Source organism: Nuphar pumila, chromosome 13, assembly GCF_984573655.1.
Source record: "Nuphar pumila chromosome 13, dmNupPumi1.hap1.1, whole genome shotgun sequence".
In the NCBI taxonomy this organism is placed as follows: domain Eukaryota; kingdom Viridiplantae; phylum Streptophyta; class Magnoliopsida; order Nymphaeales; family Nymphaeaceae; genus Nuphar; species Nuphar pumila.
Genome location: NC_143261.1, coordinates 23,324,163 through 23,390,010, shown reverse-complemented (window position 1 = coordinate 23,390,010; position 65,848 = coordinate 23,324,163). Strand labels below are relative to the sequence as shown.

At 38.3% G+C, this 65,848-nt stretch overlaps 1 protein-coding gene across 2 annotated transcripts; it reads right to left on the bottom strand.

The window, feature by feature from the left end:
• Positions 1 to 12,411: 12,411 nt before the first annotated feature.
• LOC149818089 (bZIP transcription factor 29-like) lies at positions 12,412 to 26,067 on the bottom strand. 2 transcript variants are annotated; one of them, XM_089984985.1, is made up of 4 exons: positions 24,073 to 26,067; positions 23,637 to 23,769; positions 23,456 to 23,540; positions 12,412 to 13,036 (listed from the first exon to the last, which is right to left on the bottom strand). In XM_089984985.1, the coding sequence occupies exons 1-4, from the start codon at positions 25,344 to 25,346 to the stop codon at positions 12,813 to 12,815; spliced, it is 1,716 nt and encodes a 571-aa protein (XP_089841111.1). In that variant the 5' UTR covers positions 25,347 to 26,067; the 3' UTR covers positions 12,412 to 12,812. The 2 variants fall into 2 exon arrangements, with proteins under 2 accessions (XP_089841111.1, XP_089841112.1); XM_089984986.1 differs by lacking the exon at positions 12,412 to 13,036 and adding an exon at positions 19,057 to 19,101.
• Positions 26,068 to 65,848: the final 39,781 nt, after the last annotated feature.

The following is a 65,848-nucleotide window of genomic DNA, read 5'->3' as shown; positions in this document are numbered from 1 at the left end:
CAAGACTCCGTAACAGGTTTCCTAAGGTGCACTTGACAACTTCGGTTTGGCCATCTATTTGAGGGTGATATGCACTGCTAAACTGGAGCTTGGTTTTCAGTAAGGCCCATAACGATTTTCAAAAATGACTCAAAAAATGGGTGTCATGATCCGAGGCGATCGTGTGAGGCAATCCATGAAAACAGGCCACGTCCTTGAAGTAGTACGAGGCTATCAATGAGGCATCAGTGGTCCGTTTACACGGAACAAAGATAGGTATCTTGGAAAATTTGTCAACTACAACTAGGACAGAATCAAAACGATGCGAGGTTCGGGGAAGACCCATAATAAAATCCATAGACACATGCTCCTAAGGCCGCATAGAAATTGGCAATGGAGTGTATAGACCACTATTTTGACGACGACCCTTGGATACTTGACACACTCGACAACTTTGAACATACTTGACAACATCTTTACATATTTTGGGCCAAAAGTGTCGTTCATTCAACAGTGCGAACGTCTTATTATGTCCAAAATGCCCAGCTAGTCCTCCTTCATATAATTCAGAAATCAATTGTAGTCTAAGGGAGAAAGCAGGCACACACAACTTATTACCTCAAAAAAGGTAACCATTATGGATAATAAAACCTGAGTCAGTTGTGCCATCAAAGGAGAGGCACTTTTTCCAGACCTGCTGGAAATTCAGGTCTGTAGGGTACAACTCCTTGCACTGCTCAAACCCAATGACTTGCACTGACATAGTCATCAGAAGTCTATTCTTCATACTAAGATCGTCAACCACCTTGTTCAGAGTATCCGTCTGATGGTGAATCGTAAATGTGTACTTTTGCAAGAAGCTAACCCACTTGGCATGACAAGCACTTAGCTTCTTCTGACTATTCAGGTACTTCAAAGCCTCATGATCCGTGTACAAGACAAACTCCTTATAGATGAGATAATGCCTGCAATAACGTAGGGCTTGTACAACTGCATAGAACTCAACATCATAAGTGGAATACTAGCACCTGGCCTGAGTCAACTTCTCACTAAAAAAAGCAACAGGTCAGCGGTTCTGACTCAAGACGACACCAATTCCCACTTTTGAGGCATCACACTCAACCTCAAAGACGGCATTGAAATCAGGAAGAGCTAAGATAGGGGCACTAGTCATTCTTTCTTTGATGAGCGTAAAGGCTCTTCCCGCGGCAGACGTCCAATGAAAACTAGTACCTTTTAGGTATTTTGTAATAGAGGCCATGAGGGTACTAAAATTTTACACAAAACGATAGTAGAAAGTAGCTAACATGTGGAAACTACAGATCTCTCTGATAGTCTTTGGGTAGGCCAATCTACGATCGCACAGATCTTTGTAGGATCTACCTTAACTCCATCGGAAGACACTATGAAGCCCAGAAATACAACACTGGATGTCATGAACTCACACTTTTTTGCATTGACATACAATTTTTCTCTCCTCAAAATTTTTAAGACTTGATGCAAGTGACTCACATGATCGGACAAGGACGAACTATAAATCAAAATATCATCAAAATAGACAACGACAAACTTCCCTATACATGGACGCAACACTTGGGTCATCATGTTCATGAAAGTATTTGAGGCATTAGATAACCTAAACGGCATGACTAACCACTCATACAACCCATCACATGTCTTGAATGTCATTTTCCACTCATCTCCCTCCCGTATACGAATCTGGTGATACCCGTTTTTAAATCTATTTTAGAGAAAATGGAGGCACCAGATAACATATCATCCAAACGGGGAATGGGAAAACAGTATTTGACCGTGATGCGATTGATTGCACGACTATCAACACACATGCGCTTGAACCCATCTTTCTTAGGAGTGAGCAGAGCAGGTACTACGCAACGGATAACACTCTCGCGAATAAAGCCCTTTTGCAGTAACTCCTGAACCTGCCTCAATAACTCGACATGCTTGAAGGGGTTCATGCGATATGCGGGGAGGTTGGGGAGACTCGATCCCGGCACAAAATTAATGGCGTGCTGGACTACCCTCGTCAAAGATAATCCATCAGGCATGCCATCTGGCATAATGTCGCGAAACTCCTCTATAAGAGGGGCAACGTCCGCGGGAATGGACACAGACGAACTCATCAACGGCTTTGCCACCAGAGCATAACAATAGCCATCTTCTTGGCAATGGTTCAAGAAGGGCCGGTACGAGAGGCCCGCGATCCTGGGGACTCGCTCAGGCTTATCCACGGTGGGAAAACCAGTCTCCTTGATAGTGAGAAGGATTGTCTTATGACCTTTAAAAAGGAAAGAACATGTGTTCTTGCACCCATCGTGAATGGTTTTGCGATCAAATTGCCAAGGACGACCCAAAAGAATGTGACACGCACTCATGGGGGCTACATCACACCACACCTCATCGTGGTAATGCTCCCCTATGGAGAATCGTACTAAACAACATTGGGTGATGGGAACCTCGTTACCTTTCTTGAACCACGCCTTCTTGTATGGTTGGGACAATTTCTCAGTTTTCAGGTTCAAGGTAGATACAACGCTCTCTGACACCATATTCTCACAAGCACCTGTGTCAATAATAACATCACACACATGACCCTTACAATTGCATCGAGTTTTAAAAATGTTGTTCCGCAACCATTTTGCAGGGGTCGACTCGCAGGGTGCGGTCAAAACATGATGGATGGACAATAAATTTTGATGTTGCTGTCGAACTCTACAACTTTTCTGTCATCCTCATCCTCGACCAACGACTCACTCTCACTCTTGGATGCTGACTCCATAATACCCTCGACGAGATGGGTATTCTTGCCCGCAGTGGGGCACTTAGATGCGACATGTCCCAATTCCTTACACCTAAAACAACGGATTGTAGGCTCACTAGGTTTGGCTTTGGACCGAGTATTGTATGTGGGTCCAGACGGGTCAGGTTTGCTAGGGAGTGCTCTAGGGGTAAACTTTAAGTCTTCCTTCCTAGGGGAGCTTGCTCCCCTGGTTGGAAAACTCGACTTAGGTCGACTGGATGGTTCACTATGGGTGGTCCTATATTCTTGACTCCTTTTCAGCTTCTCCTTGACATTCATTCATGACATAACTGCTTGCCTGATCTAATGTCTCGACTGTGATACAACTAAAATCATCAGAAATTGGAGGACAGAGACCAGAAATGTACCTCGTGATCTACTGGCAGACGGTTTTTTCGATCTGCACACGTAGGGAGAGGCGATGTAACTCAACAGTGTACTCTACCACAGTTCAGGTGCCTTGATGCAGGGTCAGGTACTCCTTGTAGGCTCTCTCGGCGTGATCTAAATGCATAAATTTTGACTGCATCAATCTCTATATCTCCTCCCACGACTATACGCGCTCGAGTCCCTGCCGCTCTCTCAACCGCTGCAACTCCACCCACCATGTCTGTGCTAGGCCTCTCAGCCGAGTAGACGCAAGAGAGACACGATGGTGCTCAGTGATGGTGTGGTAGTAAAAAAATAACTGCACATCATAAGACCAGTCGAAGAACTGCTCTGTATCGAACCGCCTCACAAACTCCGGAAGATCTAGCTTCACCCCATAAGTGGAGGGGTGCTCTGGTGCTCTCTGCTGACGAGTCTCCACCATGCCTGCAGGATACTCGTTCTAGAAAGCATCGTCGTCCCATATGGCTTCATCGCCCTCTGTGCGGTATTGCTCGCCTGGAAGCTGGTGCTGACGAAATCTACCAATGGGTGGTCGGCGCTCAGGGCGCGCCGATCCCTGCTGATTCTGCCTCGGTCTGGCTTGCCTGTGGGCGGGAGCCATCTGCGGCCGACGTTGGGGCACCAGGATGACAGGAAATCCAGGGTAAGGTGGAGGGGTATGGTGGGTCTTGGGTTCTAGGTGGGTAGGAATGACATAATATGGGTTTGGGTTAGGATACTGATGTTGGGTCGGATACTGTATCAGATGCTGGATTAGGGTTGGGTTAATGGGATGGTTCGGGTTTGGGTACAGGGTCTGGTTGATATATTGTTGGGTTGATTCGTCCGATGGGATGTGGATCAGGTCTATTCCTAAACTACTCGTTGGACCCAGATGTGGATAGGTTGGATCGATGATCGAGTTGTGGGGATAAGAGGTTTGGTCTGAACGTGATCCATGATCCATATGATTATGGGTCTGGTTTTGATCCGACTCAAATCCAAGCTGGAGCTCCATCCAGGTCTGGGTCGACATTGGGTCCATTTTAGGGATAAAAAATAATGGGTTGGATCTGGTTCGGGGCAACCCGCGAACCAGAACCAACTAGGTAGGCCGGGTGAAGGGGTTCTAGACCCAGACCCGCTCCTAGCGAACTGGGCCTGTGTCCTGCTGAAGTGTAGCCTAAACCGAACCCTCTTGGGTTCGACCCAATCAAAAAGGAAGGGAAAGGTGAGTCAGCGGTAGGGCCCAGCGTGACGCTGCTTCCTATTCCTTGGAAGATTCGAGGGTGGTCAGACGATCCTCAAACCCATCCATCCGCTTCGATAGACTGACAACATCTTTGCTCACACGCAGCAGGTTCTCTTGGATTTTTGTCAACACGTCCATCATTCGCAACATTGGATCGTTGTTGTCAGTCTCCTCACGCTCTTCGCCTCGCACCGGATCGACCCTCGCTTCAAGAGACATCACGATGATGAAGGTGGGCGCCCGAGCTCTGATACTACTTTGATGCAGTGTCTTCGAGGAGGAAACAAATCGATGACCCACCGAAAATCGATGTGGCTTGTTTTCTTTATTCTTCAATGAACTTTCAATAACAAATGGGAAGATCAACGAAGAGTAATTGAAAAAAAAGACAATACTGTAAAGGGGAAAACAATAGGCAATAACCAAAAAGAATAAAAAGCTGTTGGATTCTTAATCTTCTGTGTTCTGCACAAAACCCTAGGAGAGGGTTTTATAAAGTCGGCTGAGGATCCCGGGTCTCGGGTCCAGTCATGGACCCGAGATGGGATCCGGGCCATCTTCCTGCTGGATCTGGGTCAGCGTGCCTTGTGCTTATCTGGAGTAGGTACGCAGGGGTGCCACGTCCCCACGTTTCGGTACCATGTGCTGGATCAGATCCTCAATCCCTTCATGTGAATTTGGTCCGCTGCCTAGGTCAGGCTATATGGACCTGGGTCCATCCTGCTCTGCATCAGGAGGTCATCAAAACATAGAAATAAACTACAAACTCGGGCCATCAAGTGTGCTTTTTTGGGTTATTCCCCAACAAAAGGGCTATTTTTGCTATGATAAAATTTCAAAAAGAATATTTATTTCTCGTGATGTAAGATTTGTTGAATCTCAAATCTAGTTCAACACTGTTGTTGATCAGGAGGAGTACGAAACTACCAACAATGATCAATTACCTCTCCCAAATATAACTCCTCAAGCCAAGTGTATACCTCTTCAAGATGAAACTCAGACTCAAAATATTGAGTTTACTAATAAAGAAGACAATATCGGGAAGAATGAAAACAACAACATGGTCCCTCTTCGACGGTCAGAAAGGATACAAGAACCTTCCACTAGACTGAAAGACTATGTGATGTATAGTTCTGTCAAATATCCCATTGAATCTCACGCTAAGTATGACAATTTTTCTTGTGAACATACAAATTTTCTTACATACTTGTCAAATATGATTGAACCTGAAACCTTTGAGCAAGCTTATCAAGACCCAGAGTGGAGAAAAGCTATTGAAGATGAGTTAAATGCTTTAATTAAAAATGAAATATGGGATATTGTTTCCCTTCCACCAGAAAAGAAACCGATCAATTGTAAGTGGGTGTTTAGATTGAAATTCAGAAGTGATGGCTCGTTGGACAGACACAAGGCTCATCTTGTTGCTCGGGGGTTTTCTCAAACCGAGGGAATCGATTATACAAAGACGTTGGCCCCTGTTGCCAAGATGACCGCACTTAGAACTCTACTCTCAATTGCTTGCAATCTGAAGTGAGAATTATTTCAGTTGGACGTGAAAAATGCTTTTCTTCAAGGAGATCTCCAAGAAGAGGTTTATATGATGACACCACAAGGGCTTGGATATAATAAACAAGGTGAGCTTGTTTGCAAGCTAAAAAAGTCTATCTATGGACTTAAACAGTCTCCTCGAGCTTGGTACTCAAAACTAAACTCAACTCTATTAGAGTTTGGATATGAAAGGAGTGTGTCAAACAATTCCCTCTTTACATGTAGATCCACTAACCAAATCTCTCTAGTACTCGTGTATGTTGACGATATTGTTATTACAGAAAGTGATGCCTCCATGATTGAAAAAATGAAGAAATATCTACATCAATTTACATCAAAGACTTGGGAAGGTTAAAATACTTTCTTGGAATAGAGATAAGTCATTCAAAAAGAAGGTTATATCTTTCTCAAAGAAAATACACTTTAGATCTTTTGAAAAATATCGAAAAACTCAGAGTCAAACCAGTTGTGACGCCTATTGAAGTCAATCACAAGCTAGAAATGGTGGACCAAGGAGAAGTTGAAGACATAAAGATATATCAACAAATCATGGGAAAACTCATATACTTGACTGTCACTAGATCAGACATCACATATGACGTTAGTGAGGTAAGTAAATACATGCATGCTCCTCAGCCAGCTTATCATCAGGTTGTAAATCAAATACTTGGGTATTTAAAAGAGGTGCTGGGACGTGGTTTGTGGTTGAAAAGAAATGGCAGCACTACTATTGAAGGGTATGCAGATGCCGATTGTGCAGGGAGTGCGTCTGACAGAAAATCCACTATTAGTTTTTGTATAATGATTGGGGGAAATCTGGTTTCATGGAAAAGCAAAAAATAGAAGGTTGTCTCAAGATCCAATGCCGAGGCTGAGTACAGGGTCATGGCCAATGCAGCGTGTGAACTCACATGGCTAAATGCACTCCTTACGGAAATGGGGTTGAAATAAGATAACCCCATGAAACTCTTTTGTGCTAATCAGCCGGCGATACATATAGCAGCCAATTCAGCTTTTCACGAAAGGACCAAGCATATCAAAATCAATTGCCATTTTGTCCGTGATAAAGTTCAAAACAAAGAAATTGTAATGCCGTTTGTCAGAAGTAAAGATCAATATGCAGATATTCTCACTAGACCAGTGACAAAAAAAATTGCTTAGTACAATGTCCAAGTTAGGAATTGTGAATCTTCACGCCTCTCAACTTGAGGGGAAGTGTTAAGCATATCTATCTTTGGATATGAACCTGCAGTTGCTCTGTTGAGAAGACCTACCATCACGGTAGGTAGTTTCTGGATCTTTCCTTATCTAGTGGCATTCAGTTACCTTGATAAGGCTGACATAGATTCGGTTGTTGGGTTGCTTCTTTTATCATATTTTAGAGAAGGAAACCTGTTTTTAAACTCTTGTATGTATATGCTGTGGGTGTCTTGTTGCAGGTGTATGAGTACCTCTTAATAAGATGAGTTCCTCTTCCTTGTGGATAGGTTGTATATGCCGAACCATGTATATCTTTGTCGTGTGGTGTTTCTTTATAGTTTTTTTGTCTTTTATTCTCCACAAAATATCACATCGTCCCTTCATTCTAAGGGCACATTTGGAAGAGAAATATAGGAAAAGTGATGTAAAATAGAAAATTCGTATGAATTTTTTGACCCTTCCAAACTAGAGACAGTTTTTCTAAAATGTGCACTTTTTGATAGAAAACATTCCGCTAAGTGAGCGGGTAGAGGAATGTTTCCTACAAAGAGAACATTTATTTTTACACTCCCCACCAATCATCTCACCACATCCCACCACCACCACCACCACCACCACCACCACCACCATCCATCTCACCACCACCCACCACCATCACCACCACCCATCTCACCTCCGGCAAGCACTCCGACTATTTTCTCACTCTGTTTTTCTCATGCTGCAAAAACAAGTGGAATTTTTTTTTTGGAAAACTTCTCGTATAAAAAACTCTCATAGGCAAAACTTTCTTTTCCTATGAGAGTTTTTCTCGCTTCCAAAAGTGCCTTATGGGATAGAATAAACTAGAAAAATAAGCACCTACGGTAGTCAGGCAGCTACCACTTTGCATGAGGCACCCAGAGGCATTTTATACCCAGGATGCGCGCATTTTTCATGACCAAAAGTGCCGCTAAAGATGTTTTATGCCCAGGATACGCGTGCGTCTGTTTTTGTGAGGCACAACGGTAGTCAGGCAGCTACTACCTTTTTTTTTTTTTTAAAGCAAATCAGTCATACAACTACCATTGGGTTTTGAACCTGCAACGTCCTAACACAAGGTGGCGTGCACTAGCTGCACCTACCACACAAGCGGAGGCCCCGTTGGTAGGCAGCTACTACTTTGAGTCCGGCACCCCGAGCACCTACTCTCATCTAATAAAAACTTCAAATTTTCAAAGATTTTGAGCATTTTTTTATCAGACTACAAATATGATCTATTTAGTGAAAAACAAGTTTTGGATCATGTAACTATGACATACATGCACGTTTTTTATTATCTTAAAAAATCAACAACTAACAAAGTACCAAAACTTCATGACTTAAAAAATCTTGTTTTTATGTCCAAAAAACATGATCCAAAATATTATTACTATCAAATAAACTATGTTAAGTGCATCTATAAGGTCTGATTGAAAAGATGCAACTTACAACAATGATTTTGAGTTGGTGCTCCCGGAGCACCAACTCATTACTCATACATATATACGTTCATGGGCTAGATCAAGTTATCATGTCTAGTCCTGAGCCTCATTTGCTCCAATTAGCGATGCAAATAGATTGGATATGAGCCTGGTCAAGACAAATCCAAATTTAAAATCATCCTCGTCCTGTACACCTTCCCCGATGCCCCATCCCCACCACGTTCTCCTCCGTCAAACACCCGATCACGTCCTCCTCCACCAATCCCACCCGACTGAATGACGTCTGCTTCTACGTTCGTGTTTGCTGACCGCCCCCTCATCGTCCTTCCCTCTCTCCAGCCAACCGTCGCCGCTTCATGGTGCCGGCCTCGTCCACACCGCCATCCCCTGCCGAATGTAGGCTGATCGCCCCCCCTCCCCATTTTTCATTCTATTTTTCTCATAGTATACAAATAAGTGGATTTTTTTCGTTTAGAAAAGTAATCATATCAAAACTTCTTATAGGCAAATATTTCTTTTCATGTGAGATTTTTTCTTGCTATTAAAGTTCATATCAACCAATACGTGGTTTTATTTACTGAGGGGTCTCTGATTCAAATCCCATGGGCAAAGAGCTAAAAATAAAGTTGGAGCATGTAGGAGAGCGCACACACACACACACACGTGTGCACACCAAATTGGTTATCAACAAAAAGGATTATCATTCAACAGCAAAAATGACCATACCTTGCAGCTAAACACGTTCAATCAACTTTATTTTGATTAATAAAGCTGTTCTTCCAAAATCACCGACAGGTAGCTTTTTACAAAGCCCTCTTTTGCATGAGATTTTTCAGCTCAAAGCAAGTTTTTATAAGTAACCACATGAGTACCACCGAGGTGGTATGCCATGTGGTAAGCGGGGTCCTCTGACAATCTGAAGGCCCAGGTTCGAACCCCTCTGCCACTCTGGTAGGGTCTGCCTAACCCCTGCTTGAAAGTAACCACATGACTGCCCTATTAAAGACGCCTTTTTGAAAGTAAACAATCAATCCCCCAATTGATGTATGGATGATTCTATGATGTGAAATGTGCATATCAATAACAACAATTTATTATCAATCATGCTTCACATACCACTTAAACATGAATACTCATTTTTTGACAGTTGCAATATAATGCAACCTAAACCCATAGTTGCCAAAAACGGGTACGGATATTAGTATTGGTGTCAGTATGTGAGGGCTTAAAATGTTTTAGGTATGTTTTTGTTTGAAACTTACATTGAAATGTTTCCAAAAAATATAAATTAGGGTTTCTAATATACATTGATACAGTTTCTAAAAGAATTGGTACATGTTTCTCAAAAGTTAATACAAAGTATATATTTTTATAAAGACACCTATAAATTAAAATGGTTAGACATTATATGTAAATCAATCAATATTGTACATTGTAGAATAGTTTTTCACAAATTATAATATTTATTACTCTTAATAAAAATAGTGTCTTTCTTAGGAAAAAATGCAAATAGAAACAAACTTTATACTCATTTTATAATGTAATAAAAACGTGCTTATATATAAGATGGTATGTGTTTCTCAAGTAATTGAGACGAGTTAAACATTTGGTACTTCAGTATATGGTTCCAGAGACGAGTTCAGTACCAGTATCTGGTATTGGTACCCCTGATATGCGATACGCTAGGGTGTATTAGGGTGTATCGAGTACCAATGCCTATACCTAAACCATTCATTTATGCCTTTATGCAAGAGGGAGTTTGTTTCATCCCTCTTTCATAAGAAAGGGGCGAAGCCAAAGGGGCACTGTTTCCCCATTTGGCTGAAACAAACACCCCAGCAGAAAGCTGGGTGTGGGGTCCATAACTTAAACGGGCACCTCCCTCCCTTGGAAACAACTTTAGCCCAAAAGAGGCTTTCGTGCGAAAGCCCCTTGTCTCCCCCTGCTGAGTAACATACGCCTCCAAAAACATACGTAGTATTCAAACTCATTGATCTAAAAGCATGTTACCTCATAAATAAACCAATAAACCCATATCAATGGCCCAATCTACAGAACAGTGAAATGATCATGTAAGATTTTACTCATTGGTACCAAATTTGTGGCATGAAACTTCACAGCAAAGCCCAGTCCAAGATCTACTCATCAGTGTATGCCAGCAATTCAGGCACATCAAAAGAAGTTACATGACTCAAAATTCTTGAGCCTTGGTTACTTATAGATATTTCATATTTCCCAGAATTTTGCAGAATGGTATGGGCCACTCCAGGCTCCTCTTGTGTCTCATCCCACAAACTGGTTTAGAGCTCATATCCAGAACCATTAGCCTGTGAATTTCCTCATCTCCTGGAGATACACAAAAAGAGTTATTGAGTCACAAGGCCTCATTGACCATAGAAACCATTTTTCTTATACTCGGCACCCAATATGTATTTGAATGAATAACTTTTTTTTGATATATCAGCACCCCTTATGTTAGCAAATACTACTAAGATTACCCAAGATTATCCCTGATTGTCAATACCAAACTGCTAATTTTCTCGACAATGCATCTAAATTCCTGTCAAAAGGCTGGCTGAAAGAGCAGATGCATTGAGCCAAACAATGAGGAACTCAGGTGATAGGAGCGACATGATCACTATGCAAGACTGCTAGAGAATGTGTTATGTTCATATCAAGCTTGAAGAGAAGATCGAGGTTCAGAGAAGATCCAGATATGAAGCAGGCCAATTGGTTCGATTCGATGTGGTGATATTTTCATCAGCTATCTTGGTGCAGTGGATTCCAGTGTGATTACACAACTGCCAAAGGCCAACCCTGGTGGCCCTTGTATTTTTCGGATTCAGGAGCGGAGCTGAAGTGGACCAACATAGAAGAAACAAGAATACATGAGCCTAAGCATCATTTGGCCATGAAGATCATGGAGTAAAGCTCATGTTGACATTGACAACAACACAATACATTCTGAGGAAAAGAAAATTCTAGAAATCAAAAAACAAGGAGTGACACAAAATAACAGATGTAGTACGAATATGCGTCGGGCAAGTATATAAATTGCCCATAGGGTAGGTAAGCAAAACCATGCTAAAGACATCGCGTACAGCCTATGTCAATAGGTTTAATATAGTAAAATGTAACCATGCAAGTAGAAATTGTCTTGTATCAAGTGCACAAGATCATATAATGGAAGATCTATGCTACCAGATATAATAAAATGTAACCATGCAAGTAGAAATTGTCTTGTATCAAGTGCACAACATATAATGGAAGAACTATGCAAGCAGACATAGTTTAAACCTTATCATAATCTATAGTACAAGGCTACAAGCAGAAAACATCTTGCACACAGGAAGATAATGGAATGGATAATTTATTGCCTGACAATGAAATCAGATTGAAAAAAAGAATGGTCATAATTTTGTGTTGGCACAAGTATGCGTACGTGCATCAAGTTGAAATCTTGCAAACAGAAAAACACATTAAAAATGTAATATTCCAGTTTCAGAGGCCTTTTCTATAATTTTAAACAGTTCACAGACTAACCAATAATTCCAAATTCGTCCAAAGATGTATCTTAAATTAGAGTCTGATAATTGAGGAGTGTAATTGAACAAAACTATGGAATTGTATTAAGTAGCAAGACGTCTCTTCGCCACAACCCACCAATTCCATTCGCACAGAACCCTCAAGTCTTTCACATATACGTCATAAACATTACACATTTAGACCAGACACAAATTTATACATATCACTTAAGAAACCACATACAACCATCTCAATTAAATAGACATACTTCAACGAATATCATTAAATGTCACCTTGGTTTAACAGCATAGCACAGAAGAAATAAAACAGGTGTTACATCATTAGTATACACTGAATCGTCTTCTGAAGACTGGAATTACAAAAAAATCTAAGAAAAAATTACCACAAAAACAACCAAAGTATATAAATAATCATCTAGGGTATTCTATAGCCATTGACCACAATGATCGCAAACTCAGACTCAACAAAAAACAGCAACAACCAAACCATATACAAACCCTTTAAAAAAGGAGACCTTCATTCAGATAAAATGTTAGGAGAGTTGTAAATGCCATACTGCTCGTTGCCACAGAATCACTTTTGATAAACCTTGGAACAACAGCAGCTGAGACAACGCTATATATAAATGAAACTATTAGTTTCCTTCCCTTGGACTTGCATTGTGTTTCTGACCAGCGGTATTTGTGGAATTCTGCTGTTGCTGTTGTTGTTGCATCTGATAAACAGGTACCTGATTGGTTTGTTGATGTAACTGGAATAACTGAGAATTAATCTGCAATTGTGCAGCCTGTGCATCTCCCAACTGTGCGGTAGCCAATTTCAGGCGCCGAACCTCCTCAGTTAGTGCTTCGTTCAAAGCTGCATGTTTTCTCGTAAGTAAGATGCACTGAAACCATAAAGAAATAACATAGGTGGTTGTGGAAGAGTGAAGATACAAAGGTGTTTTGCAAAACAAGGCTTCATTAGAAACATCAACATCAAGTTGCTGCAGATATTGAAATCAGTAACAATGAAATAGTCAGTTAAAAGCAGTCAAGCAAATTAGCATTCACATAATTATCACAAGAATGCCACTGAGAATTTTAGTGAACCAGTTAGTGAAACTCAACTGTTATATCATAGAATAAGAATGGACAGGCCTCCCTTGCAAGAATGACAACACCCACTGCAAATGATGTTCAACCCAAAGTATGGCATGAATCCGTGGGATATTATAACTCAAAGCCAAGGCCAGTTACCTCATCATCATGGTTGTAAGTTATAAAGATTAAAGACAACTTGAAACAAGTCAAACCACCCACAAGTGGCTCAGTTCTCAGGTTGATATTTTTGTGAGGTCAACAATATGATCTTGTAGACAATTTTTATGATGGCCAATCTCCAATGTTTTTCCCAATTGTGCAGGTACAAAAATTGAACAGCCCGCCACTGGACGGCAGAACAATTTGAACGTCCGCTATGGACGGCAAAACACGAGTGCCATCCGACAGGGAGACGGCACAACCAAATCGCCGTTTGATGTACCAAACATATGCGGATAAGTCCAAGCTTATCCTTATATCCTTCCAACCGTTCTGATACATTTCCCACGACGGGAAGACTCTTCTTAGATGAATCTTTGCAAGGGAAGACCTCTTCTAGACGAGTGCATTCAAATCTATGAATAGGGACCTACCCCTATACCCTGAGACATTTGAAAAATCTGGAATTTGCATACCTATGTGCTGGCTTAGTAAGAACATGTCTACATCAGTCTTGTTAACACGCTATCCAAGAAACCTTTGAAGAACGATCAAATCTACTACGGGCAAAAGAATGACCTTAAACGATAAAATGAATCCCCCGTGTTCAAAAAAGGTATTTTCCCCAGATCCCTAATCTAGTTATTTCAATCTTATTTAATCATTGATTAGGTACTTATACACAATTTTATGTTTATTTTCCTATTACAATCCACGACATAGCGTTTCAAGCTACGAGGATTGAAAAAAACCTGTTTCGTCTTTACCTTCCCGCAAGGCAAAGGATGATCAAAGCTTGTAACGGTATTCCCTACATTTTTAAAGAAGGATCTCACACAAATCCAAGTTCCATCCTCCCACGTACAAATTTAATCATCAATAGTTTTTGGTGACCGTGATGGGACGTCGTATCTTTTCTTGATTTTTTGTAGCTAGATTTGCATCACAGAAAAGTTTTGAAAATTTTGATTTTTAAGTTTTTTGTTCGGACGACAATTCCTGTTTTGTCGTCCGTTATGTTTTGGTTGTCAATGACGGTGCCATCCGTTGGCCACTGCTCGCAGAACTGCATTTTTGCAAAACCACAGGTTTGGCCGTCCAGTGACAACACCGTCTGTGGGCCACTGCTCGTAGAAACATCTAAGCTTTGGTCGTCCACCACTTTTTGCCATCCAACCGCTTTTAGTCGTCCAGATTTCGCCGTCCGGCATCGCTTGTCGACAGGTTTTCCAGACAACACCGTCCTCTGATAGTGTTGTTTGGTAACCTTTAGACGTTTCTCAGAACCTTGTGTATGTACGTTTGGCCATTTTCTACCAGACAACGTCGTCCGACTATGTTTGGCCGTCTGTAGACTCTGCCATTGACAGATCCTCGAATCTGCAGGTTATGCCGTCCGTAGACCCCCCTTGTCCGCGACTTTATTTTGACTTCTTTGTCCGTTAAATTTGCCCTTGCCTACGAACAAGTTGTTTGCATTAGTTGCATGCATCCAATTTAGGGCCAGGTAAATCACATATTCTAAAAACCCTTGCCGAAGAAAGTGCATTGTGACGTAGAAAATAAGAAAATACAACCTCCGACAAGTCAGGGCTTTGTGTGAAACATTGTTTGATTGATTGTGTGCTTCTCGTTTTATCTCCTCCTCTCTCAGGAAAGGGCCCATCTATTTTCTATGATCATTTGTATCTTTAGATCCCACCAATAGTACTTTTCAGTTGTTAGCGGGGCATATCAGTTGTGATACCATTGGAGCCAGATTTTCCATACTAGTACCCTTCACCTGTTAGCTAGGGTATATCGGCGTGGACCCAGAAAGGAGACAAAAACCCTCAAACCCGAAGAGACCTCGAAGATAAAACTGTTCTAGGGTATCCAAGTATTTTTGAAATCTCCCGTTAATTGTTTGGGCTTATGTGAACACTTGTTTGGGCTATAATGCATACCCGTTCTAAAGCCCACCAACATAAAATCAATCCATCCCAGAGGAACCACCTCTAAAAAATCCTACTTACGGGATGCTATCTTATATAATGCTAAACATCATATTCGATGAGAATCCGGACGAAAGGACTTACACGAACGCTCTTGATGAGTCTATGGATGATCAAAAAAGGAAAAAAGCCCTGATGCTTACTGAGTCCAGCTCACATCAATGCCCTCACCAATCTCGTAAAGTCCCTCACACGTGTTACAAGACGAGTAGTTCTGGCAAGAACAAGTCTACCAAAAGACGAGTCTACAAGACCTCACATTTCAAAGCTGGGTCTGAAGAATGACACCCCCATCAATCTCGTAAAGTCTCTTACGCAGGTTACGAGACAGATAACTCTAGCACAAGTGAGCTTACCAGGGGAAGAACCCCCTAGGATCTCGCATTTCAAAGTTCGATCCAAGAAAGACAATGTGCTAGCACAAACTAGAAGGAATATGGAGAAAATGAAAGAGATGAGACAGATACAAGAACAGTTGGGACGGGAGTAGGCATGAGCTGAAAGAAGAGCCCGAAGAACCCAGGAATCCGAATGTAAGAGGGCTCGATCAGATAGAGAGGCCAGGAGAAAAAACAGTCAGACTCCAGAGCCACGAGAAGAGTACAGTCAGTGAGGAGAGTCCATAGATCTAGGCCGACCTGTCCAGTCCAAAGCATGTCGTTTGAATCAGACAGAAAAATCAGATCACTGGAAGACATGGTCTAGAACTTAACGTCAAGGATGAGATATATGGATATGTACAGGAGAGAATATTTCATGCACGACCTTTTGCCTAATGGGTATGAGGACGACGATGATACACCTTCCAAGTTCCAATAGTCGTGTGGGAAAGGGGACCCAAGAACTCACTTGTCCTTGTTCATTAGTATGGCTAAATATCGAAACAATGACAAGAGACTGATCAATTGGTTCCCTCGAAGCTTGAAATAAGAGGCCTTGAAATCGTTTGCCACCCAAAACCTCCAAAACATCAGAAATTTCAAGCAGATGATCAAGCAGTCAAATTCAACGTGGAGACCCTTCCTACCACAAGCCAGTTGTAGGATCTCAAGCAAAAAGAGGAGGGCCCCAACGAATTCATAAATCAATGGTGGTCTACGACTAGCATGATAAAAGAGCCTAACGCGAATTTTCATATGTACTGGTCATTCTGATGGACAATTTTTCTCAACCTCTACGAAGCCTCAGCAGCATGGCTCAGGTTGAAACATATGTTGAACTCATCAAGATGGCTTCAACCTTCAAAATACGCATAAAAAGAGGAGTATACAACGGGTTCCTGAAGAACAGTAAAGAGAATAACATCTAATAGGAAGTCAGACCTGTCCAAGGGCTAGGTCAATGCCGTAAGGGCCTCAGGACAGAACTTCAGCAAGAAGAGGCATAAGGACGGTAACCAGAAGGCCTCGAAGAAGTAGAATGAGAACAGATAAGGGGCAATCCTAAGTAGACCAGGGACAGAACGCTCGCCAAGTTCGAGCAATCTCAATCACAGGTTATGGATTTGTTGCTACATGACGACTTACTAGGTTACCCGAATGTCTAACCCACTACAGATGAAAGGGAACAACCAAACTAAGTACTGCCGATATCACAGAATTGTGGGGTACGACACCGAGGACTGCTCCATCTTAAAGCACATTATTCAAGACAACATAGACAACGGAGAACTGCTTTTGAACACAAAATAGCTGGAGACCAACAACAACGATCATACCACAGCGGCTCGGGCGTGTGAAACGACTAAGAACTGGTTCACATGGAACAGTACAAGACAAGAGTCGACTGACAACACAACAATCTGCATTCCACGAGCCCTCATCTGCAGTAAAAATATGCTATCAAGGAGAACAGAGGGTCCAAGGAAGAGGAGTTTCATGGGAAGCCAATCAGATACACCTAGTTGATTTGGATCCACCCGTTAACAATCACACCAAAGTTCCTCTCTCGAAGTCCATCACAGAAAATGATGACTTTCATGTACAGTTTTCATTCCCCAAAAGGTTCAAGGTCATTCTAGCTATACCAAGAAGGAGAACGCAAGGTCTCGAACACAAAGGGCTCAAGCCGAAAGCTAAAAAAGAAAAACTCGCTTAGGTTTTGAAGGGCCACTTCCAAAAAAGGCCCACATCAGAAAACACGAGACAAACTCTCTCCCCACGAGGACCCAGCCTGGGACAAAAAAGCTTTAAGGCAACTTGGACTCTCTCATCTCTCCGTCTAAAAAGGGTCATCAGGATCAAAATAAGATTATAACAGGACAGGGCAGATCTACAATGGTTCGGAGGAGGATCTTCAACATGAATTACCATCCCATGACCCAAGTAAGTCTCTAAGACCTAGACTCTATAAATAGTTTTTAAAAAATCCAAAAAACTTAAAAAACCAAAAATCCCCCAAAAATAGAAAAATTCTCAAAATCCAAAAAATTGAAAAAATTCAAAAATATTTTCTTCTTTCAAGATATCCCCTCTTTGCAGGAATATATTATTCATGTTGACGAGGCCAAGGAAGCTTCTATTTTCAGAACATTCTCAATGATGCCTTTTAAAAAACAAAATCATGTTGGGGTGTGTTAAAGTAGTTTGAACCTATCTATAACCCAAAGATAGGACATTCATTTAAAGTTTAAATTCCTTAGACAAGAAGAAACCTCCAGCAGCCAAGCATACACATCCTACACTAGCTCAACCTCGTTCGACGAGACCCAAGTGATCTTGAAAGCCCATTTTACCCTTGGACACTGGCCTGACCTCGTTCAACGAGACCACAAACAATCTTCACGCCCCAATCATCATGAACTGATCCGACCTCGTTCGACAAGACCCACAATGGTCTTGGCAGTCCAGTTTACCTTGACTCCCATAGGCATAAGAAAAGATAATAGAACTTCATCATAATGTTAGGCATATCATTGCATTAATCATTAAAGATCAGGGATCTTCCCCCAAATCAGATCTTGCTCTCATAAAAAATAGTCATTCTCTCACGTAGATCCTTGCACCTGAGAGTCTTTCACATTAGACATCTAATTCTTAGGAGAAGATAAGGAAGTGATAGAGTGAGGCTAAAGGATTTTAATCCAATAATTCCAGCCCATGAGTACATAAGGATGAATTATAGGGGCAAAAAATTATTATCAATGCATAAATGTAAGGCCTTTGGAAAATCACCTAGGTAACCAACTCTCCAGGAAAAGAGTAGGGTGGTGAATACCTTCGATGCTGATCTACCTCATAGGTCGGTCCCCAGAAAGGCCTTTCCTTCTATCTCAATAGAAAAATATTAAAAAAGCATGCACAAAACATAGCAGGGCATTTAAGATAATACTTACCCCTCAGACCATGGCTTGGTGGCAAACTCCAATTATGAAACAACCTTCGGGATAGTGATTGAAAACAAAAGTGTGTGAGGGAAGAAAGCCAATACTTACCTCCGGTACTTATGACAAGGAGGCAGACTCTGGTCAGGTGTTCTTAGAGACAGAGGTTTGATAGATAGTGGCATCCCTCCTGCATTTGGTAGTCATGAAACCTATGATTGCCGAATCTCAGTTCTAGGGATAGCAAAAGTAAGGAATAAACCCCATGCAGATAAAAGCCGAGGCTAGAAAGGGACTTACCTAGAGGTAGAATCTGTACTTGAGCCTATTCCTTCAAAGTTCAAGCCTTAGTGAGGACCATTGGACCTAGCAAAAATGTTTGAGACTTAATCTTGCATTCCTGTAACTCGTCTCTTAAGAAACGAAGGTGAAATTAGAGGAGAAAATTTTCAATGAATCTAAGTATCGCTATCTTAGACCAACCTGAGAAGATAAAAGTCTAAAGTGTAGGAATCTCACATGCATGAATCAACTTGTAAGGAGGTTATAATTTTTGAAAAAAAAGACAAATTCTTGACCCTATATGATCAATCATTCATGGCCATCATAGGTTACCAACTTTGTTATAAATGCATAAATCCTTATCATTGCATGCATCAAAGAATCTAGATATAGAGATTTGAAGTCTAAGAAATATATAGAAATCCCCTCATTGTGGTAAGAAATCTCGTGTCTATATTGATCATCTTACTGGGGCAACTTCATTTTATCCATGAACCCACCAGAGGTATAGGACTCCTAGCGCTCGCCTCTACGAATTTTCAAAAGAAAGTCATTATAAAGGCATCAAAAAATCAAAACAGGGTTAAAAGGTATGAAAGGGAGTCACGTTTCTCTTGTGCTATCTTTGCCTGACGCCGAACATTTTATATATATATATATACACACATATCAAACCAGCCTGGCCTCACTCGGCGAGAGCACAGACGGTCCCGAAAACCTGGTTTACTTTCTAACGTTGGCACCGACCTCGCTCGGCAAGACCACCAAATGATCTTGGCAACCAAGTTGTCTTCGAACTAATCCGACCTCACTCGGTGAGACCCATAACGGTCCCAATAATCCAACCCCTCATTTTCTTTGGATGTTGGCACCAACCTCATTCAGTGAGACCTATCACGGTCTCGACAATCCTGTTTTCTTTCAGACAATATCCCAACCTCGTTTGACAGGACCGCATCCAGTCCCGACGACATGGTGTTGCGCGTTTTGAGTGTACTTTGTCATAAACTGATTCACATTGATTAATAACATAGAGGGGCACGAGTAGACACCAAAATTTTTGTAATGCCCAATCTCTAATATTTTTCTCAAGTATGCATGTATAAAAATCGACCACCCCGCCACTGGACAACAAAACAAATTTAGTCATCCAGTGATGGACAGCAAAACAGTTTGGTCGTCTACGGTAGACAGCAGAATACGAGTGTTGTTCGATAGGGGAACAACACAACCAGATTGTCGTTCGATGTACCGAACATAAGCGGATAAGTCCAAGCTTATCCTTATCTCCTTCCAACCACCCTGGTACATTTTCCAAGATGAAAGGACTCTTCTTGGATGAATCTTTGCACGAGCATAACTCTTCTAGATGAGTGTATTCAAATCTATAAATAGAGACCTACCCCTATACCATGAGACATCAGAAAAATATGGAATTTGCATACCTATGTGCTAGTTCTGCAAGAACACGTCTAGATTAGTCCTGCCAACACGTTGTCCAAAAAAACCTTTGAAGAACGATCACATTTACTACAGACAGAAGAACGAGCCTAAACGATAAAACAAACCCATGCGTTCAAAAAAGGTATTTTTCCCAAATTCCTAATTAAGTTATTTCAATCTTATTTAATCTTTCATTAGGTACTTATACACAATTTTATGTTTGTTTTGCATATTGCAATCCCCGACGAAACGATTCAAGCTACGAGGATTCAAAAAACATAATTCGACTTTACCTTCTCACAAGGCGAAGGACGGTCGGAGCTTGTAACAGCGTCCCCTATGTTTTTCAAGAAGGATCTCACGTGAATCCAAGTAAGTTCCATCCTCCCACATACAAATTTAATCATGGTGTCTAGAGATATCAATCCAGTGTCAAGCTCATTTGAATAGATTTTGCCAGCTAAGCTTGCATGCGATTAGATCACCTTGGCACAATTGTCAAATCCAAAGCACATATATCATTTTTATGCATCATTCAGGATCCCACAAGGAAAAAAAGAGTTGCACCACTGGTATGCCACTCAGTCCCCATTTCTGGAGGACAAGGATCCAGTTCCCTACACCTTTGCTAATTTTTCTTTACAAATAAACATTAACTGAGTTGAACTTGAACAACCAGGTTTACAAAAATAGGTGGGAGCCTGCAAGAGGGTGTATCAAGAACAGCCTAGTCATGGGTTGGGTCATTTCATGTGCAGCTGTAGCTATACCAGATGCAGAGAGGAAAACCAGTAAACTGTCGTTTGGAGGTAAGACAAGAAGTTACAGGGAACCCTTTTGCAGTTAGAACATTACTTTCTCCCTCACATAGCCAACATTGAATAATAACAATAAATATATTCTTTATATATATATAAATATATATATATCATTTATTTATTTATTTGCTACAAGCAGTTGTACTTACAATCGAGTTGGAATATCATGATGTGAGTTGTTTTGACTCAATCTAACCTCACGTGTTCAGCTTGCTCAATTTAGTAGGAATTGACTCTTGGATCATGTTTTTTTTGTACGGGAAAACATGTTTTTATGAGTCAGAAAAAATTGATACATTCATAGATGTTGATTTTTGGATTGCCGGAAAACCTGTGTACAAGTCAGATTCCGGGGATCCAAAAGCCGGTTACCACTAAATAAAACATGTAGATCACATCTATGGTGTTAGATGTGACAAAAAAAACAAAAATAAAAAGTGCACTTTTGCTAAGACGACTGTAATATATATATATATATATATATATATATATATATATATATATATATATATATATATATATATATATATATATATATATATACAGGGAAGGGGGACCATCCAACCAAAGGAAGGTCCAAAATCTACAACTGATGATAATCGACGGTGTTCCTTCTCTAACGATCAAGCTTTTCTTCGATCAGACTTTACATATTAGATTTTTATCATTCATTTAGTGAGCGACATGTTTCGGATTATAAATTTTCAATGTTTAGATGCATTTTTGAAAGCGCTAAAAATCAACTGCCCACAATACTTTGTATTGTAAAGTTTTAAATGCATTGTGAGCAGTCAATTTTTCAAGTTTTCAAAAACATGTCTTTATGTCATAAAGTCTTTGTGTAATGCATATTTCTTACTAAATAAATTATAAAGAACAAATATATGAGGTCCGACCGATGAGATGCTCAGGCATTAGAGAAGGAGAGTCGTCCGATCGTCGTTGGTTGTAGATTTTGGACCTTCCTTTGGTTGGACGGTACCCCATATATATATATATATATATATATATATATATATATATATATATATATATATATATATATATATATATATATATATATATATATATATATATATATATATATATATATATATATATATATATATATATATATATGAAATTGGAAACACCGGCCAAATTAACAGTTTAGTCCAAAAAATTCATATGAGACATCATAAACTCAGTCACACATCTAGTTCTCAAGATTTTGCCAGCAGGGAAAATCATGTAAAGTTTAAAAATTTTCTTTTTTGGAAAATATCAGAAAATCTTGGTAAATTAAAGGATAAAAAAGCAAAAAAAATATAGAAAATATTTAAAAAGAATAAAAATACAATTCTAATTGCAATGTATTGGAAACAAAGCTCAAATTGAATTTATTGCAAATTTTCAAATGTTGTGAATTTAGTGCAATAAATTCAAATTATCAATAACATTTGTGACTATGTTAAGAAGAACATGTAAAATAGCATTAAACCCTTTTCTGTATAACAGCATCTAGCAGCTTTAAAAGACCAAAAACAGTATTTGATCAGGAAATTCATGTACACATCAAACAGAGACTTTATGTTCTTTCTATCTCAAAGTGGAAAGTAATAATTATAACAAAAACATATTTTAATGTGAATTTAGTGCATATGTGTTTCTTTATGTGTGTTAACAGCATACTTTTAGGAAAGTTGGACCACCATCATATTGACATGAATGGTACCCACTGAGCATCAGTTATTAGAAAGGAATTCTCAACCGCACTCTCCACATTTCAGAAAATGCAAACATTCTAAGAAAATCATTCAACAAGCCTTAAAAAAGATTTCCAAAACAGGTTGTATTGAAACAAGCTTACTGTCTCAGCATTCCTTGACTGCTCAAGTGATTTTCCAGTGTACTTCTAACTTGAGATGAAAAACTTTGTCTAAGATTAAGAAAATTCTTGTGCTAATAAAGAAACAGCATTCACTGAAAATCAAATGCCGACCGTCACCTCTGAAGATACCATGCTTATAAACAGTGTAATGCTCTTTCCAGTTTCCAAAAGTATACATTGAAAGACAGCTAGATCAAACATCAGGTTCATTTCAGTTGCCACGTCTCATTCTCAGTTGTAAGCATATAAAATCAATCCATAAATACCACAATCAATGCATATAGAATGCAAAAATTCTCCAAGTTACCATCTCTTAGCTGTGCTTGCTGTTCCATAGCTTGAAGACGAAACTTTAGCTCATTGTTTTGGCTTGTAAGCCCAGAAGAATCCCTCTGCAAGGAAAAGGAACATTTTGATAACAAACAATTAAGACACAGCTGGTACAAGAATGCCACAATGTTATGTCTGAGCAATATAGAAGCGCTCACCTGTAGCAATGTCAACTGTGCAGATAACGTGGTGGCTTCTGTCTGCAAAGTCTGTACCTTGTGCTCCAATTCTGAAATATAACGCATTTTCCGTTCCTTTGAACGAGCAGCTGACTGCCGATTAGCCAATATCCTGAAGCACAATTTTACATCAACAAAATAAATATAACATATTACCATCATGTTATTCACAAATACAACGCTATCTAAAGTTATACAAAAACCAAATATAAATCTTTATGCTCAACACTGCATGGAACTTAAACAGGTCTGGGAATAGATAGTGCAGTTAATGATTCTTTGCCTTAACAGCAGAATCAAATACACTTTTTACAATCTAGCATCAAGCACGGTGTGCTTAATGAGAAACATCAAAGGGAAAAAATTATCAATGCATAAAAATGTATGTGAAACATAAAACACAATTATAGAGCACCTTTTAGCACGTTTGGGATCTGTCATTGCAATCTCTGCAAGTTTTTCACTGGCCATGATCTTCTTTAGTTCATCACTGCTAAATTCTCCATTCCCAAACTCCAAGCTGAAAGGAGCTGATCCATCCATGGAGTTGCTGCGAGAATGTCGAAGTCCACCATTCCCTGGTGATGGAGGCAATTTAGGACCATCTTCACAGAAATTTGGCATCCTTCCCATGAAGCTATCCATTGAAATACTTCTGCAGTGACGAGAAGTGCCAGTATGGGGAGTAGCATCAGTGTTCCGTTTGTTTCCCTCTCTTTTCTCTTTCTCTAGCAAGAGAGAAGGATTTGCACCTTGTAGGCCATTGCTGGTTTCATTAACACTGCTCTCAGCATCATTATCACTGCTGTCAATGATGTCATCTTTCATGCAATTTGCTTTGGTACCACTGGTTCCACTATCCAAATCATCATGATTTTCAGAACCCTGCTTGTCTGAAACTCCACTGCTGTTCAAAGCCTCCACTGTATCCAAATTCATATAAGCTGAGAACAGATCATCTGCAACCTCTCCTTCGGATTTTCTCTCACCCATCTCTTCAATATTTTGATTGGTGGCCCAATCAAGTTCTTGCTTGATTTTAGGCCCAAAATTCTCCTTCAAAGAAGCAGATCGGTCAAGGAAGTTCTGCTGAACAAAGCTTGGTGAGGGAAGTGATCCTCCTGCGAAAGCAAAGGGAATTTCGCTATGGGACCGCCTGTGGGCTTTACGGGGAGGAAGGGAGTCAGGGGCACGAGCTGGACTGCCACGAGCAAAAGGATGGGGCGACATGCTCTGCGGTTGACCACCAACATCTCTTTCCTCCATGGAGACATCAACGGAGATCGGGTCTGATAGCGAAGAAGAAGATGAGTCCCGATAGGGTGATGGGCTCAATGGGGGCAACGAGTCCAGGGAGAAGAATGCCGGCTGGGACAACGAGCGTGAATGTGAGGGGACCGGGCCTGAACCAGAAAAATGGACCTGAGAAGGCTGTGAACTGGGAGAACGGGAAGAGACCGGGACAGGAGATGTCAGGGGAAAATGAGGGTGGGATGGGGGGATGCCGACGCGCTTGTTCTCCGGACTAAGACTTTGGAAATGACGCCCTGGAGCTCGGATTTGAGAATTAGTCGACTGCAAGAGTTCGATTTTGCCGGACTGCTGCTTCTGGATGGAAGAAGACGAAATCCCGAATGGAGATTGGAGTCGTTGGATCAGATCCGCACGTGCCTCCTCCATTTCATCCATCAAAATGAACACCTTTCTCTCCCTCTTCTCCCCCAACAGACACCACAGCCAACTATCCTCTAACTCTACCCGAAAACACTTAATCCTCCTCACTCAGATGCTTCAGAAACCCCAAATTCCTCCATATTCATCCCGTCGAGAAAAAGAAGCAACAACTCCCTACTCAACCCGCGACCCCTCACTCACACCCGTTCAGATTCATCAGAAATCCAATTTCCTCCGAACGCACCCGTCGACAGACAAGCATCAACAACAACAACGATACACTCCACGTAAAGATGCTCACTCACTCCCACTCAGATCCCTCAGGAAACCCTGATCTCTCTAGACACGTCCAAATCACAGAAGAGAAACACAAGCAGACGAAAGAAACAAAACGAAATCCTAACCAAAAGCATAAATAAGCAACTCAAAGCAAGATTACAGCAGCAACAGCAGAAAAAGAAGCTAGTTAGAAGAGAAACACGGCATCACAGTACGTCCAGAAGCGAAACCCTAGACCTAAACCCTAAACCTCAAGAAAGGAGAAGAATGCACCACAATCAGCGGAGGAATGCCGTAACAAGCGAAGAGAGGGACCATGCCTCGATTATTTTCCGGCCACAGCCACCGCAATGCCGCCGGGGAAGGGCGGAATTTAGCCGGAAAACCACCGACACGGGCGTCTTTCCGACGATCGAGGGCCGAAGCAGCGACTAAAGATCAGAGAGAGAGAGAGACGCGGAATTCCAATATCATTTCGCCCGGATTTCATACGCATTTCATTTGGACCGAATTTGGGTTTCATTCCGACACCTTCTTAAATACTGAATCCTTTATTCTGCGCAAATGTCACTTTTTCCCAACTATTTTTTCTCTTAATTCGGTGTTTCGCCCTCCACCTTGGGAAAAATCATTTGAACTGCCTCCAATTTTAAGAAATGTTGGAATGGCCCAACGATTTGTTTTATTTATTTATTTATTGGTTTTGAATGTGATGGATGAGTTGTACTATGTTTGATGCGCCGTTCACATTTGGATTTTAGTTGGATTATTCAGAAGAAAAACTGGATACCAAATCCAGATCTGAATCCGTCTTCTTCAACTACCGAATTCAACTAAAACAGATTCGGATTTGGAGATTTGGGTCGAATATCAGATAACATCGAATCGTTTGACCAAAAACACAGATAAAATGTTAAAATGATTTGCAGAGGCGTTTTTAGAATAATAATGAATTCATGAAAACAAGGGAAAGAGTTATTCAGCATTCTTTAAACCAAAAAGGGGGGGGAGGGGTTCCCGTATAATTACAATGAGGAAAGGAACGTGCCCATGGGGATGTAAAACCTCCTCTCCTCGCCTTTGGTTTTGTTCCTTCCCTCTTCCCGTCGTGATCTCCGCTTCCTTGTCGGCTAAACGCCGTCAAGCAAGTCAACGTCAGCGAGAAGACGCCCCGTGACGCCGACGTTAACGTCCGTCAATCACGCCGTGAAGTCCACGTGGACTTCCCGCTTTTATCTCACCTCCTCCTCTTCGACCGCCACGGCCTCCTTTCTCGGGCATCGCGACAAACATTATCTGATGACGTCACCGTGATGACCTGGACGAATGGAGGCTCTCCGTAACACGTCGATGCGGGCCCGCGCTCGAGAACGTGGCACGAAATGATTCGTTGTAGCCGGGATGGCTAATGAAATTTGGACACGTGGTGGGTACGGTGGGGGGATTGGTGGGCCCGCTGTTTGTGGTGTGGTGCGCTTGTCATGCGGCTTAATTGCGCAGGAATGGTGACTTTTGGGAAGGGGGGGGGGGTGTGTGATTATCAACCTCAAGGTAGCTCGCTTTTGACTTAAAACGGACTCGTTGACAGCTCCGACTCGTGAGTCGTGAAGCTAGCAACTAGGGGAAAATATTGTCTTAGGCTCCTATGGATGTGTGCCGTATGATAAAAGAGAGAAAATGTTGTCTTTGATCGTATTTGTTTTTTCACGTGAAAATACAAACTTTTGAATATTGAAATTGGGTGGTTGTTGATTTTGAAAAATCAGACATACATGTGATTCAAGAAACAGCTTCTTCTAACGGAAACATGAAGGATAGAACTGAAAGAAACTAAAAAATGAAAGAGAAGTTCTTAAACCACGTGGTTTTCCGATGGGCGACCACCCTTTTATATATATATATATATATGGGGTAACTAAAATAATATAAAAGAACCAAGATTTTTATAGGCTTTTTATTTTTTTTTTAAATTTTACTGTAAGGATGCAATCTAGATGCATGATTTTTATAGAAACAGACTAAGAAGGATCTTTTAAAGCTTAAGAATCAAAGGCTCAAAATATTTAAAAATATGCAAACATAAAAAAAACACATTTCTTGATTCGATTACGATGATTCAATAGTCAATTTCAAGCAAATGAGCTACGCCGAATGCATATGTAGGGCTAGATTTGCAAAATAACCTTACCAGATTACATATTTTGCTAGTTTTACATGTTTTGATTTTCTTTTATACATATATATATATATATATATATATATATATATATATATATATATATATATATATATATATAGAGAGAGAGAGAGAGAGAGGTTTAATGGAGGCCCAAACAGTAGACACCACCGGTTTTTAGCAGCGGCAATAAAGACCACCCGCTAAAGACCTTTTGAGCAGATGCGCATCCACTCGTTTGATGCGGGAAGGGCGTCCACCAATATGCCCTTTACCATTACACTCTTCCCTGTATATATATATCAAAAAAATCACTCACGAGACATTGATCATCATAAAACAAACCACACAAATCATATTTACCTCCCCCCCCCCCCCCCCGCAAAAAAAAAAGATTGGTTATATGTTTATTCTATACAAACAATTTGCAGCAAATATTTTCATATCATGGTTTAGAATCAATATATATTTATTTTTAGTTTTGAAATACACACACATATACACAAATTTTTTATTTTTTTGACTTTATAAAAAAAAATCAAAGAAAAAATCATTTTACTCTTCAAGTTCATTAGCATAAAACTCTGTCTTCCTCACCGATCAGGGAGCACACCCAGTTTCAGTCTGCGCACCTATGGGTTTCAAACTCATGACCTATGGTCAACTCAGTAGAGCCCTAGTGGGCTCTCATTTCTTTCACTTAGACCACCTTGCCTTCTTTCACTTAGCCCGAGTGGTACTACTATTTTTACTTAATAAAACTAGGGTTGTCAACGGGTTGGGTCTACCCAGATTCAATCTGGACCAAACCCTATAGGGTTCAGTTATGGTGTCAAACAAAGGCGTAGCTAGGAGGGGCAGGACTGGGCTATAGCCCAGTCCTCCCTCCCGAAACAGTTAAATTTTTTTTTTAAAGCCCAGTCCTAGCTCAGCCCTGATTCCATATGAAATAGATTTTTATCCATTTTTGTAGCCCAGCCCAGCCCTAACTGCAGCAAATAGTTTGATTTGTCCATATGAAATAGATTTTTATTAATAATTATAGCCATTTTTTATTTTATCTCAAAAAACCTCCAACTATCACACAAATATTTTTTTTTTGCTACACCCCTGTTTGCCCCCCCCCCCTCACATGAATCCTAGCTACGCCATTGGTGTCAAATAAGAAGATCCAATTAAGAGCCTTATTCGGACCCAAAAGTCCAATTAATACATGGACCCAGGTATAATTTTTGAAAGTTTATACAGTGATTAAGAAGTCCTTACCCGAGTTTCGATTATGACCCGCAATTGTCACGACCTTTTTTTTTTGCGTCTTTCTGACTTGTGCAGAGAGGAAGATTGACAGATTATCTGGACGATGCATCACACAACTTGTCTTAGGCGAGGAGTTACGTAAGCCTAACAAAAGCGAAATCAGAGTCATGCATATTCCATGTATGCTTAGCACAACAGAATATCAAAAGCGACAGAGTCAAACGAGTTAATAGAATGGGACAATGTCAATTGTCAGTACAAAGAACCTTCAAGCCTACGAGAGACGAGTGTATCGCCTTCCTGTGATGAGTGCACAAGCAGTCGAAGATCGATATAGTCAACTACATGTTCGAATAAACATCACAGACCTTAGAGAGCATCGAGTTTCAAAGATGCACCAAACGAGAAGTATATTGCATTTTGGCACTTGCGGTCCCCACGGAGCATTGCGTGCAAGGTTGGGCGGAAAGGCGGGCTGCCAGAACAAGCCTCGCGCATGACTAGTGATGCCCATGAGAAATTTGCATACTCGTGAGCATCCCATGCACTGCGATGTGCTTCTTTAAAAGATCAATGATGCCAATTATTGTGAATGTATTTATTCAAAATTTAGATACAAGCTCGTGAATAAAACCAAATCAAACTCAAGCTGGTTGGACTAAGCCCAAGTTAGGGGAATTCGGATCCATACATGAACAATCTGATAAGCAACATCGCCATGCCAATCACATGAAGTTGATTTGCATGGGGCCCACTCATCGTTAACATGTGATTGGTTGTTATGATATTGATTATGACATTGTGAATGATTGAAAAAAGATAAACCAAATTGGAATCAGAGTCGAATGAAAAAAAAAATTTTAAACCAAATGTGGATCCTACTAGCTTAAAACCCAATATTTATATGTAATCAGGTTTGGGTTTTAGTTGGATTTGGATTTTAATCGGATACGGGTCAGGTTTCAATGAAAAAATCCATACCAAGAATCTGATTTCAAGTCGGATATGGATTTGTGGTGCAGAGCATCCTGAAGATCTAAGTTTTGAAGATGAATTGGATCAAATTCTAATTCCCAGATCCGATCTAGGATGCGATCTAGGATGCGATCTAGATGCATGATTTTTATAGAAACAGAGTCAGAAGGATCTTTTAAAGCTTAAGAATCAAAGACTTAAAATATTTAAAAATATGCAAACATAAAAAAATCACATTTCTTGATTCGATTACGATGATTCAATAGTCAATTTCAAGCAAATGAGCTACGCCGAATGCATATGTAGGGTTAGATTTGCAAAATAACCTATGAAAATTTTGGTTCATACCAGTTTACATATTTCGCTAGTTTTACATGTTTTAATTTTCTTTTATACACACACACACAAAGATATATATATAGAAAGAGAGAGGTTTAATGGAGGCCCAAACAGTAGACACCACCATCTGACGATCACACGGGTGATCAAAGCATAGAAAAAGAGTATTTACTAATGCCACTAAAGACCTAATACGAACTGAAGGATTGGTTTTTAGCAGCGGCAATAAAGACCACCCGCTAAAGACTTTTTGAGCAGATGCGCATCCACTCGTTTGATGCGGGAAGGGCGTCCACCAATATGCCCTTCACCATTACACTCTTCCTTGTATATATATATATATATACCAAAAAAATCACTCACGAGCCATTGATCATCATAAAACAAACCACACAAATCATATATACATGGTCATATTTACCTCGATGCTCTCTAAGGTCCGTGATGTTTATTTGGACATGTAGTTGACTATATCGATCTTCGACTGCTTGTGCACTCATCACAGGCGGGCTGCCAGAACAAGCCTCACGCATGACTAGTGATGCCCATGAGAAATTTGCATGCTCGTGAGCATCCCATGCACTCCGATGTGCTTCTTTAAAAGATCAATGATGCCAATTATTGTGAATGTATTTATTCAAAATTTAGATACAAAGCTCGTGAATAAAACCAAATCAAACTCAAGCTGGTTGGATTAAGCCCAAGTTAAAGGAATTTGGATCCATACATGAAGAATCTGATAAGCAACATCGCCATGCCAATCACATGAAGTTGATTTGCATGGGGCCCACTCACTGTTAACATGCGATTGGTTGTTATGATATTGCTTATGACATTGCGAATAATTGAAAAAAGATAAACCAAATTGGAATCATAGTCAAATAAAAAAAAAATTAAAACCAAATGTGGATCCTACTAGCTTAAAACCCAATATTTATATGTAATCAGGTTTGGGTTTTAGTTGGATTTGGATTTTAATCGAATACGGGTCAGGTTTCAATGAAAAAATCCATACCAAGAATCTGATTTCAAGTCGGATATGGATTTGTGATGCAAAGCATCCTGAAGATCTAAGTTTTGAAGATGAATTGGATCCAATTCTAATTCCCAAGATCCGATCTAGGATGCGATCCATGACAGATCCAATCGTGCAGGACTATATGGGTCCAATTGGATCTCTACCAACCCAAATCCATATTGAATATCATATTTCAAATTCTGATTTATGTTGCATTCATTTTCTCAGAGATTGTAATTTTGTTTTTCGATTCTATTTTGTCATATTAAAGATCATATTAAATATGTTTTTATTTTATTTATTTATTTATTTTAGGTTCCGGATTCTACGGATCTGGATATTTCTATTGCCCTGTAGGATTATTTTGCGACACTAGAGGGTGTATGGGGTACTCAAGATAGTTTTTCTTTTTTTTCCAATTTAGAAACCCAATGTTGTGAAGGGTTTTCAGATCAAAAGCATCATTCGGATCTTATCCAAGATCCACTTCATCATAAGCCATAGATGGAGCCACCTTGGTTGGACATTAATAGCCTTCATTTGAATCTGGTTTAATCGTAGAAAGTCAAAAGGGTTGTTGGAAGACATAATGATTGTTCTTTTTCAAACCCCACACATGCATTGGGCAAGAGGGTGGCAACCTTGGAAGAAGACCTCCCTTGTGTGTGATTGGAGAAAGTGGGCGGCATCATCATTGACCACTGCTAAAGGTCATGCATCATCATTTTGGTATCAAAGCGATGGTTGCCGGATTTCTTAATCTGACATGAGTTCCGGTGTGTTGGGAAATCAATTTTTTTAAAGTATCATTCACCATGGCGGGTCGAATAGGAGGTTGGGGTCAAAATAGCCTTAATAAGGGAAGAGATGATCGTGACCAATGTTACGAAGTTCAAGATCTTCAAAGGCAACTTGGCGAAGCTAGGTGCCAAATTGAAGAATTAACTCGTCAACGGACCGAAAGTGCGAGAACACAAGAACAACGATCAGAGCGAAGTCCACACGGTTCATGAGGAACACGCGAGACCCAATCTTTCAATTCTGACGATGACTTTGAGTCAAATCGTCATAACCTGAAAAGAAGAGATAACTTCTAACCGAGAAGATCACATTAGAATTCTGGTCTTCGTTTTGAAATCCCAGAGTTTAAGGGAACTGGAACTCTTGAAGAGTTCTTAGATTGGATTAGCGAAGTTCACGACATCCTAGAATTTAAATAAGTTCCAGAAGATCTTTGTGTGGAATTGATATCCCTCAAATTGAAGGGTTGAGTTGCAGCCTAGTGGCAACAACTCAAACAAACACGCAGACATCAGGGTCGTGCCTCAATTGAGCGCTTGAAACACATGGAGCAAAAGCTGCGTGCTCAGTTCCTCCCTCTGAACTATCACAGAGAACTATATCATAAGTATCAAAGTCTAAAGCAAGGAACCCGGCCAATGGATTAATATACTGAAGATTTTCGTGATTTCATCAGAAAGTGCGTCAATGGGAAAGGTCTACTCAGCGAAAGACCTTGGCGAAATCTAGTCAGACTACTAGACTCCCAGTGCGGGCCCCAGTAATCCCAAGTGAAAAGGTTGAACCACCCTACTAACACCCGAATGTGAATAACCCATCTAGGGTTACGAGTCAGAATGCTCAGGTAGAAACTCAAGCTCAAACTTCTAGTTCTAATAACCCCATCAAGTGTTATACTTCTGCGAAGCCGGGTCATAAGTCCACTGAGTGTCGTGGCAAGGCCATGTTCATTGAAGTATCGTATGTTGAGAATGATTCTAGATTGGATCCCGAATACAATCCCGTTTATGATGAAGATCTTGAAGATTTTGAGAAAGAACCCGAATAAGAGTACGTGGAAAAAGTGTTGTTGCCAGATAGAGGCGAAGCTCTCATTTTTAGGAGAATATGCTTAGCTTCACGTTAAGAATTGAGTGCCCGTTGGCTTCAAACGCATATTTTTTAGTCTGCTTGCACCATAAATGGAAAGGTTTGCAGATTCATTATTGATTCTAGATGTTGCGAGAATGTTATATCGATCGAAGTCATGACCAAACTGAACTTAAGTTGTAAAACTCACCCCCGTCCATATCAGATGTCATGGCTCCAGAAGAGCATTGATGTAACTTAAGCACTTCAATATTGAAATTTCTCTTAGTGCACCATTAGACAATTTTGAGCCTCATATGAGCCCTAAATGTGATTCGGGTAAAGCTGAAATGACAATAGTGTATACCTCAACTTTATTTTGGAAACATCATGATTTAGTCAATAATGTTGATTCTGCATCCTTAATAAATCCTTATAGTAAGTTTGAATTATTGCTACATTGTCTTACTTATGAATTGTCGTATAACTGCCAACTTTTTAGTGAAAAATTTAAAATATTGAAAAGCATAATTCATAGGCAAATTTTATTTGTGGTTGATCTAGATTTTGAAACTATCTGTAAAGCATTGATGCAAGGTAAGATAATTAAATATAATGTTTTACATGATTTTGAGCTTCGATTCTATAGTTTTGCATTGCATTTATCTAAATTTCCTTTTGCTCAACACATTGCATTGCATTGCATCAAATATTCTTGTCATTCTTATAGAGAATTTTCTGCCCTATTTAGTTCTCTTTTATTTACTTTGGATGGATATTGCGCTGATTATATTTTGAATTGGTGCAGGGATCATGGAGTTGCACTTGAGAAGAACCAGGCTCCGAGGATGAAGCCTTTCGATCTAGGGGGGAATGATGCAGAGCATCCTGAAGATCCAAGCTTTGAAGATGAATTAGATCCAAATCCAATTCCTAAGATCCGATCTAGGATGCGATCCATGGCAGATCCAATCGTGCAGGACTATCTGAGTCCAATTGTATCTCTGCCAACCCAAATCCATATTGAATATCACATTTCAAATTCTGATTTATGTTGCATTTATTTTCTGAGAGATTGTAATTTTGTTTTTCGATTCCATTTTGTCATATTAAAGAATCGTATTAAATATGCTGGATTTTACGAATCTGGATAGTTCTAATGCGTTGTACAATTGTTTTGCGGCACTAGAGGGTGTATGGGGTACTCAGGGTAGTTTTTTTTTTATTTATTTAGAAACCCAATGCCGTGAAGGGTTTTTAGATCAAAAGCATTGGATCTTATCTAAGATCCACTTCAACCCAAGCCATAGATGAAACCACCTTGGTTAGACATTAATCACCTTCATTTGAATATGGTTTGACCGTAAAAAGTCAAAAGGGTTGTTTGAAGACATAATGATTACTCTTTTTCAAACCCCACACATGCATTGGGCAAGTGGGTGGCAACCTTGAAAGAAGACTTCCCTTGTGTGTGATTGGAGAAAGTGGGCGGCATCATCATTGCACCCTCTTGAGAGTTTAAGACCCTCATGGGGGTCGACCATGAGCTGGTGTGGTTATTGTTTTGAGAAAAGAAAAAAAATCGAAAATGGAGTGAAGAAAAAAGGTTTGAGGTTGAAGATAGTCTCAGTATTTTGGCCGTATCTCACTAGATACTGGTCTAAATTGCATGATCTTTAGCTCGTTGGAAAGCTAAGATCCTGTTCTACAAGTTGGATTTTTATCACTTGGTCTGATTTAACTCGGTTAAGTCAACAAAGTTCATGATAAGTTGCCTATTGACAACATCAAAGATTTTTGTGAAGGATTTTGGTGATGGAAGACTAAAACTCGATTCGGGGTTGAATCCTTTGTTGGTGTGAATTCGTCTAGTGGCTGGCTGTGGCTGAAATTGTTCATGGATGATAGAGTCTGGAAAGGTTTGCAACATCCTGCTGCTTAAGTGATTTGGCTAGAGTTTGCTGCTACACCGCAATATCCCAATGTGGCCTACACAAAGATAACAAGTTTTATTTGGTGTTTCATTAGTGTAACTTGTTAGATCTTAATATTTCTGATATTGTTCAAAGCTATAAATTATTCGTGAGTTTAGCGTAACTTGTTAGATCTTAATATTTTTGATATTGTTCAAAGCTATAAATTGTTCTTGAGTGATTGCATGAATATTAGAAGCATTTTTATGTTCTGAAATTGGTTTTCAATCCACTTGTGGTTCTGAACATTGAGATTTATCCATTTCGTTTTTCTGTTACAAAAATCGGATTCTTAGTTTTGGAGTTGTCAAAGATAACACCAAAGAATCGATTGTATCTGCTAAGATATTGGTCTGATTCTGGTGTTCTTGGGCTTCATGGAAAGTTAAGACAAGTACCTACAACATTGTTTTTGAGGTTGCAGCTTGATTCGGCCGACAGAATCCCAAAAATTCTCTATCAAGTAGTGGGTTGAACAGAATCAGTCAGATCCTGTCCCATCCAGAACACTATGAAAAGTGATCCGTATTTTGAGGATTTCTCACGATTCTCTCCATGAAAATCTGATCTGTTTGATTTTGTAGAAAACTAAGACAAAAATCTAAATTTTTTATGTTTTTTATTTTAATCGATTCAGCATGCAAGTTGTCCAAAAAAATCTATCTTTTTGTACTTTTCTTAAGTTTGAATATAATATTCACTGTTAGAGCATTTTGTGTATGTCTTCATAATTTTCAAATATCTGAATATGTGTGTTGTGAAATCGAAATCCAAAAGTTAGTCTGGTTAGTTAACATTCGTTTGGACCATAGTAAAGTTCAAAGTTTCTTCTGAAACCCTCATTTGAGTACTCGAATCTGGAGTGATTCGCGCGGCCAATTAGCAGGTTAGCTAGTTAAAAACTAGTTCATCAGAGATTCTAAAATTCAGTAGAGGCGCATAAGATTGCTAAAAAATTACGATCCATAGATTTCTGGAAAGGTCTGAATAAGATCTTCAGTTCATCTGTTGGGAGTTTTTGCGAACTCTATTGTCTGAGGAGTCAAAACCCTCTTCGAACAGGCTATCCACCGAACCCGGAGAGCCTGTCACAGATTTGACTATCAGTCCCAGTTTTGAGTCTGTGGAGCAGACATTCCTGATCTGAATCCAGTGATTTTAAATTCGTTGGAAAGGTGTATGAGTCATGCACAACTTTACTTTGGACCATCTCTATAAAAATAAAGTACACGGGTTCCAAAAACCCTATTTTCCAAAGTCCTATTTAGAATCATTTTAGTGAAAAGTTTCTGCGTATTTTGAGATCTGTTTGGACCTTGGATCGTGGATTGGTGCATACCGAGTTTGAATCAATTTGACTACTAAATCTGACTAATTGGATTCGGATGTTGGGTTCCTCCCGACCCATTGACATTCCTACTAGTCAAAGACTTAAACCACAACTTGTTATTTTGAATCCGACTAATTGGATTCAGATTCATGTCAGATGTAGGGTTACATGTGACCCATTGATATCCCTACTAGTCAAAGAGTTAAACAACAACTTGTTATTTTTTAGGAGCTTAGGCTTGAATGATCACTGGCTTGGCTTGGCTCACATTATCGATCATCGAATATATATATATATATATATATATATATATATATATATATATCAGTTATTTATGTTGCCTTCCTTACAACAAACAATAATTCTTAAAATGAGCTTGGCCCAAGCTCATGACAAGGTAAGCTTAGGCATTGAGCAAAAAAAAAAAGTTTGAACCAGGTATGCTCAGCTCATTTAACATCATAAGGCATAATAAGCTAAATTGTGGTTTTGTTTTTGCTTTCGTTTTTTAATGAATTCATAAATACCCCGAACTGATTAAGGCAAGAGATTCTCAAAATGTATATGGATCTAACCTAAAGTCTGCTGCAGCCTAACTGACCTAACCTATGGATGATGACGCAGGTTTTGCACAGTACTTCAAGACTAAGTTTCTGACTTAGAGGGGGTCGAACAAGATAGCTGGATGGTAAGGTCTAAGGATGGCAGTGGACCGGGGAAAACGGGGCGCTGCCCCACCTCACCCCGTTTAGAACAGCGATGAAGGACATGAAATGGGGATGGAGGTTAAAATCAAAACCCGTGCGGGGATGGACTTATGCTTTTCCCCCGGCCCGCCTTGTTCCATCCCCAATCCCCCTTAGTAAACCTTCCTCTCCTTTAAAAATGGCAGTGGACCAAGGGGAAATGGGGGCGCTCCCAGCCTCGCTCGGTTTGAACCGGGGATTGAGGATATGAAATGGGGATGAAGGTTAAAATCAAAATCCACACAGGGATGGAGGCGAGGATGAAGTGCAGAATTTTAGACGGGGTAGGGGTTGAGACCTTGTCCCTGTCCCCGCCCCAGTCCACTGCCATCCCTAGTAAGATCACACTATCATGACCCAGGGGTTTGAATCCCATAAGGGTCATCCCCCAGCGTGCCAATCAAAAAAAGAACAAAAAAGAATTGATTTACATAATTCAGTATATCACAGTCATTTCAAACCATGGCTGACTGGCTTAGACTGAAGACCAAGGTGCAGTTTTTTCCCAGCGCATGGTGGACTCAATGAGTAGTGCATAGACCTGCAACCCTGTCGTCGGACTGGGCTTTGCAGGCTAGGTCCACATTGTAAGCCGGTTCATACAGTTGTTTTGCAAGGGGGCATATTAGTCACAAATATCACTAAAGAATTTGGATTAATCATCACTAAGTTTAAGAATTATAGATCATTATACTTTCATAATATCACTTATTTCCAATACATATCTCAGCCTTATTTAACACTGCAAGTTTTCATGAAATATTATCAAACGTATTTGCCCCAAGGGGGGTTGGCGTAGCGGGGTGGGACCTTGGCTGCTAGACAGACAGTTGAGGTTCGATTCCTATGGGCATTGCCCTTCTTGCACTAGCATAAGCGCCGAGAGCAGGGGTCCGAGTTTTATGCTGCTGACGACCGCAGGCTGAGCCAGCTCGTCTAGGTCTTCATGCTGGGAGTGGTTTCTTAGAGTTATAAATTCAAAAAAATTATCAAAATGTCAGCATGTCCAGTCGTGTCAACAAGACACACGGCGTGTCCCCTTGACATACATTGTAACTTTAACAGGCTTTTAACTTTTGATATTTTTAAACAGTTTTCTTTATTTTTATGTGTTTTTCAATTTTTAAATATATCAATAATTTGCTCAAAAATTGTTTTATTTATCCAAGAAAAAAATTTCTTGATACCATAATTCTAGAGTTTAGTTGTAGTGGCATGCATGCAGATATAGTTGACAGATAACGGGCAATTGAGGGGCACCTCACTATGCAATCAACCATGTAGACGTGCAGACAAGCACCCCTACAATTAATTATGGGCAGGCACAATTGCCTCAATGAGGCTGCACGTCTTTCCTTAGATTCATAGATGACTTGAATGCTTACCAAGAAAAAGGGGGGGGGTTGTATAACGGATAGGATCAGACTAACCCTAGCTTTTCTCTGCCGAAAAAAAGAAGAAAAGAAAAAGTATGAATGGGTGTAGAAGAAAAAAAGTGAGCATAGGTAAAGAATTTCTATTAGGAGAAAGAGGGGTGTTTGACAGTTTGTTTCTTCAAGGCTTTGAGTGTCCAAGTCCATGAAGAATTGCTACACGTTTCTCACCGTGCATTTTATAAATGTTCACGCCACCAGAAAAGGAGACGGTTGGTGATCAAACAGACCAGCGATATGTTCACCAATAATCATATGGTAAATTATATGTGAAGTAACCATCGGGGACTCTGCTCTGCTTGTCTGGTTAGGGATGGCAGTGGATCGGGGAAACTGGGCCCTGCCCTGCCTCCTCCGGTTTGAACCGGGGATGGAGGACATGAAACGGGGATGGAGGTAAAAATCAAAACTCATATGAACTTACGTTTTTCCCTGCCCTGCCCGGTCCCCGTCCTCGATCCTCGCCTCGCTCTGTCCCCTCTATTTGGGAAGCAGATCAGGTCATGCTGAAAATGAGCATTTTTTCTCATGCTGACATCGTGGCCATATCCGATTTGCATTTTAAAAAGCTCAAAAGTCAACAAAACTACGTGGCATTCATCCAAAATGCAAACAGATGGCCACGATGTCCGCATGAGCAAAAACGCTCATTTTCAGCATGACCTGATCTGCTTCCCTCTATCTGTTCTTTAGAGATGGCAGTGGACCCAGGAAAAATGGAGCCCTGCCCCACCTCGCCCAGTTCGGACCAAGAATGAAGGACATGAAATGGGGATAAAAGTGGGGATGAAGGTTAAAATCAAAACATGTGCGAGGATTGCAGGGTAGGATTTTGAGACGGGGCAGGGGTGGAGACCTTGTCCCCTACCCCAATAGACTGTCATCCCTATGTTTGGTAGGAGTAGCTTCTTGCCTTAGGTTGCAAGTTCAAAACTCAATGGTATAGTTGTATAGCTGGTACGGGCCTTCAGCTTGCCTTTAAAAAAAAATTTATATGCAAAAAGAATGACCAAAAGTTGTGGTCAAGCATGTCTGTTCTCAACAAATGAACAAAGAACAATAATTGGGGTTATTTTTAGAAAAAGAACAAGAACTGGGTTTTTTTTTTTTTTTTATAACTCGAAGAAACGGCACCTGACATATGAAGACCTGGTCGCACTGGCTGGCAGCTTAAAACTCCGAGTCTAGGGCATATGATACACATTGGCTTGCGCAGAGGGGTGACACCCATGAGAATCAAATCCTGACTGCACCCCACTAAGCCATTCCCCCCCTTGATCAGGTACACTATGACCTTGCAAGTGGGAATAGACCTGGTATTCATGTTCTAGTGTTATCCACAATGCAATGACGTCAGCCACGGGATGATACAGCACCCACCATAAAGGCTAGACTCTTAATACTTTCGGCCATAAATAGGGCTGTCAATGGGTCTGGTTGGAGTTGGGTTCTAATCCAACCAGTATCCATAATTGAAATTTGGTATGAACATATAAAACCCAAAAAGGAGAAAAAAAAGGGTTCAGCTATGTACGCCACTGCTAAAGGTCAGGCAGCATTTGAATTATCTGCATTATACATCAGATATAGAGAGAAAATCGGGTCAGGTCAGGCTTGACCTGGCACTATAGCCGAATCTACCAGATCTGACTCAAATCTCATACTAATGTTTTGGATCTGGTTACGATTTGGTTTGGAAAAGCCTTACAAATCACAAAGAACGTGATAAAAAAACCTGTTATATTAAGCCAACATGTAGAAGATACCTTTAGGGCCAGGTCTTAAAAAAGATTTAAAAAAAACTGTGATTTATAAAAAAAACCTGGTTGGAGTATCTGTTTCCAAACAGAGCATTACAATACATATTTTCAAAAAATGGCCTTACTTTCAAGGGTGTTTTTTAATTGAGTGTTATTAATGCTAATATAAAGAGTTTTTTTTTTAATTTACACAGAGAATCAAAGACCTAGCGCCATCGTACTTATGGTCGTTGTCCTGACCGTGTAAAACTCTGTGGGCTTACCCCCTTGCCCCAGGGAGTCGCCACACTTCAGCTTGTTGAAGGGAAGATGCCCATGGGATTTGAACCTAGATCACCTGCCTAGCAGCCTAGGTCCCATCCCACTAAGCCAAACCCCTTTGGGGCCAATATAAAGAGCTTAAAGTCAGGCTAATGATCCTGTTTTTCGGTCTGCATGGTGCACTCGGCTCAGTTGAGTTGAATACCTTAAAATTTTATTTTTAACTTTTTGAAAATCATGTCAAATGCTATTTTGAAAGAAGGCAAAACAATGGGATTTAAACTCATGCCACTTCAAGGAAAAACCAACCATCTACCCATTAAGGTAGGGCCTTTTTTTATAATCATATCATGAACAAAATAATAAATATATAAAATCTAATTTGTTTAAACAAAAAATGATTGTATTGTAGTGTAAAAATGATGTGTTTTTTCTAAAAAACCTTATAATTTGCTAAAATCAACCCAATGACAAAAATCATGAATATTCGGATGCAAAATAACCATTTAAACCTTCACATTGCTGAGAAACTATGTTTTGATGATACATGGTAAATATATGATATGCTTTCATAATGCATATATATGATACATGATAAATATATGATATGCTTTCATGAGATATGATAAATATGATATGCTTTCATATTTGAAACTGGATATGTTATTTTATGACTGGATATGATGTGCTATATATTTAACGTGTATTTGATGTAAGGTTATTTCACTTAAGAAGAGTGAAAACAACTTGATCAAGTGCAACAATTTGATGCAATCATACTACTCTGAAGAAAAAACTTGATGGGTCATACATTCATAAAGATTATCCAAGAAGATCGGCTACTTCAAGATGAAGATTTTTTTCTTCTTTAGAGTCATATGTAATAGAACCTTCAAAAGCATGCATATTTCATATTATACTATATGCTTTGAAATCATACAAGCCATTCATTTACAAAAAGTCAAGCTTTCATAAAAGATACGTTATGTATATTATAGTATTTCAAAAGCACCTTTTTGAAACAAATCATTGTACTTCCTAAAAGCATTTATGAAAAAGATAAATTGACAAGATATAATAGCTCATGATTTCAAAATCATTAATTGTACTTCTTACAAGCATTTATGAAAAAGATAATTTGACAAGATATAAAAGCTCATGATTTCAAAAGCATTTATGTAAGAAAAGACAAAATGCATTGGTTCATAATACACAAACATTTACGTAAGAAATTTTGATTCATAATACATAAATATTTATATAAGAAAAGACAAATTATGAAAAGATGTATTGGTTCATAATACACAAGCATTTATTTGAAAAATGACTATTTGTAATATAAGTATTACTCAAGCATTTATTGAACTTCAAATCATTCATTTTAGAAATGACGATTTAAGAAAATAAATATCATTTTATTAATTTAAGAAATGACATTTGAATTTATTTTATTTTAAGCATTAAATATAATTTCAAAAACACTCACTCAAAAAGTGACGACTTGTATTTGAAGTCATCATTCTTTTAGTAAGCATTAAATGATACTTCAAAATTATTTACTCAAGAAATGACCATTTGTAAAATAAAGTACTAAACAAGCATTTATTGCACTTACATACATTTAAACAAAGAAGTGACGATTTGTAATAAAAATAAACTCAACGTCTAATGTACTACAAAACATTAATTTAAGAAAAGACACATTACAAATTAAAAAACATTTATAATACACCAACGTATAGTGTACCTCAAATATTTAAATTTAGAAATGACGACTTGAAGAAAGTATCATTATTTAATACACCAAACATTTATTACTTAACAATTCTTTAAATTATGGAATGACGACTTTTTGAAAAAGCAATATAGTACACATATCATTTCACACCTTTTTCTCATAGAAAGTTGTTTTGAGATGACCTGGCATCTCACATCACAAAAGGACAATTATTTCAAAGCATTTTAAAAAGCAACGACTACTTTTTGAAGGTCTATATATATATATATATATATATATATATATAGACAAAATAATATTTCACAATATATGTGTGAGCTTTTAAAGAGAAATATTCTTACTCGACACACTGAAAAAGAGTTTAGAAAAAGAAAGAAAAAAAGACAAGAAAAGCGCTCTGACAAAAGAATCAAGTGTGTGAAGAAAAAAGAGAAAAAGAATATTGTGTTTTCCTGAAAGATTATTTTGCCTATTTTCAAAAGAGAGAACATTCTGAGAGAATCTTCAAACTTGCATTCATATTCTGCATATCATTTTGAAGGTTCTATAGGAAAGTGTTGTAATCCCTTCTCTGTTGAGAGAAGTAAACCTCTGAGGAAGAGGGTGTTTCCCTTCTCTGTTGAGAGAAGTAGACCTCTAAGGAAGAGGGTGTTTCCCTTCTCTGTTGAGAGAAGTAGACCTCTGAGGAAGAGGGTGTTGTACTATTTATCCCGTAACACAGATTTTATAGTGAAAGGCTCAAGTGTTTTACTTGGGGACTGGATGTAGGTCAGTAACTCGACCGAACCAGTATAAATCCTGTGTTTATTGTGTTGTGTCTAATTGTCATATTTTTTATATTATCGATCTGGAACAAATTTCACTATTCACCCCCCTCTAGTGGAATTTCATTTGGTATCAGAGCAGGTTCTGCTGGTTTCGACATAACAAGTCTTCCGACACAAAAATGGCATCAACCTCTTATGCTCGTGACATCGAAGGTCAACACTCATCTCGCCCTCCTTTTTTTAATGGCACTAATTATGTCTACTGGAAATGTAGAATGACCATATTTCTCAAGTTTGTAGATTTTGCTGTATGGAAAATCGTAGAATGTCCATATTCTTCTCCTACATCAGACTACTCTTCATGGACTGATGAAGAAAGAAAAATGACAAACTTAAATGCAAAAGCCATGAATGCTTTATACTATGCCATAGACCAAAATGAATTTAACATAATATCTATTTATGATTCCTCTCTTGATATTTGGCATTCTCTGAAAGTTATTCATAAGAGAACAAACAAAGTAAAAGAAGCTAAGATCTCATCATTGGTTCAAAAATATGAATTTTTCAAGATGATCAAAGATGAAACCATTACTGAAATGTTCACTAGATTCACCAATATCACCAATGATCTTAAATCTCTAGGAAAAACCTATTCCCAGACTGATAAGGTGAAAAAGATCTTGAGATCTCTCACAACTGACTGAGAGAAAAAAACTACAGGTATTGAAGAAGCCCAAGATATTTCCAAGCTTACTCTGGACGACTTAATAGGCAATCTTATGGCCTATAAAGTCCATATGAAGGAAAGAAGAACAATCTCCAAAGAAAAATCTAGCCCTCCTTGTCATCTCTGAGAATAAGGACTCAGAAAAAGAGTCTGAAATTATGCTACTTACTCGAAGATTCCAGCGCTTCATGAGAAAGAACAGGCTGTCCAAAAAGCACAAAGAAAAGAAAGATTCTAAAGAAGACACCATGTGCTATCAATGCAATAAGCCAAGTCACGTAAAATATGACTGTGATCTACTAAAGAGAAGATCTAAAGTCGAGGAACCAAAGAAAAGGTTCTTCAAGAAAAAGGCTCTGCATGCTCAATGGGATGATTCAAAACCATCCACCAGTGAAGAGTCAAGTGATGATGAAGCCGAAACTGCAAACATATGCTTCATGGAAGAAGAAAGCTCTGTAAGTGAAACCTCTGACTTTTCCTTTGAAGAACTTCTAGATGCTTTTCAAGAACTATTTGAAGAATCTAGAAAAATGAGTCTAAAAAATAAAGTTTTAAAATCTGAGAATTTAGAGCTTTCCCAGAAAAATGAAAAACTCATTATTGAAAATTCTAAGTTGAAAGAGAAAAATTTCATGCTTACTTCTGAAATCTTGTCTACTAGCTCCAAGACTAAAAATCTTCAAGTAGAAATTTCAGAATTAAAAGGTAAAACTGAAAACCTTATGAAAACGGTTTTCAAGTTTACCAAAGGAAAAGAGAACCTGGACAAACTCCTATCCTCTCAAAAATTCTCTTTTTACAAGAATGATATTGGTTACTCTCATTATAGTAAACCTTTTTGTACGAATCAAAAGACCACTTTTGTCAAAGGTTCTGCTGAACCTAAAAAGGAGTATTATAATTTTAATTTTAATTCCATGTACTCCTCTAAGATTATAGATAAACCCAAATCAAAATGGATATGGGTTCCAAAATCTAACAAAAAGGGACCCGATCGGGTACCAAAAAGAGTTTTTACTTGATCTGTTGCAGGCATTGAAAAAGAAGAACAGATGGATATTAGACAGTGGATGTTCAAAACATATGACAGGACATCCAGATCTTTTTGTTGTTCTTTATCATAAAGAAGGAGGAACTGTCACCTTTGGAGATAACAACAAAAGTTTAATAGTTGGGATTGAAAATATTGGTAATATCGATAAACCTCTTATTAAAGACGTTCTCCTTGTTAAAGGTTTAAAACACAATCTCTTAAGCATCAGTCAAATGTGTGACATAGGATATAATGTCAGTTTTAAACATGATGCATGCCTCATAGTGGACACAAACGAAAATATTGTTTTAAAATGTATAAGAAAAAATAATGTATATGAATTATACTTAGATAATATTACTGAACATTGTCTCATAGCTAATAATGACTCTCAAAATTTATGGCATATGAGAATGGGACATGTTAACTTTAAATATATCTCTAAACTAGCTAAAAATAACCTGGTATGTGGGTTACGTAAAATACCATTTAAAAAGGACTATTTTTGTGATGCTTGTCAATTAGAAAAATTGTCAAAATCATCTTTCAAATCAAAGAATGTTGTGTCAAGTAAAAGACCTTTAGAGCTTCTCCACCTGGATCTTTTTGGTCCTTCTAGGGTAGCTACTCTTAATCATAATAAATATGCTTTTGTTATTGTTGATGATTACTCAAGATTCACTTGGGTAATATTTTTAAAAAATAAAAGTGATATGTTTTATGAATTTGAGATTTTATGTAAAAAGTTACAAAATGAAAAATCCTCTACAATTGTTAAAATTCGTAGATACCATGGAGGAGAATTTGATAATGATCTTTTTGTAAATTTTTGTAACTTTCATGGTATCTCTCATGACTTTGTCTTTCCTAGAGCTGCACCTCAAAATGGTGTAGTAGAAAGAAAGAATAGAACCCTTCAAGAATCTGCCAGAACTATGCTTTAACATAACAATCTTGCTAAATATTTTTGGGCCGAAGTTGTTAATACTGCATGCTATATTTTAAATAGAGTACTTATTAGACCACTCTTGAATAACACTCCATATGAATTATTCTATGACAGAACTCCAAGAATAGACTACTTTAAAGTCTTTGGGTGTAAATGCTTTATCCTAAACACAAAAGATAGCCTTGATAAATTTGATGCTAAATCTATTGAAGGCATATTCCTAGGATATTCAAGTCATAGTAAAGCATACAAAGTTTTCAATAAGAGTACTAATACTATTGAAGAATATATGCATGTCAGCTTTAATGAATCTATTGGTCAATTTGTTCATAATAAGATTAATGATGATGATCTTGAAAGTACAAATTTTATTTTAAATAACACAACTGAATCTAATGAAGATGATCATCAAAGAACATTTGTTGAAATCAGAGATCATCCTCAAAAGTAGATTTTGGGAGGCCTGACCAAGGGATTTCAAACAAGAGCTCAATTGGAACGTATTGCAAATATGACTTTCATTTCTCAACTTGAACCTAAAAAGATTAATGAAGCAATCATAGATGAGTTCTGGATGCTGGCAATGACTGAAGAACTTAACCAGTTCCAAACAAATGATGTGTGAGATCTTATACCAAAACCAAAAGATCATCAAATCATTGGAACAAGATGGATCTTCAAAAACAAGCTGGATGAATCAGGTAATGTTGTAAGAAACAAGGCAAGGCTAGTGGCTCAAGGATACAATCAGGAGGAAGGTATTGACTTTGATGAAACATTTGCTCCTGTTGCTAGACTTGAATCCATAATAATGTTTTTGGCATATGCAAGCTATATGGATTTTAAACTATATCAAATGGATGTTAAAAGTGTTTTTCTAAATGGTTTTATAAATGAAGAAGTATATGTAAAACAACCTTCAGGTTTTGAAAATAAACAATTTTCTAATCATGTTTTTAAACTAAAACGTGTTTTATATGGATTAAAACAAGCACCTCGTGCTTGGTACAATAGACTTAAAACTTTTCTATTAAAAACTGGATTTTCTGTAGGCAAAGCAGACTCAACTTTATTTGTAAAAATAGTGGATGCTCATACCTTAATCATTCAAATATATGTGAACGATATCATCTTTGGATCTACTAACAATGGTCTTTGTCAAGATTTTTCTAAGTCTATGCAGAAAGAATTTGAAATGAGTATGATGGGAGAACTAACCTACTTTCTTGGACTGCATATTAAGCAAACCAAGGATGGAGTCTTTATCAATCAGTCAAAATATGCTCATGAACTTCTAAAGAGGTTCAACATGAACTCAACTGCTGTAAAGAATATACCTATGAGCACAACCACTGCATTGGACAAAGATGAAGATGGTAAGACTATTGATACAAAATTATTCAGATGTATGATAGGATCACTACTTTATTTAACTGCTAGCCGTCCAGATATTATGTTCAGTGTTTGCTTGTGTGCTAGATTTCAATCAAATCTAAAGGAATCACATCTTAAAGCTGTAAAAAGAATAATGAGATATCTAAAAGGAACTGTTGATTTTGGGTTATTTTATTCAAAATCATTTATATTTGATTTAATCTCATACAGTGATGCTGATTTTGCTGGTAGTAAATCTGATAGAAAAAGCACAAGTGGAACATGCCATATGCTAAGGCACTCACTAGTTTCATGGTTCAGTAAGAAACAAAACTGTGTATCATTATCAACTACTGAAGCTGAATATATTGTTGCAAGCCTAGCATGTACACAAGTCATCTGAATGAAACAAACCTTAAATGAGTTTGGTTTAAAATTCGAAAATACAACTATTATATGTGATAATATAAGTGCGATTAATTTATCTAAAAAAACTATTCTTCACTCACGTACAAAGCACATACAAATTCGACACCACTTTTTAAGAGAACAAGTTTTAAACAACATAATTAAACTTAAATTTATACCCACTAATCTGCAATTAGCAGACATTTTCACAAAACCTTTAAAACATGAAGACTTTATACGAATTAGAAGAGAATTAGGAATTTGTAAATTAAGTAATTTATAAACTATCATTAACTTAATTAAAAATCATCTAACCTAACATATGACTAATTGGGATATAGTAAAATCTTTTTACACGAGTTCACTTTTTTAAATATTAAACTATAATTTTACTATAAACCTCCCTTTACGAAATTTCTTTTGTCTCTCTAGTAAATAATAATTGAAGTTTGACACATAAGCATGTCAAAACACTTTATGTCACTCACGTTGGTTCATTCATGCATTGTGTCCTTTTCAAACCAATTATTATTTTTTGCTTTTCTCGCCACTTTTGGTATCCTCTCTCTCTTTCAAATACTTTACTTTATGTCTCATCATTTTTACACGCCATCTTTTTAACTCTTTCTCTTCACACTATTCAATGACATACTATGTCAAGTACACTGTCTCTTCCCAATTTACGTATACTCATGCAAGCTATAAAAATAAAAACACATTAATCATGACATTCTTCAAGTCATTCATATCTTTAAAAAATGACATCTTTCAAGTACACATCACATGATTACCCCTTTTCCTATCTCCTTTCATGCCTATCCATAAAATCCATTTACATTAAATAAGCTATCATTTCTTCATGTCATTCATCTCATAACTCTCTTCAATTACTTTTGTCTTTTTCTCAAAACCTCCCTTACGAAAATTGAGCCTATCTCCTTTATGTTACATCAAATCAAAAACATTGACCCATGTCTTGTATTTTAAAATACCTACTTGTTAGGCCATTATTGAACATTTCTTATTTTAGTCACACCATGTCACTCACCCTATATCACTAGTACATTCAAATAATACTTTAGTTCAAAACACCTTTTCACGCCATTTTTTTTTGTTCTTCCTCATTTCAAAACTTATTAAGTCTCAACATTTGGTTCATTGTCCTGTAACATCATGCTATACATTTTTTTTTGTCTCTACTCATTCTTCCTTTATATCGTGTCTATACGTATCAATCACTCATAAAAAGTTTGTCCTAAATTGGACCCTATTCTCAAACGTAAAAAGTATTGTTGCCACTTTATCTCAAACCATGTTTTCTCTCTCAAAACAATGGACTCTCCCATATCAAATTTTCTTTATGTCAGAAACTATATTTTTTTTATATTCTCACAAAAATTTAAACCACTCTTATGTCTCTTTGTTTAGCTCTATCTTGTGGATGACCCCACATATATGTCAATATCTACACCCTCTTCCAAAAAGTGACATTATCATACATTCACGAGTCTCTTAAAATATACAACTCTCTATGATATGAAATGATTCATCTTCTCTATTTAAAGAAATTTATTCATACACTCTCTCACAACTCGAAACATCTATTCTAAAAGTTCTTGCAATTCTCTCCAAGTTTGTTCTTCATCTTCGTGAATCACAATGGCCTCCTCTTCCTCAAAACCTTACCACAACGAATTTGACATCATTGATTCCTCTAAATTACGATATTCGGATCTCATTCAACATTATAACTATGTAAGTTCCCTCAAACTTCAACCAGGAAGGTTAATTTCCTTTGAAGATTTTTCTTCATTTGATCTAGAAACCTCTCTACAAGACTTCGCCCATGTCACAGGAATATCAAACAATGCTTCATTCTACCCCGATCTCATTAAGTTGTTCTATACCAACCTAATTGTTGATCACAACCAAACTACTCTCACTACCATGATTCATGGAAAATCATCTTTTTTGATGCTCATACTTTAGGACGCATCCTGAACCTTCCTTCCGATGGCATTGATCTACCCAACATAGTACCTATCGATCATACTGTGTTTAAAAATGTGCTTCATTTGACAAGATCTACCCACTTTCCATGGCACATAAGTAATCTAAAACCACATGCTTAACTGTTATCACAAATCCTTTCTCATAATGTCTTTCCCAAGCAACCCTCCAAGGGATTCGTGCCAAACAAGATCTCTCTCTTGATATATGCGATTTTTTGTTCTTTTTCCATCAACTGGTCGGTCATCATCTTTAACAATATGATAAACTTTTGAGTCTTTCGTCTACTTCCTTTTGGGTGTTTTATAACTTCTATTCTCAACTACTTTAATGTGTCACTTCATAATGAAGTCATCTGTTATTCTACAAATATCTTTAATGCTTCCTATTTCTCCGGAGAAGGGTCACTACCATAACACACTGACAACGAAGGCCATGATGATGTAGATCCTGCTCAGACATCGCAATCCGATATATTCTCTGCTCTTGTGGATGTCCAAACCTCACAAGATCTTCTTATGCAGAGTCAAGCTTCATTGATAGAGGCATTTCAATCGTTGAAGTTAGGACAAGACCTCATCCTCAAGCAACTGCATTCTCTGACCTCTTCCGAATGAGTTTCTGTTATTTATTGGTCTGTAATATTTAACTTACCGACTCTTATCCCTCCTTTTTGTCAATGCAAAGGGGGAGAGCAAACCTACCACCTCTCCTATGTAGGAGAAAAATGAAAAACACATTATTTTTTATTATGCTTTCTTTTAGACTATTTTTTTCTAAAAAAACATTTTTCTTGTTTTGATATCATATTTAAAACATTATATATATGGCTTATTGACAGAAGAAGCATATATTGTCATCATCAAAAAGGGGGAGAATGTTGAGAAACTATATTTTGATGATACATGATAAATATATGATATGTTTTCATGATGCATATATATGATACATGATAAATATATGATATGCTTTCATGAGATATGATAAATATGATATGCTTTCATATTTGAAACTGGATATGTTATTTTATGACTGGATATGATGTGCTATGTATTTAACGTGTATTTGATGCAAGGTTATTTCACTTAAGAAGAGTGAAGACAACTTGATCAAGTGCAACAATTTGATGCAATCATACTACTCTGAAGAAAAAACTTGATAGGCCATACATTCATAAAGATTATCCAAAAAGATCGGCTACTTCAAGATGAAGATTTTTTTCTTTTTTAGAGTCATATGTAACAGAACCTTCAGAAGCATGCATATTTCATATTATACTATATGCTTTGAAATCATACAAGCCATTCATTTACAAAAAGTCAAGCTTTCATAAAAAGATACGTTATGTATATTATAGTATTTCAGAAACACCTTTTTGAAACAAATCATTGTACTTCCTAAAAGCATTTATGAAAAAGATAAATTGACAAGATATAATAGCTCATGATTTCAAAAACATTAATTGTACTTCTTACAAACATTTATGAAAAAGACAATTTGACAAGATATAAAAGCTCATGATTTCAAAAGCATTTATGTAAGAAAAGACAAAATGCATTGGTTCATAATACACAAACATTTACGTAAGAAATTTTGATTCATAATACATAAATATTTATATAAGAAAAGACAAATTGTGAAAAGATATATTGGTTCATAATACACAAGCATTTATTTAAAAAATGACTATTTGTAATATAAGTATTACTCAAGTATTTATTGAACTTCAAATCATTCATTTTAGAAATGACAATTTAAGAAAATAAATATCATTTTATTAATTTAAGAAATGACCATTTCTATTTATTTTATTTTAAGCATTAAATATAATTTCAAAAACACTCACTCAAAAAGTGACGACTTGTATTTGAAGTCATCATTCTTTTAGTAAGCATTAAATGGTACTTCAAAATCATTTACTCAAGAAATGACCATTTGTAAAATAAAGTACTAAACAAGCATTTATTGTACTTACATACATTTAAACAAAGAAGTGACGATTTGTAATAAAAATAAACTCAATGTCTAATGTACTACAAAACATTAATTTAAGAAAAGACACATTACAAATTAAAAATCATTTATAATACACCAACGTATAGTGTACATCAAATATTTAAATTTAGAAATAACGACTTGAAGAAAGTATCATTATTTAATACACCAAACATTTATTACTTAACAATTCTTTAAATTATGGAATGACGACTTTTTGAAAAAGCAATATAGTACACATATCATTTCACACCTTTTCCTCATAGAAAGTTGTTTTGAGATGGCCTAACATCTCACATCACAAAAGGATAATTATTTTAAAGCATTTAAAAAAGCAACGACTACTTTTTGAAGGTCTATATATATATAGACAAAATAATATTTCACAATATACATGTGAGCTTTTAAAGGGAAATATTCTTACTCGACACACTAAAAAAGAGCTTAGAAAAAGAAAGAGAAAAGGACAAGAAAAGCTCTCTGACAAAAGAATCAAGTGTATGAAGAAAAAAGAGAAAAAAAACATTATGTTCTCCCGAAAGATTACTCTGCCTATTTTCAAAAGAGAAAATATTCTGAGAGAATCTTCATACGTGCATTCATATTCTGCATATCATTCTGAAGGTTCTATAAGAAAGTGTTGTAACTTTTTGTTTACTGTTGTATCCTTTCTCTGTTGAGAGAAGTAGACTTCTGAGGAAGATGGTGTTTCCCTTCTCTGTTGAGAGAAGTAGACCTCTGAGAAAGAGGGTGTTTCCCTTCTCTGTTGAGAGAAGTAGACCTCTGAAGAAGAGGGTGTTGTACTATTTATCCCGTAACACGGATTTTATAGTGAAAGGCTCAAGTGTTTTACTTGGGGACTAGATGTAGGTCAGTAGCTCGACCGAATCAGTATAAATCTTGTGTTTATTGTGTTGTGTCTAATTGTCATATTTTTTATATTATCGATCTGCAATGAATTTCACTATTCACCCCCCCTCTAGTGAAATTTCACACATGTATAAATTTCTTCCAAATAACAATTTTTCTCATAAATATGTGGCTAATTATTGCATTCAAGATCTCTAACATACTTTATCATTGATTTTCGATCAAAAAAAATAAAAGATTTCAAAAAACACAAAAAGAACAAAGAAACTAGACAGAAATACCTTTTTAATAACATCTGTTTTGTTGAAAAACAATGAATGAACACCGAGATATAACCCCGACAATATTTTTAAAATAAGAGGTAAGTAGACACGGTTGTGCATATCCTGAATGTTCAATACTATTTTTGGCTATTTGCATCAGAAATTTAGAAAGTAATAAAAAGGAAAAAAAATAGATCGAAGCCTTAGCTTTCTAATGCCACCAAGATCACCTTAATCTGATGAGTGGTTGGGAAGAAACATTCTTTGAAAGATAGACAATTCTATTGGTTCTCTTTGTAGATTATATTTTTGTTCTGGTCTTAGAACTCAAAAATGATAACCTTATAGGAGGTTTTCAGTTTTGACTCAAAATATTAAAGTTATATGTAAGTGTCTCAGCTTTTCAATGATTGTAAAAACAAAGGTTTTGATGTCGGATTGGAGAGATACAGATCTGTGAATAGAAACTATTTTGTAGAAAATATGGGAATATAAAATTTTCTTATATATATATGAATTTCTTCATATATATGTGAAGTTTATCTTATATATATGATTTTTTTCATAAATATGTGAATTTTCTCCAAAACATGCTATTTTTTCTTAAATATATAAAAAGTTTATCTTATATATGAGTACTTCTTCCTAAACATGTGAAATATGCATATATATATATATATATATATATATATATATATATATATATCAAGAACTTTGCATATATTGAGAAAGAAATTCATATGTTTAAAAACAAATTGCATATATATGAGAAATTTTATATATTCACATATTTTAAGAGAAAAATTACATGTTTAAGAGAAAAACTGCATATATAGGAGGAAAACATATATTTTAGAAAAATATGCATATATACGAGAAAATTCACAGTTTAGGAGAAATTTGTATATATAAAAAGAACTTTACATATATACGCTAAAATCTGCATATATATATATATATATATATATATGTAAATATATGAAAAAAATTCATACATTTTTTACAAAACAGTTTCATTTCTCAGTTTTGTATCTTTTCAATCAAACTTCAAAAACTTATATTTTTATAGTCGTTGAAAAGTTGAAACATATGCCTATACTTTATTGTTTTGAGTCGTAACCAAAACCCCTTATAAGGTTCTTGTTTCACGATGACAATTTCATACATAAAAAACAAACAACTAGCATTTCACCATGACCGACCTTACCACTTCAGCGTGACCAACCTCTCCAGACAGTAACCAGTGATTCCACACGTAGGCCAAGGCTGATTAGGCACAGTGGACTCAATCCAATCATGCTTAGCTACATGGTTATGCAATCACAGAGGCCTGTCCCATGCATCAAAGTACAAAAAATAATGCACGAGGACAACAAAACGTGGCTCATCTTAAAATGGGGACACCCTTAAGAAGTAAAGAAGTGATAATGCATTTCCATACAACACATCAGTGACTCCGTTACTTTTCTTTCTTCCCACAGGTTTTGATTAGAAGACTAGGAAGCAGATCAGGTCATGATGAACATGAGCTTTTTGTTCATGCCAACATCGTGGACGTCTGTTTGCATTTTGGATGAATGCCACGTAGCATATAATTGTTCTATTGACTTTTTGACTTTTTAAAATATAAAACGGACGACCACGATGTTGGCATGACCAAAAAAGCTCATGTTCAGCATGACCTGATCTGCTTCCCTATTTTGGAGGATGAGACATACATCTGCATCCTCCCAAATCTCTGTTCATCAAATACAAGTCCAAACTAAAACTACAAAGGATGACAAAGAGTTCCCCGGTAACCTCAACCCCAACAGGGATAGGCATGGTTGAGTCATCAAAAGCCACTTGATTCAATCCTATGTCTTGATTCTTCCACTCAAGCTTAGTTACTGAGAGTTGCTTGTTGAGATCCTCGCCAGCCGCTTGCCTCTTTAATTTCCTCGACTTCGGTGTTTTCGGGGAAGCAATCATCTTCTTTTCTTTCTGTGGTGGCTTCACCTGCCTTGGCTTTACATCAAGAACAACATCTGATGCCGATATAGGGTAGCCTTCAGTCATTGGTGTGTCTCTCGTGTGGTAAGTAAAATCTGAGTGCATATGCTTACCACCCATACGTGAGTTGGAGCCATGAGCATTCGAGGAGCAGGCCATCCCATTCTCCCTTGCATATTCCAAGGCTGCAATTGCTGCATCACGTTCCAGCCAAGCTGCATTTCTCTCTGCATATGCAGCATCTCTATGAAGGAAAGCCATATCCCTCTCTGCCAATGCAGCTTTTTTCTGGTTGATCGCTGCATCTCTCTGCTGGATAGCAGCATCCGTCTCGGACATGACAACCATCAACTTTAAGGTTGCATGGTCCTTCATCTGTGGAGGTGTAATCCACTGCAACCATAAATCAAAACTATCATCAAAAGGGTTTCACTACAAGAAAAATGACCATTAGCGACAGAAGTTTGCGACAGATTTTTTTCATCGCAACTTTACGGTGGATTAAGGAGACAAACAAATCCGTCGCTAAAATTCGTAATATTTACGAAAATAGCGACAGAAAAACTTATGTCGCCAAATCCGTCGCTAATTAGCGATGTCAGGTTTTTGTCGCAATACCCGCGACATTTAGCTATGGATTTGGCGACGGAGGTATTTTTGTCGCTACGTAGCGACGATGTTAGACATGGAAATATTCCGTCGCTAACTGGTTATGTAAATTTGCGATGGAGTTGCGACGAAAGTAGGTCGTCGCCAAATCCGTCGCTAAGTTTCCCGTAAATCCCTAATCAGAACCCTTCTTTCTCTTTTCTGTTTCGACTCTCCTGCCCGACGCACTCCCTCGGCCGCCACCCTCTCCCGCCTGACGCACTCCCCGGCCCGCCGCCCGTCGCTCCCCGGTCCATCGCCCGTCCCTCTCCCGGCCCATCGCCCCCCGTTCCGCCGCCCGTCCCTCCCTCGGCCCATCGCCCCTCGTTCCGCCACCCGTTTCTCCCACGACCCATCGCCCCCTGCCCACCGCCCGACGTCTCCCAGGTAAGTGGGTTATTTTTTTTTTTTGGTAAAGGGTCGCCCCCCTGCCTCGTTCTTTTTTTCCGGCAGGGGGGGTCGCCCCTCTGCTTTTCCGGCAAGGGATCGCCCCTCTGCCTCTTTTTTTTTTTGGCAGGAGGGGGGGGGGGCGACCCTCTGCCTCATTTTTTTTTCCGGCAGGGGGTCGCCCCCCTGCCTCGTTTTTTTTTTCCGGCAGGGGGGTGGGGGGGGGGGGGGGCGACCCCCTGCCTGATTTTTTTTTCGACAAGGGGTAGCCCCCCTGCCTCATTTTTTTATTTCGACAGGGGGTCGCCCCCTGCCCCAAAAAATTGAGGCAGGGGGCGACCCCAGACTCATTTTTTTTTCCGACAGGGTGGGTCGCCCCCTGCTTTTCCGGTAGGGGGGTCGCCGCTCTGCCTTTTTTTTCGGCTGGGGGGGGGGGGCAACCCCCCTGCCTGGTTTTTTTTTTCTGGCAAGGGGTCGCCCCCCCCCCTCCCTGCCTCATTTTTTTATTCGGACAGGAGGTCGCCCCCCTCCCTCATTTTTTTTCCGGGCAAAGGGGGGGACCCCCTACCTCATTTTTTTATTTAGGCAGGGGGTCACCCCCTGCCTCGTTTTTTTATTTGGGCAGGGGGTCGCCCCCTGCCTCATTTTTTTTCCAGCAGGGGGGGCGACCCTCTACCTTTTTTTTTCCAGTAGGGGGTCACCCCCTTTGCCTCATTTTTTTATTCGGGTAGGGGGTCTCCCCCCTGCTTTTCCGGCAGAGGGTCGCCCCCCTGCTTTTTCGGCAGGGGGTCGCCCCCGGCCTCTCTTTTTTTCGGGCAGAAGGGCGACCCCTGCCTCATTTTTTTTTGGCAGGGGTCGCCCCTTCTGCCTCATTTTTTTTCGGCAGAGGGGGCGACAGGCCGGGGAGCGCCCGACAATCGCCGGGTTCCTGAACCACGGCATCACTCCATGCCTGCCGCTCCGAAGGATGATCGCTACCTCCAGAGACCTTGTGTCGCTGTCGTACATCACCGACCTACTGACTGGCCGGCCAAACTTGAAAACCCGTTGGGCCGAACTAAGAGGTGGTCGATGCCTGGGTGGCATTCTGCCTCGCCAAAATCCCATCCGACTTCGATATTTATTCTAATTTTTTTCCTTTCGGCAGAGGGTGACTTCATTTTAACACAGTGTCTCTTGCAGATTTCTCAACGGATCTCGCTTGTGCCCCGCCACCCATGGTAAGTAAGTGACAAAAATAATGCAAATCGGGTAAATACCCGTGGTGAGTAAGTGATGCAAGCATATCACATGTTATTTAATTTATTGGAAGCAACACTTTACTGTTCACACACTCACTTAGTTGTTGATATCTAAGACTGCTTTGTTGGAGTTTGAAGATCATGCTGACCATGATTTTAATGTATGAGAATAGAAGTGTTCTTATTTTTGGAGTACGGACTCCACGCTAGGCATGGTAGTAGTTAGCGGGATATTGAAGTGTGTTTGCTGCAGGTACATGTTTGACATTTTTTTGATATAAATGTTTTTGATATATTGCAATGTTTGATGTGATTGTATCCATGCTTGCATGTAGTTACTTTCAATTTGATTGTGACTTACATGTGAAATTGTATAATGAAAGCATGCTTCAACTGAATGTATCGTGTTATGAATAGTTTGCACATGAAAATATTAAGTTATCAATGAATGCAGCATAATTCTTGTGATTGTATAATATCATATATTGCATGATAAATTTGATATTTTCTTTATCATAACATTCTGATGATTCTCGTTTAACTGGTTATGATACTATTCGTAACATCATACGACAAAATAACTGCAAACTGTGAATGGATGTACCATAGGATAATTGACAATGAGTTATCGCATGAATATATCGATGGTGTTGAAAGTTTTATTGAGTTTGCAATGGCAAATGTCAGTACAGTGGATCCCACAGGTTGGATTAGGTGTCCCTGCAAGATTTGTAAGAACAATCGATTTGTACAACCTCATGACGTTAGAAATCACCTATACAAGAAGGGTTTTGTGAGTGATTATCAGAATTAGACGTTTCATAGTGAAGAATTTAGAAACAATTTTGATGCATGGGTGAATGTGGTGCACGATAATCCATATATGGATTTGATATTTGATGCTGCAGAAACATAACTGGGTTATGCTATGGGTCCTAGTGATGTAACAACTGCAGTAGATGAAGAATCACCAAACGATACAGCTAGTAGATTTTATAATTTACTTAGAGATGCTGATGAGCCACTTTAGAATGGTTGCGAGAGTCACACTATCTTGTCTGCAATTCTTCAACTAATGAATTTGATGTCTGAGTATAATTTGAGTCAATCATGTTTTGACCGTTTGTGCATGATTATGAAGAGTATGTTGCCTAAAGATGAGAAATTGTCACAAAATTTCTATTGTGCGAAGGTTATGGTCAACGCTCTAGGTATAAGGTATAAAAAGAAAGATGCTTGTCCAAATCACTGCATATTGTATTTCAAGGATCAGGAAAATAACATATCATGTTCGTCATGTGGGCATCCTCGGTTCAAGCCAAAGACAAGAGGCAATGGTAGCACGAGATCAAAAGAAGTTTCATACAAGTTGCTCCGCTACTTTCCTATCACTCATAGATTGCAACGATTGTATATGTCTTCAAGAACAACTAAACACATGAGATGACATGCAAATAAAGTTCGGCATAATGAAAACAAGATCACGCATCCTGTTGACGCGGAAGCTTGGAAGCACTTTGATCGTACTCATCAGAACTTCGTAATGAAAGTGAGAAATGTGAGACTCGGTCTATGTACAGATGGATTTAATCCATTTGGGGGTATATCAACTCCATACTCATGTTGACCAGTATTTATAACTCCATACAACCTTCCACTAAGCTTGTGTATGAAGCATCCAAATCTTTTCTAGTCTCTATTGATCCCTAGTCCGACCTCACCTAGCCAAAATCTTGATATATATTTAAGGCCATTGATTGATGAACTAAAAGTATTGTGGGATGACGGTGTTACCATGTATGATGCCCACAAAAAATAAAATTTCAATATGAAGGCCGTTGTTCTATGAACAATCAGTGACTTTCTTGCATATGGTATGTTATCTGGTTGGAGCACATTTGAAATGTATATTTTTGATAGATGCATGTTTGACCTCAAAAAAAAAGTTCGTAATAAAGCAAGAGTAGAATGCTCTATTTGTGAGGCGTACACTTTAGAAGAGATTTCAAATTTCTCATCTATATACTTTGAACCTCACATTCCAAGACGTTACACATGCCCGCCTCATAACGATGATAGAGAACAAGTAACTGTAGCTAACAAACTGTCGATATTTCAACCACTTGGGCATGCATTTGGTAGTTGCCAATCAAGACTCTTGGCAGATCAAGAGCAAGACGCAACACACATCTATATTCTTTTTAATTGCTCAACGATCGACCCATACATCGAGTAAGTATATGTAGATGCAACACAATTCTAAATCCTTTAATGTTTTATAGGTGCATACATGGTTCGATAATATAAGTATTTGTGGTTTGCAGACGATTGGATCTGGAGTTACGAAGAGAAGTTTCACATCTCACTAATGCAGAAGTACAAAAAGAACATGAAACTAAGTTTGTGGAGTGGTTGAAAGAGTTGGTAAGGACGCTCACATAAATTATGTACTTGTAAACAACACTAAGTTACTTAAATGGGAGTGATCACAATCATTGTTTATGTTTGTAGGTTCGCCATGGTGATGTTAAAGATCAAGGAATATGTGATTTACAAAATGATCTGACCAAAGTTGTGCAATGTTACAATGGGTATATCGTAAATGGTTATCGATTTCATACAAAAGACTACGGTATAAACAAATCAACGATGAATAGTGGTGTGTGTGTCAAGGGTAGCAGCTATGGTGAAAATGAACTTGATTGCTATGGTGTTATAGAGGAAATAATGGAGTTGACTTACTTAGGCATAAATAATAGAGTAACTTTATTCAAGTGTCATTGGTTTGATCCAACTGCAACAAGAGTCGACAAAGCCTCAGGCATTGTGGAGGTGAATCATAAATCAAGGTTTGGAACATATGAACCATTCAGATTAGCCTCGCAAGCTCAACAAGTTTATTATACTTCATATCTGAGTACAAAAAAGTCAGATAGAAATGAATGGTGGGCAGTTTGCAAGGTGAAGTCCAAACTATACCCTGAGTATGATCAGTTACAGGAAGACAAGTTAACTGAAGATAGTGATTACTATCAATCAGATGATATCTATGACTTCTCTTATGGTCACGATGTTGCGCATGATTTGAATGTCATATCTCCATTGGTCGATGAAACATTTATAGAAGAATGTGATCCAAATGATATACCAAGTGGATAGGCAAACAATGAAGAAGAAGATGAAGAAGAAGAAGAAAAAGATGAAGAAAAAAAAGAAGAATATGAAAGTCAAACAAGTGATGAGGAAGAATGCTCGAGCTAGTGAGCAAAATCTTGTAATACAAACCTCTATTTGAATCTATTCCAATGTTTTGAATGTATTGCAATGATTTGAATGATTTACAGGTATTTTAATGATTTGAATGATTTAAATGTATTGCAATACTTGATTTGAATTATTTGAATGTATTGAAATATATTGCAATGATTTGAATGATTTGCAGGTATTTCAATAATTTGAATATATTGCAATACTTGATTTGAATTATTTGAATGTATTAAAATACTTGATATGAATGATTTGAAACAATTTGAATGTATTGCATGACATTTTTTATTTGTTAGAATATGGTTCGTGGAGCTTACAGTGGTCGTTCATCCAGTAGTAGACAGTCTCAGCCTTAATCTTCACAGGCTCCTTTGATAGGTATATCATTTAACTAATTGGATGGTTGATTAGTTGAAATGCACATTCTGAGAATTTTTAACATATTTTTTTACAAATGATGTTTTGCCTATACATGACCCACCCACACCAGTTGATCATACAAGTCAGGAGCCAACACAGGATGCAGGGTCTTCTCAGTCTGGCACAAGAAGACTCATTCGAATAGTGTATATCGATAATCGACTGTAAGTATTTCGTTTTCACTTATTTCATATCTTATAAATATTGCATATTGATATTTACTGTGTACCAATTCATGTGCAGCACAAGGTTCGAGCCACAAGAAGTAGTACGCGATATTAGAAATTCACTACTTCAACATTTACTAGGACCGATCACTCAATGGAAAGAGTATCCAAAGTGGTGATAGACAGATTGTGGTCCTCATTCACGGTATACAATTGTTTGTCATAGTTAATGTATTTTATATTTAATTGTTTGTTATAGTCATGTCTACTAACTTTCTGAAAATATTCGTAGGCTTCAAATCGCTTCACGACTACGATGGAGGAACATGATGCAAGAAAGGTGTGGCAGAAGGTGGTTGCCAATCGATTCGCAGATATGCTGCACCATATAAAGACTGCAGCAAGAAAAACATCTGGCGGGATAGATGATCCACTGCAGTGGAAGGGTCATGGACCTCCTACTATCAGGTCAGATGTTTAGGATGCAATGTGTGACAAGTGGGCTGGGGATGCAATTCGAAACCGCTCAGCGAAGACTACACAAAATCGAGCGAAAATGCCCGAAGCCCATCTACACACAAGTAGATCTAAGACTTTTGGGAGCCACCTGAAGAAAATGGTAATTGATCAATATATAAAAAAATCAATTTTATAAGTATTGTTGTAAACCTGTTAACTAAATCTTTTATCATTTCACTTCGCAGGAAGCAGAAAAAGGAGGCATTGTGCCATATAAGGATGTGTTTGTTCAAACACATAAACGTAAGACCACGGGAGAGTTTGTATCGGAGAAGGCGACAACAACAATAATATTTATTTATTATATTAATAATCATTGTAATATACAAGTTATCATAAACATTGTAATTCTTAATTATTAATTCATACTGTAAACATTATTTTTTAGGAGTCATATGAGCAACAGATGGTAGAGCGATATGGCGATGACTCTACTCAGCATCCATCATTTAATCCTGCAGCAGGTGAACCCAAAAAGGGTCGTGTGTTTGGGTTTGGAAGTAATATGAACACCTCACCAGTCGTTGCTTCCTCCAGTCACGGCTCAGAGACTTCTCTCGTCAACATTAGATCCAAGCATCTGACTGATTCTTGGGATGATGTACGCTAGATCGTTAAGGACACAATTCATGACTACTTCCATAAAACAATTGTCGACGTTCTCCGGAATGATTTCAACAGTTTTTTGTAGAACAAGGCAGCTTCGTTTGCAGGTGCCTCTCAGATATGAAAGTTTCATGTGATGTATTGCATGTCAATAGATTTCATATAACTTTGATTGCCTTAACTTAGGTGCATTGCATATAATTTATTTCAGTATATTTTGTTTATCAATACTGACCTTTTATATAATATTTCAGTATAATATTTTTATTGCCTTATAACATATATAAGCATGATAGAATCACATATACCATTTTTTTACTGCCTTTGAACACATATGAGCACGATAGAATCACATATACAATTTTTTTACTGCCTTAGAACACATATGAGCATGGTAGAATCACATATGCAGTTTTTTGACTGCCTTTGAGCACATATGAGCATGGTAGAATCACATATACAATTTTTTTTATTGCCTTGGAGCACATATGAGCACGATATAATCACATATACAGTTTTTTGCCTGCCTTAGAACACATATGAGCATGATAGAATCACATATACATTTTTTTGACTGCCTTAGAGCACATATGAGCATGATAGAATCACATATACAAATTTTTTGACTACCTTAGAACACATATGAGCATGATATAATCACATATACAGTTTTTTGCCTGCCTTAGAACACATATGAGCATGATAGAATCACATATAAAGTTTTTTGACTGCCTTAGAGCACGTGTGAGCATGATAGAATCATATATAAAGTTTTTTTGACTGCCTTAGAACACATATGAGCATGATATAATCACATATACAGTTTTTTGCCTGCCTTAGAACACATATGAGCATGATAGAATCACATATCGAGTTTTTTTACTGCCTTAGAGCACATATGAGCATAATAGAATCACATATATAGTTTTTTTGACTGCCTTAGAACATATATGAGTATGATGTAATCACATATACAGTTTTTTACCTGCCTTAGAACACATATGAGCATGATAGAATCACATATAAAGTTTTTTGACTGCCTTAGAGCACATATGAGCATGATAGAATCACATATACAATTTTTTTACTGCCTTAGAGCATATATATATGAGTATGATAGAATCACAAAAACAATTTTTTTACTGTCTTTAGAACACATATGAGCATGATTGAATCACATATAAAATTTTTTTACTGCCTTAGAACACATATGAGCATGGTAGAATCACACATACATTTTTTTGACTGCCTTAGAGCACATATGAGCATGATTGAATCACATATAAGTTCTTTTTACTGCCTTAAGAACACATATGAGCATGATAGAATCACATATACAGTTTTTTTACTGCCTTAAAACACATATGAGCATGATAGAATCACATATACAGTTTTTTTACTGCCTTAGAGCACATATGAGCATGATAGAATCACATATAGAGTATAATTTATTTCAGTATATTTTGTTTATCAATATTGACCTTTCTTTTCTCGTGTAGGTTGCTGGTGATAATCAGCGTAGTGGAGCTGAAGGGACAGATCAAGACAATGAACAAGAGGACGCACAAAATCTTGGCGATGATTAGATTCATGTGTAGAATTTGTTCTACCTTCTTTTTGTTTCAAAAATGTAAATGTTAAATTATAAATAATTAGAACTTGTGAATTTTACAGTGGATCGATTAATTGTTTTAGTTTCCTTTTATATGTATTTTAATGTGTACTTTATTTTTTATTCACAGGAAATATAAATTATACAGGAAATATAAATTATATCACAAGAAATTTTTTCTCGATATTTAATTTTCAAATATTTTTTTTAAATTTTTTCCTTGTTTGCGACAGATTAGCGACGGATATATCTGTCGCTAATTACTATTAGCGTTGAATGTAGCAACAGATTAGCGATGACTATAAATCTGTCGCAACACCAAAATCATCGTATAGTAACGACGACCTTGCGACGGATGTTGGCATTCGTTATTCCGTCGCAACTTAGCGACAAAACTGGCGACAGATACATTCCGTCGCTACTTAGCGACAGACATATTCCGTCACTAATTAGCGTCAAAAAAATCATGATGGAAGCTATCCATCTCTAATTCGATGCTAATTCGTCGCTAAGCTGTTTAGCGACGGATTAGCGACATATTTAGGTCATCGCTAATCCACAGGTTTCTTGTAGTGTTTCATTACACCTTGTTTTTATTTTGCACGCACACAAGCACAGACAGCGCATGCGGCACATGCATAAGACGTACCTGATAAGAAAGCATGGGTTTGTACTTATATGGTTTGTGCCCATTTTCTCTCAGCACACCTTTGTCGAAACAGGTTATATGTCCCCACCACCACCACACAACCGTTAGCTACATCGGGTGTTCAGGGGTCCCAATGAGTGCCACGTATATAAGCATGTGTGGCTCGTATCCCCATGTTTGTCAGCATCAGTTAGCGTAAGAGTTTGATGCGGTTGCAAAGACTTAAGTACTCTTTCCTCTATTGGTGACATAAAACGTCGATTCTAGAAAAGGAGCGGTTGCAAAGACTTAAGTACCCCGAAGATGGCTATTTAAGATCCAGTCCCTGTACTGCAGGAATATCCGACATAGGAATCCCCCTGAAGAAGGCCATGAACATCAACTCTCTCTCTCTCTCCCTTCTCTTTTTGCCTCTGTGCACATCCAGCAGACGATCCTACACTGCTCCATCAAGAATTGACTGACCTGCACACTGACTATAGCATGATTCAACTTGATGAGTTGTGAAGCCTGATTCAGAGTTTTTGCCCTTACAGAAGGAAGCTCCGGGGGCTCCCCGTCGCGGGTCCCGCTGCGTAGTTAGCGGGCGGGGGTCCAGGTGAAGGCGCGCCCCCCAGAACAAATTTTTTTGGGCATTGTATAAATTCTTTCCTTTCTCTCCCTTTTGTAACTATAAAAAAAGAGCAATAAAGTGTTGTGTTTGATCATAGCACTCATATGTTTCCTTCGGTTGTTTCTTGATCGAGGTTTTCGTAACACCCTTTCCCGCGATTTGCTATTTTTTTTGCTACACAATTTTCGTAAATCGTATAGCGACTTGCTATTTTTTTTTGCTACGCGATTTTCATAAATCGCTACTTGATTTTGCGATTTGCCATTTTTTTTTGCGCTACACGATTTTCGCAAATCACTACTATGTGTAAATCATAAATCGTGATGCCGAACACCGCCCCCTTGAGCATGATCTTCGTCGTGATCAGGTTGTAGTCGTCAACCGTCCTGATGTCAGTCTTGAGGTCCGTGATGGGGAAGCCTGAGAGGAACGTGCCATTCCCGACATTGGCGGGGAGGTGGGTCATGTCGAAGAGCACGGCTTTGGAGGTCGAGATGAGGACCTTGCGGTTCCAGAACCCGACGAATGCCCGCCAAGACTTGAGGGTGTGAACGCTCGTGTTGAGCAACATCAGGGTGGCCTGGAAGGCATAGCCCTGATCGAAAGTATTGCCAACGTAGGGGTAGACAAATTATACTTTGAAAGACTCTGTTGTAGGTGTACTGGAGAAAGATTCTGTTGCAGGTGTCCCTCGAAGGCGACGGACGGGCCGCCGCAATTGGTTGCTCATTGAACGAGGGCAACATTCCGACCACTGCTAGCAGAAAGAGGATGACGATCACCACCGAATCATCGACTCTTTGCCTCCCTTAATTTCTTCTCTAGAGAAAAAGGGTTTTA

What these genes read in the sequence shown, in the direction of transcription:
- LOC149818089 (XM_089984985.1), bottom strand. Translation starts at nt 25,346, where the DNA reads ATGGATGAAATGGAGGAGGCACGTGCGGATCTGATCCAACGACTCCAA. An exon ending in GATCCCAAACGTGCTAAAAG is followed by an intron (nt 23,770 to 24,072) that starts GTGCTCTATAAT and finishes ATTGTGCTTCAG; the next exon opens with GATATTGGCTAATCGGCAGT. An exon ending in CACAGTTGACATTGCTACAG is followed by an intron (nt 23,541 to 23,636) that starts GTGAGCGCTTCT and finishes TTTTCCTTGCAG; the next exon opens with AGGGATTCTTCTGGGCTTAC.